Source organism: Pinus tabuliformis, chromosome 1_1 (genome assembly GCF_031772625.1).
Source record: "Pinus tabuliformis cultivar Carrire ecotype Pingquan chromosome 1_1, CPIR1, whole genome shotgun sequence".
In the NCBI taxonomy this organism is placed as follows: domain Eukaryota; kingdom Viridiplantae; phylum Streptophyta; class Pinopsida; order Pinales; family Pinaceae; genus Pinus; species Pinus tabuliformis.
In genome coordinates, this window is record NC_142297.1 from 707,590,001 (window position 1) to 707,662,089 (window position 72,089).

A 72,089-nucleotide genomic window follows, 5' to 3' on the forward strand; every position below is an offset into this window, starting at 1 on the left:
CAGCACCTCTAACAACATTATTGAAGAAAGATGCATTTTCATGGACTCCAGAAGCAACAAAGGCCTTTGAACATCTTAAAGAGGCAATGTGCCAAGCACCGGTCTTAGCTACACCGGACTTCACAAAAACCTTTATTGTGGAATGTGATGCTTCAGGAAATGGAATTGGTGCTGTTCTAATGCAAGATGAAAGACCCATTGCTTTTGAAAGTCGTCCAATCAAGGGAAAGTTTTTAAGCAAAGCTATTTATGAGAAGGAAATGTTGGCAATACTCCATGCACTTAAGAAATGGCGACCCTACCTAATGGGAAGACACTTCAAGGTAAAAACGGATCATGATAGCCTTAAATACTTTTTAGAACAAAGATTATCCTCTGAAGAGCAACAAAAGTGGGTCACAAAGATGTTGGGTTATGACTTTGAAATCATCTACAAAAAAGGGAAGCAAAATGTGGTGGCAGATGCACTCTCAAGAAAGGATGAGGATGTGGAAGCATTGTTGTGTGCCATTTCTATTATCCAACCAGATTGGATAAATGAAGCAAGGGAGGAATGGAAGAATGACGAAGAAGTGTGGGCACTTATTCGAAAGCTACAACAAGATTCCAGTACGTTTGATACATTTAGCTGGCAAAATGATTCGTTATGGTACAAAGATCGCTTATACCTCTGTAAGAATTCCCAGCTAAAAAAAAAGATTCTTATGGAATTGCACACTTCTCCCTTAGGAGGGCACTCAGGATTTTTAAAAACTTACCACAGGGTTAAGAAGGAATTTTTTTGGGATGGCCTTAAATCAGATATTCAAAAGTTTGTGGCGGAATGTTTGGTTTGCCAACAAAATAAAGTTGAAACAATTAAGACACCGGGTCTATTACAACCTTTATCCATTCCAAGCCAACGTTGGGAGGAGGTTTCAATGGATTTTATCACAGGTTTACCCAAGTCTGAGGGAAAGAGTGTCATCATGGTGGTAGTTGACAGACTTACCAAGTATGCACACTTTTGTGCATTATCACATCCATTTAAAGCCAGTACAGTTTCTACTGCATTTATGGAAACAATTCAAAAGCTACATGGAAACCCAAAGATTATTGTAAGTGACAGAGATCCCATTTTCACTGGAAATTTTTGGACAGAATTATTTTCTTGTCTTGGTACTCAGTTAGCTCATAGCTCATCTTATCATCCTCAATCTGATGGGCAAACTGAGATAGTAAACAAATGTTTGGAAGGATATCTTCGTTGCTTTGTATCTGATAAACAGACACAATGGGTCAAATGGTTGCCTCTGGCTGAATGGTGGTATAACACTTCCTTCCATACAGCAACAAAAATGACCCCATTTATGGCACTTTATGGGTATCAACCACCATCCATCACATCATATTTAAGAGAAAATTCTAAGGTTCAGGCAGTGGAACATCACATCGAACATCAACAACAAGTCCTCCAACTCTTAAAGGATAACCTCGTGTTGGCACAAAATAGAATGAAACAACAGGCAGATCAACATCGCAGTGAAAGAAGTTTTGATGTAGGTGATTGGGTATTCCTACGGCTACAACCATATAAGCAAATGTCCCTAAAGCAAGCTAAGAAGGATAATAAATTATCACCAAAGTATTATGGTCCGTACAAGGTGTTGCAAAAGATTGGTACTATGGCATACAAATTGGAGCTTCCTGCAGCTTCTCGATTGCACCCAGTTTTCCATGTTTCATGTTTAAAGAAGGTTATAGGCGACAAGCTCCCAGTTCAAACAATATTGCCAGAACTTGATGAGGAAGGAAAAATTATATTGGAACCGGAAGCAGTCACAGAAACAAGAACTCGACAGCTACGAAATCGATCAATTTCAGAGTATCTTATCAAGTGGAAGAACTTATCCGCTGAAGATTCCACATGGGAGGATGAGAATTTTATGCAGAAGTATCCAGAACTACTCAAGCGTTGAGGACAACACTTTTTTGAAGGAGAGGGGCATGTTGGGTCCCTATAATACTAGTGATTACCCCATTACTATTGTAGTTATACCCCTTATTTATATTGTTGTGCCCCTATTACCCCCATATTGTTATTTCTGTGCCCCATAGAATCCCTCTATTGTTATTTTTGTGGCTTTATATTATTATTTTTAGGTCGGTTGGATTATATTGTGACTCCTTAGACTCCTATATATAGAAAGGAGGTTTTGTCATTTGAATCATCAAAGAATTGTTCATTTATGTAATGTAAAGGAGGTTTCCCCCTCAAAGAGGTTGAATTCTACGGCGTTGATCTGTCTTTTCTATCTTTTATTGAGCTAGTTTCATAACAACTTCCTTGTGCAGTGTTGCGTCCACCTGTTACTTTATATGCTTGTCCTCCTACATCTTAGCTAGCCTCTATTTCAGTGCGACGGTTCGTGCTATGCCCTTAACTTCATCATAGCACTATTGTAGCTTGCGCGCTTCCATCTCCATCCTTTGTACATTTGGGTCCTCCTTCAAGCTTGTCAGGAACTCAAATGATTGCTCAAACAACTGCGAGCAATATGCTACTGCGCTTTCCACCGCCACAACTACCTTTGTGGCAGCAGTCATTTGCTGTTCCTTTACTTCTGGTGGTGTGGAGGGCTAGGCCCTCAACTGCAACTTGGTAATTTGGAGGTTCAACTCCAGCTGAACCTGGGTCATCTTAGTCCAAGTGTCATGCACACCTGCAGATAACTTGTGGATGCATACCTCGACTGGCTCCTCCTCCGGAATGATCAACTCTGGGACCATTTTGCATGCCTCCTCAACGACCTGCATGATCTTCTTTCTTTGGTCGCTCACCTCAGTCTCAGCAAAGATGGAAGCATTTCTCTGTAGGGCCATCTTTTCATTGTTGATACGCTGTTCGCTGATCCCCTGGAGGGTGTGGTGCTCTCAGGCACTCATTTCTGTAATTACTCTATCCTGCAAGAGGTGGAGTGCTTCGTGTGGAAGCACTGCCAAGTTCAGCCCAACTCCATTCAAGGTGCTGACACTGGGCCTATCAGCCTCATTTTCTGTGGTCAGTGCTCCATCCGGCAACACTATCACACTGGAAGCCTTCATGCACAACATATTGGCAGCCTTTGAAGTGCCGATGGCCAAGCTGGTAGACACCATACCAGCCTGTGACGTTCTAGTCTGCAACTCTTGCAACCCGGTCTAGATAGCCCTTAGTATGATCTACTGCTTCTGTTCAAATTTCTGTAGGGCCTCCGCGGTGACATCTCTTACTGTGTCACCTATAGCATGTAAGTCACCCTCCATCAATGTGATAGGGTCCAGTGAGGTCTTGGTCGCCTTGGATTTCTTTCTAGAGCCTCCCTTCTCCAACTCTCTTGGACGCTTAATGTGGGCGGACACCTCTTAAGGGACCGTGTCGTTCTGCTCTGTTTCTTCCTCTTCTGTCCCAAGTGAAGGCGATCGTGCACCTTTGTTAGAGCCACACTCTGTTCCACCTATCTGCTTACTTGCCTACTTTTCTACCTATTCTTCCTGGGCCTTCTCAGCGGCCTCCTTTTTCCTCTTTTTGATTAGCTACACCATATTCAGCTTGGCCTCCTCCTTCTTCTTCTGCGCGGCAGACTTGCTGCCACCCATTGCTAATTCCATGGTAGTGCGACACTCTACCGGCTATTGATCGAGCATCGCATTGATGGTGTCATCCGTGGCCAGATACAGAAAGTCGTACACTTCTGCGCAAGGTCCTTTCATGCCCTGATAGATACTCGATGGAAATCGGCTTTGAACTCGGCATAGCTCTACATGTTAGTGTACACCATGGGCAGCAATAGCGGCTTGCGACTGATGGCCATCCTGATATTCATCTCCATCAAGATCTAGAATATCTTGTTGTCCCAAGCTCATTGTGCGTCCTTGGTCACGCATAGTAAAGCATACTTCATTGCTTCAGGGAGGTCTAACACAACCGAAGGGAACTGGCTATCCTCTGGTAGCTCCCACACTACCAACACAATTGATAGAAAGAGCCACACATAGTGGAAGGTATTTTTTTCTCTTGTGCTTCGCAGAAATTCACGAAGAACTCTCTGCGAAGGTAGGCCGACTAGTTAAACTAGACTCCTTCCACACACTGTTGTACGAGTGTGACAGGCACCCGCACCTCATTGGTGCAATGCTTCCGCATTACCTTCCCTGCAAGGATCTATGTTGCTACGTTCACAACAGGGTCACAAATGCTGGAGATAGCATACTCGCTCGGCTTCTTCACCAGCTTGAATTTCTCCTTCATTAACTCTACAAGAGCCTACTCGCCACCCTTACTGCCAAAGACCATGGCTGGATTCTCACCTGTATACAACAGGCACGTTATGCGGTGAATAAACATATCTGTGATTCATATAAGCTCCTCTAGCCACATACACCATCATGCACCAAGCACAGAAGCTTCTTGATGACCAAAATTGTCACTGGGGTGCAGTTATATTGTAGCACCCAGAGCAAGTTGATCAACCCTTCCTTCTCTACTCCTTTGAGCCACCTTCACGGCTCCAACATAGTCATTCCTGTATTTTTTTCAACTGGTGCGGCACATCAGTTATTCAGTTGCGAGGTGCGGGAACTTTGAGTGGTCCGCGAAGTCCCAATCTTCAAGCTTCAATATCGGCCCCCGTGCCAAACACGGATTGTCGAAAGCAATTTCATCTGGTAGTAGAGGGGTTTGCAGGGGAGTCTTACTCTCATTAATGTCCTTTGGGACCTTGGATTCAGGCTTGCATGGAGGGACATACATCAGCAACTGTGTAATAGGGTCCACATCTTAGGCTTCAACCTCCTCTACTTCCATTCCCACATCCTCACCGTCCATCAGGATGTCTTCGATATCTTCCTCCTCGGCTTCTAGGTTTATAGCCTTACCTTTCTCTTATGTAGCGGCCTTTGGTGGGTTTCACCTTAGTGAGGCACGCATTGGCATGGCAGGATGCTTTCCCTTCTTTTCCTTCACAATCTCTTTGATTGGGGTTGGCTTCGGTCTCAGTGTTTTCAGTGACTTAGGGACCTCTGCAAATACTTCAGGTACTTCTGGAGCAGCTACTTCTACCTCTATTTCCATTTCTTATGCTGGCTCTTCTACTACTTGCTCTATATTGATAACTTCTGGGGGTGTTGACAATGCACTCTCTATCAGTGCTCGTAATGTCTCAAGCAAGCTCGCAAATGCAGGAGTCTGCTTGAGAGCTTTGAAGAACTTTGGGTCCATAGGTGTCTCAGAGCTCAACAACTGAATACTCAGAAAGTGAAGTGTTTCTTGCTCAACAACCATTTGTAATTTATAGGGAATTTTGAATTCAAATCTGACTGTTCCCCCCAAAATCGTTTCATTAATGCTAGATTGGCAGCAAATTTTCAAGTATATAAGCCATAAATTTTGTCTTAAATGTTGGTCGCCCGCTCTATTTGTCGTCACTTCTGCCATCTTTTCATGTTAGGTCCCTATAATACTAGTGATTCCCCCATTACTATTGTCGTTATATCGCTTATTGTTATTGGTGTGCCCCTATTTCCCCATATTGTTATTATTGTGCCCCATAGAATCCCTCTATTGTTATTTTTGTGCCTTTATATTACTATTGTTAGGTCGGCTTGGTTATATTCTGACCCCTTAGACTCCTCTATATAGAAAGGAGGTTTTTTCATTTGAATCATCCAAGAATTTTTCATTTGTGTAATGTAAAGGAGGTTTCCCTCTCGAAGAGGCTGAATTATAAGGCGTTGATCTATCTTTTCTATCTTTTTGTAAGCTAGTTTCATAACATTTGGTATCATAGGCTTTGGATACTAGGGTTTCAATGCTCCAAACAGGTCATCGTGTTTTCGCTATAACTATTTTTCTACAACGTTTTAGAATCTAAAACAAAAACCCATTTGAGACTAAATCTCGCTAAACCTCGGGTCTGAATTTCATATTTTGTCTCCCTATATGTTCGAATATATGATTTGAGGAAATTAGGGTTTTTGCAAGCTCCAAAATTTCATCTAAACTAGGTCATCATGGAATTTTTTCTATAAGTCTTTCGCTACAAAGTTTCAGAAGCTAAAAAAAAACCCCATTTGAGAAGAAATTGGTTTGAACCTCGGCTCCAAATTTCAGATCCTGTCTTGCTATATTTTTGGAGACATAATCTGAGAAATTTAGGGTTTTTGCAGACCCCCGAATTACATTCCAAATAGGTAACCTTGGGAAAAGAGTTATAACTTTTGCTCTGAACGTCAGATTGAATTTTCGTAAGAATTTACAAAGAGGGAACAGACTGTAGTTTTTCTGGGTATTAGTTTTAGAACCTAAGGTTGAAACAGTGACCTGCAGAACATCATACAAGTTTTCTCTACTGAACTAGTCTATACTCAGGCCATCATGGGAGATTTGGAATAACTCTTCATTGGAGAATCCAATTTTGATCAAACTTGCAAGGTTAGAAATATTACTCAGAGGGTTACCACATGAAGAAATTTCAGACCTGGGAGATCCAAAATTGCAGAGATGCATCATATTCAATATCGAGCTCCCACAAAGTGAAAAAATGTGTGTAGTTTTTTTAAATTTTTGCATAAGCTTGGTTTGAAAAATTAGTTTGAAGGAATTCAAGGGAAAAGTGAAGCATTATTATCGGTAATTGATGCCTCAAAGAAAGAAAATGGAAACACCTAGTAAGAAACCTTAAATCTCTAGCATGACTCATGAAGAAGAGGAAGAAATGCAACATGATATATCAAAATTACGAGACCAAGTGCAACAAATTTCGCTCGCACAAAAGGTAACATAAAATAAGATGGATGGTTTATAGAAAGACGTAGAAACTAATATGGATGGTTTAAAGAAAGGCGTGGAAGATAAGATGGATGGTTTAAAGAAAGGTGTAGAAGCTAAGATGAATGATGTGGAAGCTAAGATGGATGGCATGGAAGCTAAGATGGATGATTTAAAGAAAGGAATGGAATATTGAAGACAAATTTGACAAAGTTTCCACAAGAAATGCTTACAAATGGCGAAAGGGTTGTAAAGGAAACTCATGATGAGAACAAAATAAATGTTAATCATGTTGTCATAGACTCTAATGTTAGATCAAAGAACCACCATGTTCCAAAGATCGATATGAGGAATTTTGATGGAAAGGATCCCAGAACATGGATACTACAGATGGAGCAATTTTTCGATCTCCATAATGTGAAAAACACACAAAAGGTACACATTGAAACTTTATATTTGCAACCAAATCAGTTTGTATGGTATCAATGGCTTTGCTCTTGTAAACAAATTCTCAATTGGGCTATTTTTACGGATGAAATGATAGCACATTATGAGGATACAAAAAGCATCACTTTTTTTAGCCAATTGATAAATCTCAAACAAAATGGTTCAATAATGGAGCACATTTAGGACTTCCAAAAATTGAATATAAGGGTAAAAGGTATTCCAGAGGAGCATAGGATTGATGTGTTCATAGGGACTTTAAAAGATAACATCCAACATGAGGTTCGCCTTTGGGAACCAGATTCATTGGAGAATGCATTCAGGTTGGCAAGAAAAATGGAAAGCAAAATTATGGCAACAAGGAAGCCTACCACTCACAATCATAAAGATGGAAGTGTTGCTGCCCCTAGCCATCCATAACCTACAAGGTTGACACCACAACTATTGGAAGAAAAAAGAGCAAAAGGGCTTTGTTACAGTTGTGATAACAAATACACTAAAGGTCATAAGTGTGCCGAGAAGAAATTATTTTACATAGATCGTGAAGAGGAGGAAGAAAAGGAACAACAAACATCAAAAGAAGAGGATATAAACCATGAACAAACGCTAGAAAAATAAGAAATGAATCTGACCATATCTTGTAATGCATTGGCTAGAATTACCACTCCTCAAACTATCAAGATAGAAGGGCATATCAAGAAGAAAAAGGTAATAGTGTTGATTGATTTGGGGAGTACCCATAATTTTATTCATTGTAAGATAGCCAAGGAATTGAATTGTTTCCTATATCTAGCACCAGAGTGTAAAGTGATGGTTTCAAGTGGAGGAACCATAAATTTCTTAGGAAAGTTCCATAATATCAAGCTATCCATGGGAGAATATGTATTGAATAGCCCAAATATTTCCATTCAAATGCGTGGTGCTGATGTTGTATTAGGAGTCTAATGGCTACAATCCTTGGGTACAATAGCTTTCAATTTTCAAGAACTTTTCATGAAATTCTCTTCAGAGGGAAAGGAAGTTGAATTAAGGGGTATCACAGGGAAACTGGGAAAGATAATCCGCTCTAACGGAATGAAAAAGCTTCTTAATAAAGAACAACGAGGCATAATTGCACAATTATGTTCACTGGAGGTTCCCACATCGAAATCATCCATTTCTCCAGATCTCCAAAGAGCCTTGGACAATCATTCCAAGGTATTTGAGACTCCCAAAGGCCTTCCACCTATTCATGATCATGATCATGCTATTAATTTGATTCCAATAAGTGTTCCTCCAAACATCAGGCCTTATAGAAATCCCTATGTCCAAAAGAGTGAAATTGTACGTATGGTTGCAAAAATGCTAGAGGCTGGTGTTATCACCCAGTAATTTCCCAAGGTTAAAGAAGGAGCTCACCAGGGAAACCACAAACCAATCTTCAGACTCAAGTTCTAGCCAACCTAAGTCCAGAGAGGGCTCTCTGTTTATAATTTAGCTTTATATTGATGGGATTTTAGGCTAGTTCTTAGTATTCATGAGGTTTTGATTTTGGTTGGGTTGTGGAATTCTAGGAGAAGATGGATAGAGCTACTTTCTTCAAGCCATTGTGCTATGGAGTCAGTAAAAGGATAGCATAACTGGATCATATCATTAAAAGGAATGTTTACAGGGCAGGCTAGCAAAGCAAAAGGCAAATCTTCAAGGGTCGATTGATGGAATAATTCTAACCAAGGTGAAGGGCACTTAAGAATCCTTGGACCGGGATCAGAATGAAGAGCATAGGGTGATCATCAACGAAGGGAAATTAAGAGTCCTTTACTACATAGACCAAAAGGAAAACTACGGAAGAAGCATTTAATAATTCCCTAGCTAAGATAGTTTAGTAGAAAACTTTAAGAATGTAAACAATCAAGACAAAGTGCATTTAAGCAAGTTATGAAATATCATTCCTAGTTTAACATTTATATTTCAGGGAAACACATATGATTATTAAGAAACATAAGGAAAGCAATAATACACATGAGAGAAATACATATTTGATTTTCGCTTTACACAAGAATCCTGTAAAATATCTGATCTTTATTCCATGATCCAGCAAGCCAGTAAAGTTATTGATACAATAGAACTTTGATTTGAGAGAAAATTCTACATAAATGTCTTGGAATCCACCCAAAATACTTCAAATGAAGAAGTATTTATACAAATTCTAAATTGAAATATCTTGAAAAAATATCAAGATTGGTTTTACAAATATCTCAAACTGTTTTACATTAATGGAACTTAAATAAAGGACACTCAAAAATAATGAATCTATTTGGCACTATATTTATGGATTGAGGGTGAAAAAGAAGATAAATTTGAATTTCATAGCAACTCTTAATTGGTGATGAGGCATCCCAGTCACTAACTGCATCCTTTCTTTGTGCATTATGCCCCAAAATTTTTGCAAAATTAGTGTCCATTGATACCTTTGTATATCTCAAGCCGAGATAGATATGTAAAAAGTGAAAGATTTTATTGTAGACATGTTATTGATATAAACCTCTTTCCGTTTCCCAAAATTCATCTCCAGCTGTTCACAACATTCTCTGCAAAATGATGTCTAAAAAAAGACTTTACACAGTTCGAAAAATACGTTGTGAAGATATGCATTTCTCTCGCTTTTTGTAATACCTATGTATAAAGTGATATAGGGCTTTGTAGATTTGCCTTTTAGAAACACAAACCTCCTCCAGTTTCTCAAAATAATTCTTGGATTGGCAATAATAGTTTCTCCAAAACTATGACTTAAACATGGAATGTTTTGGAAAATGTACCATTTCTATTCTGATTTCATCTTTTTTCACTTTTATCTTTCAATCTAATACGCTTTTACTGATACTCTTTCATCTGATACACTTTTAATTTGATGTCTTGTCATTATCCTTTACTGTGTTTTTAACTTTATTATACATTTTAACTTTTTACTGTAGTTTCAACAGTAAATTATTTATTTTTTTATGTGTATTCAACATTTGGTAGTGGATATTGATTAAGTCTCTGTATGTTTTATTTGTTTGTCTTCTAACTGCATCTCTAGTCGGGTTCCTATGTTTTGATTGTCAATGCTCTGTATAAATGTTTTCTTTTTTGTTCTGTGTATAATTGTATTCTTATTTTTGATACAGGCTTTTGAATGAATTTTGTTTTGAGTCTTGGAGTAAACAAGTTTTGTGACTAGCATCAAAATTGTTTATCCAAGCTCTAGTATTCTGCTAATAACCTGTCAAATACAACAATTCTTAAGAAAAACACAGACTGACAGGGAGGTGGTGTTGTGGGGAAAAATGCCTATGCAGGACGATCCTATCCACCTAAGGTGTGACATTGCCTTAGCAACAAACGAAGACAGCTATTCTAGTATTCTTCCTTTATGAATTAAGAATGAAGAGAGATGGATGGACTAACCGGTGTCTTTCGTTTGTCCCTCGATCTGGTTTCTCTTCTCTTTGGGAGTTCCCAGCTACTTGCCTTCTTGCTCGCCCAGCTTCAATAGGTTTCTGCAAGACCACAAGAAGAGAACACTACACAAAGACATAGATTCATATTCATAACTAGTTCAGGATTAGAAATAAACTAAACATACTAATGCAATCATACATCAAAGATACACCAGTACATAGGAGAAACCAAGATAGCTTTATTGATGAATAACAAGGTTCAGGAAGAGATACAACCCAGAGGGCTCCAATCCAGCATCTCCTTCCCAGCAAATGGAATTCCTATCTTCACCCCCTTCAAAGCATTAAGCACCCAATGATTCCAATCTCAAACCAACAACAATTCTTTGCAATAACAAAATTCCAGCCTCTAGATCTCATGGAGGAGAGATCCATATATAGATGTTTGGAGAGAGGATGAGTCAGCTTGAGATCTGACTAGTGTCCTCTCCCTCTGTCAGTTCTTGATTCCACTTGGAGGTTCTTGCTTCCACTTGGAGATTGGGAACCTCTTACTCATCACTAATCGAATTCACTGAGGCAAGTGCCATTGAGGAAGATTCTGGAAGCTTCCTGGGTCTTGAAACCTCTTGGAATGAACTTGCCATTTGTCAGCTCTCGCTCAGCGCACCCTGGTAGTGCTTATACCTGCGTTGCAGTGCAGGTAGCCAGTGTTGGCTTTGACATTCAGCGCAGACAGCTAGTGGAGCCACTGAATTGATCCTGAATTGACTTGTTTTTGAGCAGTTTCTGGTGGAGAACTTCTGTGAATTGCTGTGGTTTGTTAGCCTTGTTCCTCTAGGGGTAGGAACAACATGTTTAGGGACTTTGGATCCCTTAGATTATGGACATTTCATGCTCAATGCTGTAAGGCACAAAAATGTCTATAACAGTTGCCCCCTAAAGTATGAGGCCGTTTATCGGGTGAAATGCTTTATCAGGAGGATCCGAAGTTCATCCAATGCTGGGAGGAGACCTGTAATAAGATACAATACAATACATTATTTTTCATACTGCTTTCATGATCTAGCTGAGGCGGGCATTCCCATGCTCAGCTTTATAAATTCATTTTTCTGTACATAGAACAGACAATCGTCTGATGGTAGACTGATAATTTTGATGAAATTATCATCCTTTGGGTAGGATGATTATCTGCTGCAATGATGTACATGTCAATGTCTTTATCTTTCCTGAATATATATCGCAGCCCGGATGGATGAAACTAGATCCGGGGTCTTCAAACTCGTTCGATCTTCACTCTAAGTACAAGTCGATCCATGTGAGAAATGTTCTGAAGTCGAACATGGAAAGACATCGCTTGATTACCGGTCAATGAGGTAAACCGTTAACAAGCGCGAGAGGAATCACCGATAATGATAATGACCCTCAAGGTACTGCAGTACAATTCACGTGGTGTGAATAAAGGACTTGGCGTCGAACACCACGCAAAATCTTTCGGTCGAAGGTCATTGATGTATACCTGTCGCCGGAAGTGAGAAACTTGCCATTGAGGCATGCAAGCTTCAAAGTACTGAAGGGGTTGTTCCTAGATCAACTTCTTGGATAATGAGCTGATGTCGACAAGAAGCGATCCGTCAAAGGAGGGCCTTAATGAATCCCACATCAATGACACGGAACGGAGCTAATGATTTTAATGGAGGTGAAAACGATCTGTGACATATGATTCAGGGTGGCGGTCATGAAAGGATGAAGGATAATGTACGGCAGTGGATGGGACACGGTTGACTTTCCTGAACGACTTCTCTTGAACATATGGCGACACTGATGCGATGGATCGGTAGCATTACCCCAAATATGGATGGTATGGCGAGACCATGGTGATGTGACCGGTGAATGAAACAACCCAACCCGATTGTGGTACGGAGGAAAAGTGTCATGTTCAAGAGCGACTTGCTACCATCAAAGTTTTCTTGAGTTTCTCCCAATTTTTCCCCAGTCATTGCTGACCAGTACCTCTTTATTTTTGTCAAGCTTGAGGAGGATAACATATGCTTGTTCTATAACTTGCCCTTCGGGCAAGCCCATCGCTATGTTTTAACGAGCCTAGCGATAGTGAAACTCGTTCTCGTCTAAAGACAAGTTTGTCGCTATTTAATGATTTTAACGAGTCTAACGACAAAGATAACTCGGTCCTTTTCATTTTTAGAGAGTCTGAAAAGGTACATAAAGTTAACTCCAAAAGTCCTTTTTCGTCATCTAATCCCTTAAGTCCGAAAAAGTATAAAACAATACAGAAGGGATGAGTTTTCGATAGTTTTAACGAGCCGAATAAAACAAGCGCTCGATCTTTTTGTGCAATAATCCCTCAGGTCCAAAAAGATTAAAATCTAGAGGAGGGATAGCACTTCCTGTCCCTTTAACGAGCTGGAAGGCCAAGGACTCGGCAATCTTTTCATATTTTACGAGTCAGATGAAAAGAGCTTAAAGAAGACTCGTCTTTTGAGGAACGAGTGATAAAACGGGTTAGCAGCTGATTCCAGGTACAGGTTGGAATTTTCCAATCACGGCAGTGTCACAAGGATGGCTAGTGAAATCACTCTTCGCAGCTGTTCCTCAAAATGGGTAAACAAACATATGGAGGTGAACGATCGGCCAATGGAAAAGTGGAGGTGACGGTGCAAACACGACCAAGGCTTTAATGGCTGATGATATTACATTCACTGTGGTTATTTACCGGGATAGTTCATTTTTTAACGAGCTTAAACGCGGGTGGAAACATTTGCTCGATTTTATGTTTATTTTTTAACGAGCATGAACTATACGATAAAACTGCTCGAATCTTGCGTTTATTTTTTAACGAGCATGAACTGTGTGCTAAAACTGCTCGATTAACCCAGTCATATGATAAGAGTGTCTCATCAAGATTCTATTTTTTATGGAGCTTCATCTCACTAAGCTTTGCTCCGGATCCTTTCGTTATGCAAGTTCAGAAACGACTAATCCTACGAGTTTAAAGGGTTAGACCTACAGGTTTAAAGGGAGGACCTAAAAATTTAAAAAATAAATAGCCGCCCCTTGCTTGCACTCAAAAAGGTTTGCATGCCCCCAGGCATAAAGTATGATTTCAAAGTTACCTCTACTTCATTTCCGTCAAAACATTTGTTTCACCGAGAGAGGCCTACCTCTTTCAGGTTACCCAAAGATTGTCTCGTTAATCTTTCAAACAAAACACTTCCTCGGCAATGTCTACCGAAATAGACAAAGGTGAGCGACGAAGCCCGCCAACTCACATAACTTTGACAAAAGAATCTTATTCTAGAATAACCCCTCTTCCTAGACGGACGGGGTACAGACTAGTCATATTCTCCCGCGGAAACCTACTCTATACCCAAAGTTTTCCTGCCGAAGCAGACCAGGACGCATGCCCCCTGGGTTCCAGTCATATCCTCCCGGATTACTCGCGCTCATCAGGAGGACGGACCGTGGGTTGAGACACTTCTTGCGTGAAGAGACCATTTAGGGATGGTACATGACTATTTGCGATGCGTGATCCGGGAAATGAAAGTTGGTCCACGAGCTTGACCACTCTTCCTTCATGCGGAAAACACATTACTCTAAAGAGTGAGGAGACGATGGCTCCCATGCAATATATATAGTCTCGTCCAAGGAGTAGGTTATAATCCAAGGGTCCTTGAACGACCATCACGTTCATTTGAACGGTCTTCCCTTTCAATGTTATGGGCACATTGGGGAGGATCCCTAAAGGTCGACTGGTTCCTTTATCAAAGCCTGATAGATTTCTCATTTCAGGCAAAAGCGCTGGCGAACCAAGCGCTTTCCAAGCAATAGAGGAAAGGATACTCACAGATGCCCCCTCATCAATGATAGTGCCAGCCATTACCATTCTGTATATTTGAACGATAATTCTGAATGGTATGCTTGCTGGCAAACGGGGTCTGCCTAGTTGGTTCCAGTCGAACGAGACAACTAGGTTGCTTGGTGGTGGGACCGAATAGACGGCCGGGTATGACTCTGACGAAGTTCCTTCCTGCGATAAAGGAATGGGAAAATTGCCCCCTTGTTCGTCGGAGTCTGTGTTGATGAAGAGAATTTGGACGGTGTCGTCTTTATTCTCCTCTGTGATGGTATCATTCGAAGATAGAGCCTCTGAAGGCAAAACCGGGTCAACTGCCGCCTCAACCTTTTGACTTTCGTCAGGTATGGATCCAGACGGTTCATCTTCAATGATAGGTGCTTCGGCTGACCACCTGGGCGGGCCAGCCGGGTTCTCAACTAGTGAAGGACTTGGCAGGAGTTTTTGATATCCAGGAGGAAGTTGCGCTCGTAAAATCGGGCGATCTTCCAAAACTCTTTTAGCCTCGTCTAAGAAGGGACAACGGTGGATGGCATGGTCGCCTTCACACAGTTTGCAGGGAAATCTAGCTTTCCCTCTCTGTCCTGTGGCTTCACTTTCACTAGTTGACGGTGAGCAGTCAACATGGCTATCAGAGGTTGACGCTACCGAATTGTGCAAACGGGGAGACCAGTCCCTTAGTATCCGAGGGATGCAGGGACAATCTCTGTGGAAGTGGTCTCCCTTGCATATGACACATGGCGATTTAGGCCTAGTCAGTGCTGTGTGTGGATTTTTGTCAGACGACACTTGTTTGCCCCCAGTCGCTTTTGGCTCCTTCTTCTTCTTCTCTTTCTTCTTCTTTTCCTTCTTCTCCTTAGGAACTTGGTTTTTTGTTTTACCAGTTCCGTCAAGCGAAGAGGAAGGAGGAGAGGAAGAATTAGATGAAGTAGAAGGCTGGTGGGTAACTCTGGTCTGGTCTAACTGTTGACTCGACTGTTCAGGAATAGTGGTGTTCTGAATGACATTGGTTGAAAGGAGCCAGACCGGCAAGCCAATTGTCAGTCCTGGAAGCGACAATGTGGCCATATGGGGCGCACCAACATCTCCCCAAGAGGAGAAGGGACTAGGATTTCCACCAAGGGGAATTCCTTGGTTGGTGGGCTCCATTATTTCAACCTAAAGATCAACGCAGGAATAAAGGGTGATTGTTCCGTTTAAAATAAATTTTAACGACGCTTTAGACACAACTTGCTTTTTCACTTTTAAAGAGTCGAGAAAAAGCTAAAGATGACTCTAGTCTCCTTCGATGTTTTAACGAGCCCGAAGTGACAAATGCTCGGATGGACTTTTTCCGTTATAGAGTCTGAAAAAGGCCAAAAGGAACTGCTCTGGAGTTCTAGGCAGAGGGTGTGCCAAACTTTTCGCAAAACCGCAGAATACTTTTTAAGGTACGGGCGGTCGATCTTCCTGAATGCTGTGTTCAGTGCATTGCGATCAGTAGGGCGGCCGACACGGCTTCCTAAGGATAAAGGTTTTATGCCTATAGGGGTCTCCCAATATATACGCGACGGTACGTGGGAGCACAATCCGTACTGGCGCTATCGTCCCTCAGGAGGAATCACCCACCATCAACGAGATCGACAGTCACCAGGCTTTACGACGCCGGAACACGTCTCTAGCCTAGACCTCTATGTTGTGCGTTATGTTGCAAAGCGTTGTTAAGTTCATTCAATTTATTTTAGGTTGATCTTTTTAGAAGTTTGCCTTTTGAGGTTCACCACGAGATGTATGATACAATTCCTAAATGCAGTCTAAAGATGATAAGCAAGCTTTATATCTTTTCAACTTTGAAAATCCTAGCTACTAAGGGAAAAGAAAGACACCATATTTTCTCAAAGAGCAATCAGCACACTCTAATGCACTTTTCCTAAATCAAACATGCAAACTATCAAGATGCAAATGCACAATGCAGGTGTTTGTTTTCCGCTTTCTTAGTATTGATGCCTACAAAGAAAGCTTTTTGTACAACTTTGAATTTGCTTTTAAATGACAAATACAAACAAGTTTACTTTTTCCCGAAATCAGAGAGGGTAGAAGAGATTACAACACTTAACGATTTCCGAAATGAATACTTGTTTCGACACTTAAAAGAGACAAACTCAAACCAAAAGCAAAAGTAAATGTATAATCAACTGTAAACAGCCAATGAACTCTCTCCTAAGATCACAATCAGTAGATCTGAATCAAGGGCTACAAGATGACTATTTCACTCTTGCAAAGGAAAACTGTAAATGATGCCACAAACAAATAAAAACACTCACAGTATTTTTGTACAAAAGGAGGCAGAATTTAAGTAGAGAAAAGGAGTTATCAGACTGGTACCTATGCTAGTTACAGGCTGCAAAAATCAAATATCAAAACAAGGCAAAACAGAGCAGAGAACCCCAGCTGCACAAGGCCTAACTGGATCAGCGCAACCTCAACACAGGGGTTTTGACATTCAGCGCAGGTAGCCTTCACGGGACCTGCATTGAAATGTATAACCCCTTCACAGGGTCTGCGCTGAAGGAGAAACGAGAGTTTCTCACTGGGTTCTGGGTCACAGATTACTGATTAATCTACTGTTTCAGGCCAAATAAAAGCAACAAGCAAGGTGCAATCAAAGGGATGCTTTGAGGGTGTACTAAGATCTATCACAAAGGATCATCGAATCATTTGTGAGTCCATTGTTCAGATCATAGACAAATCCAGTGATTGGATCAAAGAAGCAGCTGTCTACTTTACATCTGAGAATAGCAGATGCAGTTCGATTGTTGCTATTGAGTCTATGAAACAAACAATGATGGAAACACAAATAAAATGACTAAACAGATCTCCCCAGCGGAGTCGCCAATTTGTTGTGGGGAAAAATGCCTATGTAGGATGATCCTATCCACCTAAGGTGTGACAGTGCCTTAGCAACAAACAGAGACAGTTATTCTAGTATTCTTCCTTTATGAATTAATAATGAAGAGAGATGGATGGACTAACCGGTGTCTTTCGTTTGTCCCTCGATCTGGTTTCTCTTCTCTTTGGGAGTTCCCAGCTACTTGCCTTCTTGCTCGCCCAGCTTCAATAGGTTTCTGCAAGACCACAAGAAGAGAACACTACACAAAGACATAGATTCATATTCATAACTAGTTCAGGATTAGAAATAAACTAAACATACTAATGCAATCATACATCAAAGATACACCAGTATATAGGAGAAACCAAGATAGCTTTATTGATGAATAACAAGGTTCAGGAAGAGATACAACCCATAGGGCTCCTATCCAGTATCTCCTTCCCAGCAAATGGAATTCCTATCTTCACCCCCTTCAAAGCATTAAGCACCCAATGATTCCAATCTCAAACCAACAGCAATTCTTTGCAATAACAAAATTCCAGCCTCTAGATCTCATGGAGGAGAGATCCATATATAGATGTTTGGAGAGAGGATGAGTCAGCTTGAGATCTGACTAGTGTCCTCTCCCTTTGTCAGTTCTTGACTCCACTTGGAGGTTCTTGCTTCCACTTGGAGATTGGGAACCTCTTACTCATCACTAGTCGAATTCACTGAGGCAAGTGTCATTGAGGAAGATTCTAGAAGCTTCCTGGGTCTTGACACCTCTTGGAATGAACTTTCCGTTTGTCAACTCTCGCTCAGCGCACCCTGGTAGTGCTTCTACCTGTGTTGCAGTGCAGGTAGCCAGTGTTGGCTTTGACATTCAGCGCAGACAGTTAGTGGAGCCACTGAATTGATCATGAATTGACTTGTTTTTGAGAAGTTTCTGGTGGAGAACTTCTGTGAATTGTTGTGATTTGTTAGCCTTGTTCCTCTAGGGGTAGGAACAACATGTTTAGGGACTTTGGATCCCTTAGATTATGGACATTTCATGCTCAATGCTGTAAGGCACAAAAATGTCTATAACAGGTGGTAAATGGCTTTCTGGCACAGGGATGTCTGGGGAAGGAATCATGGCAGTGTTTTGAATGTAATCAGAGGTCGAATTTACATTGCAGAGGTTCAGGGTGGTGCCAAAGGGTTTAATGAGTTTATACTATGAAACGACCAAAAGGAACAAAAACGAGGGTTTTCAGGTTTTTAAACTTTAATGCGCGACTTTTAAACTTGGCGTGGAAATTCACATTTATGGATAATAAGTGTTTTTTCAGGTTGGCGCCAAAGCGGTATTAGAGGTCCATCGCACTGCTTTTGTGGTGTGGGTGGTTTTCGGGAGGGGTCGCCTGATTCCACTCATTGAATGACACGTAGCGTCGGGGGCCAGGGTGAAAACCATTTTATCGGGTGGGTAAAGGGCAGACATCAGGTCAGCCCGATATGGATGGGAGCCATTGGATGAGGGGCATGGAGATCGTACGGTGATCGGGAGGTGAAGTTGCAAGGCGATTTACCCATAAAGTTTTTAGGGGGGGCATGGGTTTAATCATGGCGGTATGAGATTATCTTAACGCCTAATCTCATTGGGGGCTCTTTAATGTGGGATTAAGGAATAAGCGGGGTTATTTAATATTTCTTGCGGGATATGGGTAATAATATAGTCTATAATTAAACTAATGGGTGGGGTTAATTTATACATAGGAGTTAAATATATACAGGAAATTGGGGTTTTCTAGAGATTTTTTATATATTTAAAAAAAATTAATATGAAGTGAAATGAGTCGGGGAGGGGGGGGTGATTTACTTAGGATAAAAGTTATTTGGTGGGTTTTTTGCATAGAACATGTTTATCATGGGGTTTTCCTAGGCAAAAAGAGTTTAACCCTTAGGAAAAGGGGTTTTTCGAGGGGGATGAGTGAATTGCAAGGGAATTTAACACCTTTCCTTCTTAAGTCATCAAGCCGAGGGTCCGGTCCCACCAGAAGTCAAAGAAATGCTCTGAGCCTCTTTGACTTAAAGAACTATAGGTATTAATATTTTTATTATGAAAAGGAAGTTAGTGAGTGTCATAGGAGTTAAAAAGGGTGATGGGGATGTTAACTAAATCATATTTTGAACCATTGTCTTTGTTTTATGTATCACTTATGCATATTTAAAAGATGCATTTGGAACAATGACATAAGTGCTTTTCATGCAATCACAAGACATTTCTGCAACCCTTCTACTACTTACCCATCTACTTATCCTACCATTTTTTCTTCACTTTATTAGTGTGCATTTAGGCTAGCAAATACTTATCAAATATTTTTATTTTTCTTTACAATAGTAAACTAACTAAATCTAACCTTATTACATCCAAGGGCTCAGATTAAGCTTATGAGCTCCTTTTGTTTTCTCTACCTAACTATGGTCTGCCAAGATTAAACTGTTCGGTCAGATTTTATTCTTTAACTATCAACATGAAATTTAAAGCATGGCATAATCAAGATTAAATAGTTTGATTACCATGGATTGTGGCATGGATAACAAGCTGCACACAATCATTATTATTCATAAAAGTAAATAATAGTGGCATTTTGACTTGCACACTTTCATGGTCTTTTGTCTCTGGGGTTCATATTTTTCACTTTTTTGGACCTTTTCTTATTCTTTTTGTCCTTTGATTTTTCTTTTAGGCCATACCCTCTTTTTATTTTTTGATTTTTCAATATGGAAAAAATTTTAGAAAGAAAAGGTATGTACATATTACAAGGCTTAACCTTAGCCATCCAAAATTATGACTCCTATTGGTATAGGAACCTAACAACTGGTATAATTCAACCTAGTCAAAGTTATTTCTCTGCTCTTGTAGTATTGGTTCACAAGAAGGACGGATCATGGCGCATGTGTCCAAATAATAGGGAGCTCAACAAGCTCACTATTAAAGATAAATTCCCCATTCCTGTCATTGATTAATTATTGGATGAATTACATGGATCGATTTACTTCACCAAGTTGGACCTTCGTTCAGGATATCATCAAATCAGAATGAAGACTGAAGACATTCCAAAAACAACATTTAGAACTCATGAGGGTCATTATGATTTTTTGGTCATGCCTTTTGGCCTTACTAATGCACCTTCTACATTTAAAGGTTTGATAAATTCCATTTTCAAACCCTTCCTTAGAAAAATTTTGTCAGTATTTTTTGATGATATACTAATCTACAACAAGTCTTGGAAGGATCATGTCCAACATGTTGACATGGTGCTCAAGCTATTGGAGGAGAAACAATTATATGCAAAAATCTCCAAATGTTTCTTTGGAGTATGAGAGGTGGAATATCTGGGTCTTATTATATCTCATGAAGGTGTTAAGGTAGACCCTAGCAAAATTAAAACCATTAAGGAATGGAAAATCCCCACATCCATAAAGCATCTACAAGGATTTCTCAGGTTGACAGGGTATTATCGCAAGTTTGTTAAGAATTATGGAAGAATAGCAACACCTATAACAACATTATTGAAGAAAGATGCATTTTCATGGACTACAAAAGAAACAACGGCCTTTGAACATCTTAAAAAGGCAATGTGCCAAGCACCAGTCTTAGCTACATTAGACTTCACAAAAATCTTTATTGTGGAATGTGATGCCTCAGGAAATGGAATTGGTGATTTTTTAATGCAAGAAGAAAGACCCATTGCTTTCAAAAGTCATCCAATCAAAGGAAAGTATTTACACAAAGCTATTTATGAGAAGGAAATGTTTGCAATACTACACGCACTTAAGAAATGGTGACCCTACCTAATGGGAAGACACTTCAAGGTAAAAAAACATCATGATAGCCTTAAATACTTTTTAGAACAAAGATTATCCTCAAAAGAGGAGAAAAATGGGTCATAAAGATGTTGGGTTATGAATTTTAAATCATCTACAAAAAAGGGAAGCAAAATGTTGTGGAAGATGCACTCTCAAGAAAGGATGAGGATGTGGAAGCATTTCTTTGTACCATTTCTATTATCCAACTAGATTGGATAAACGAAGCAATGGATGAATGGAAGAAAGACGAGGAAGTGTGGACACTCATTCAAAAGATACAACAAGATCCCAGTACATCTGATACATTTAGCTAGAAAAATGATTCGTTATGATACAAGGATTAGTTATACCTATGTAAGAATTCCCAAATCAAACAAAATATTCTTAGGGAATTGCACATCTTTCCCTTAGGAGGGAACTCAAGATTTCTAAAAACCTACCACAAGGTTAAGAAGGAATTTTTTTTGGGATGTCCTTAAGTAAAATATTCAAAAGTTTGTGGCAGAATGTTTGGTTTTCCAACAAAATAAATTTGAAAGAATTAAGACCCCAGGACTATTACAACCTTCATCCATTCCAAGCCAACATTGGGAGGAGATTTCAATCGATTTTATCACAGGTTTACCCAATTCCAAAGGAAAGAGTGTTATCATGGTGGTAGTTGACAGACTTATTAAGTATGCACAATTTTGTGCATTATCTCATCCATTTGAAGTGAGTACCGTTTCTACTACATTTATGGAAATAATTCAAAAGCTACATGGAAACCCAAAGATTATTGTAATTGACAGAGATCCCATTTTCATTGGAAATTTTTGGACAAAATTATTTTCTTGTCTTGGTACTCAGTTAGCTCATAGATCATCTTATCATCCTCAATATGATGGGAAAACTTAGATAGTAAACAAATGTTTGGAAGGATATATTTTTTGCTTTATATCTGATAAGAAAACATAATGGGTCAAATGGATGCCTCTAGCTGAATGGTGGTATAACACTTCCTTCCATACTGCAACAAAAATGACCCCATTTATGGCACTTTATGGATATCATCCACCATCCATCACATCATATTTAAGAGAAAATTCTAAGGTTCAAGCAGTGGAAGATCACATTGAGCATCAACAACAAGTTCTCCAACGCTTAAAAGATAACCTCACCTTGGCACAGAATAGAATGAAACAGCAGGCAGATCAATATCGCAATGAAAGAAGTTTTGATGTAGGTGATTGGGTATTCCTACGGATACAACCATATAAACAAATATCCCTCAAGCAAGCTAAGAAGGATAATAAATTATCACCAAAGTATTATGGTCCATACAAGCTGTTGCAAAAGATAGGTACTATGGCATACGAATTGGAGCTTCCTACAGCTTCCCGAGTGCACCTAGTTTTCCATGTTTCATGATTAAAGAAGGTTATAGGTGACAAGCTTCCAGTTCAAACAATATTGCTAGAACTTGATGAGGAAGGAAAAATCATATTGGAACCTAAAGCAGTCAAAGAATTAACAACTTGACAACTACGAAATAAATCAATTTCAGAGTATCTCATCAAGTGGAAGAACTTACCCGTTGAAGATTCTACATGGGATGATGAGAATTTTATACAGAAGCATCCAGAACTACTCAAGCATTGAGGAGAACACTTTTTTGAAGGAGGGGCATGTTAGGTCCCTATAATACTAGAGATTCCTCCATTACTATTGTTGTTGTATCCCTTATTGTTATTGTTGTGCCCCTATTGTCCCCATATTGTTATTATTGTGCCCCATAGAATCCCTCTATTGTTATTTTTGTGCCTTTATATTATTATTGTTAGGTCGGCTTGGTTAGATTGTGACCCCTTAGACTCCTATAAATAGAAAGGAGATTTTGTCATTTGAATCATCCCAGAATTGTTCATTTGTGTAATGTAAAGGAGGTTGCCCCCTCGAAGAGGCTGAATTCTAAGGCATTGATCTATCTTTTCTATATTTTTTTGAGCTAGTTTCATAACATTTCATGAACAGTGCCCATAACAGTCACTTTCCAGTCGACCTACGTGATTTCTCCCTGGGTAGCACAAATCCCTCTGCGCTATTGTGGATCTAGTGACACTTCCTTGCTTCACACCATCCTCCAATCGTGTAGATTCCCAACCCGGGCAGTGTAGTTTATAGTCCCGTGCCTCCATTTATCTACCTGGAGTGCTAAGACTGTGCTACCTTCATTTAGTCACATGGTCAGACCGTCAGTGTATGGCTTCAAGTGATTTCCAATCACCTTTCCAGGGAAGGGTTCTCCATTCAATTTTACCAGCTATACCACTCCTCCATCGGTAATTTCCTTAATGACATAGGGCCCTAACTAGTCCATTCGAAATTTCCCTGGAAATTTATCAAACCTACTATCATATAGAAAAACCAGGTCATTTACCTTAAATGTGTGCAGCTTAATGTGTCGATCATGCCATGCATTTTTGCGTTGCTTTTGGACCTACTGGTGAAATCCAGCCAAAAATCTCTTTTCTTCGAGCACATCCAGTTGTGTGAGCCTCTCCTCTAGGGATTTTCGATCTGTCATACCTGTGAGCACTGCTATGCATAGACTAGATATGATGTATTCCATAGGCATTACCGCTTCAACCCCATAGATGAGCCTAAAGGGGGTTTGTCCAATCAACTTCTTGCATGTCATTCAATAAGCCCATAATACTGCAGGTATGCGTAGGTCCCAATCACTTTGTTGAGCATTGAAAACTTCAATCAACACATTTTCGAGCACTTTGTTTAATGCTTCCACCATCCTGTTAGCATGCGGGTGATAAAGTGTGCTCTTTTGGTGGTATACCTAAAATTCCTCCATCAGCATGCTGATCGTCTGATTCAGGATGTGCGTACCACTATCACTCATAAAGATCTTTACATAGCCAAATCACATCAGTACATGCTCAAATAGGAACTTTGCGATGGTCGCGCCCATGCAATCCTTCATCAACTACGCCTCTGCCCAACGAGTCAAATACTCCATCGCGATGATAATGTACCTTGCTCCTGTCTTTCCTTGTGGCTGAATGGTTCCTACAAAATCTATCACCCACTTCTCAAAGGGTTGCAACGTCATTTTTGGATTCAAAGGCATCTCATCCCTTTGCAATGGCTTGCCAGTCCTTTGACATGCATCACACACCTTGCAATATGATTTTGAGTCATAATGGAGAGTTGGCCACCACAACCCTGTGCATAGAATCTTTTGCGCAATTGCTCTCCTTACATAATGTCCTCACACAGCACCCCCATGAGCATCCACGAGGATGTTGCTTCTTTCAAACTCAGGTACATACTATCGCAATATCTCATCAGTCCCCATCTTGTACAGATTCCCAACAATGATAGAGAAATTTTCCACGCGCACCACTAATTTCTTTTTCTGCTGGACAGTGTATCCTTCCGATGCAGTACCTGTCATTAGGAATTGTACTATATCCTCAAAATGACCACCTGCGACACACAATACAAATAGCTGGGTGTCAAGCAATCCTTCTTCTAATTTAGTGGGTTCCTCCCCTATTTCGATGCACGACAAATGGTCTTGTCCCGCATTCAGTAATCCAAGCTTCACAATAACTTCAAAATCATACTCCTGGAACAATAAGAGCCACCTACAAATTCTCCCCCCCATCACAGACTTATTAACCAAGCACTTCAGCGTGGAGTGATCTGTATACATCTTAAAATTGCCTCCCAGAAAGTAGTGCCTATACTTGTGGAGTGCATACACCATGGCTAGCCCTTCGTGCTTGGTGGTGGAATAGTTATTCTCTACTTTGGATAATCTTCGGCTTGTGAATGCCATAGGATGATCTAAGACTTCTCCGCCAACTGATGTCAGTACTGCTCCTAGTGTTATATCTGACGTGTCAACATGTACATGAAACTCTTTCTTCCAATCTGGGAAGACTAAAATCGGTGCAGTAACTATCTTTTCTTTCAATATATCGAAGCTCTTCTTACAGTCATTATTCCAGTAGAACGTGACATCCTTATTCAACAATTTCTCCATAGGCACAGTGAGCTGGGTGTAGCCTTTGATAAACTTTCTGTAATATCCCGTATGTCCCAGGGTAGCGTGCAGCTGCTTCACACTCCTTGGTGCTTCCAGTTCAATATCACTGCTATCTTTGCAGGATCTACCATCAGTCCCTATTTTCAAACCACATGCCCCAACAGGTTCCCAAAAGGAACAAAAAAGAGACACTTCTTGAGATTGAGTGTGATTTAGTATCTTCGATAGGTATCCAACATCAGGTGAAAGTTCGCTACATGGAATTTAACCAGCCCAAATATAGTCCAATCATCAAAATATACCTCCAAGAATTTATGAATAAATTCCTTAAATGCAGCAACAACTACGCACGAGAAGATTGCAGGCACATTCTTCAATCCAAATGTCATTACAGTGTACTGAAAGCAACCCCACTCAGTCATGAAGGTTGTCTTGCTCCTATCCTCTAGCATGATTTTGATCTAGTGGTACCCAAAGAACCCATTAGTGAGGGAATATGCTTCCTGGCCACCTACATTGTCTAACACCTCATCAATGAACGGATTCGGGAAAGGAGCATGCATGAAAGAATCATTTGGCTTTCTAATATCTACACATATCCTGATTTCATCCTTCTGCTTCTTTTCCTGTACCACCATTGGACTTACCTAGACAAATTCTTCGACAGGCTCAATGATGCCTGCCATGAGCATCTTGTCCAACTCTAAGCGGACCTTTTCCTTATATTTCAGATTGAGACAGTAAGGCCTTTGCTTAACCAGCTTCTCATTGGGTTTCAATGTAATCTTCATCATTCCTAGGTCCCCGATTATCACTTTCTAATCCGTAAACATGGTGTACCATTGTTATAAAAGGTATGTATTTCATCTAATTATTTAGAACCGAATCAATTTTTATGGTATAAAGGGCTTTTTTCTCGTAAACCACTTGTCACGTGGTCAATTTTTGTGGAGGAAATGATAGCACATGATGAAGATACAAAGAGAAACACCTTCTTTATCCAATTGATAAATCTCAAACAAAAGGGTTCAATGGCAGAGCACATTGAATACTTCTAAAAATTGAATAAGGGTAAATGATATTCTAGAGAAGAAAATGGTTGATGTCTTCACAGGGATTTTAAAGGATAATGTTCAACACGAGTTTCGTCTTTGGGAACCTGATTCATTGGAGAAGGCTTTCAGGTTGGTAAGAAAAATTGAAAGTGAAATTATGGAAATAAGGAATCACACCACTCATGACTATAATTATGGAAGTGTTTTTTCTCCTAGCCTTCCACAACCTATAAGGTTTACACCACAACAATTGGAAGAAAAAAAGAGAAAAAGGGCTTTGTTACAATTGTGATAGAAAATACACTAAAGGTCATAGGTGTGCTGAGAAGGAATTATTTTACATAGAATATGAAGAGCGGGAAGAAAAGGATCAAGAAATATCAAAAGAAGAGGATATACACCATGAACCCACCCTAGAGAAAGAAGAAATGAATCCGACCATATCTTGTAAAGCATTGGAAATAATTACCACTCCTCAAACTCTCAAGATAGAAGGACATACCAAGAAGAAAAAAGTTCAAGAAGTGAAAGATCACATCGAGAAAGAAGAAATGAATCTGACCATATCTTGTAATGCATTAGCCGGAATCACCACTCAAACTATCAATATAGAAGGACATATCAAGAAGAAAATTGTTCAAGAAGTGAAAGATCACATCGAGCAACAAGAAATGAATCTGACCATATCTTGTAATGCATTGGAAGAAATTAGCACTCCTCAAACTATCAAGATAGAAGGACATATCAAGAAGAAAAAGGTAATAGTGTTGATTGATTTGGGTAGTACCCATAATTTTATTCATTGTAAGATAGCCAAGGAAATGAGTTGCTTCCTATATCTAGTACCAGAGTGTCAAGTGATGGTTGCAAGTGGAGGAACCATAAATTTCTTTGGAAAGTGCCATAATATCAAGCTATCCATGGGATAATATGTATTAAATAGCCCAATGATTTCAATTCCAATGGGTGGTGCTAATGCTTTACGAGGAGTCCAATGGCTACAATATTTGGGTATGATAGCTTTTAATTTTCAAGAAATTTTCTTGAATTTTTTTTGGGAAGGAAATGAAGTTGAATTGAGGGGTATCGTAGGGAAATGAGGAAAGATAATCAACTCTAACAGCATGACAAAGATTCTAAATAAAGAACAACGGGGCGTAATTGCATAATTATGTTCACTAGAGGATCCCACATAGAAATCATCTATTTCTCCAGATCTCCAAAACATTTTGGACAATCATTCCAAGGTATTTGAGTCTCCCAAAGGCTTCCCACCTATTCATGATCATGATCATGCTATTCATTTGATTCCAAGAAGCGTTCCTCCAAATATCAGGGCTTACAGATATCCATATGCCCAAAGGAGTGGGAACTCATTCAAAAGTTGCAGAAGATCCCAGTTCAAACAGTATTGCGGGAACTTGACAAGGAAGGAAAAATCATATTGGAACCTGAAGCAGTCACAGAACCAAGAAATTGATAGCTACAAAATAGATCAATTTCAGTGTATCTCATCAAGTGGAAGAGCTTACCCTCTAAAGATTCCATGTGGGAGGACAAGAATTTATATAGAAGCATCAAGAACTACTTAAGCATTGAGGACAACACTTTTTGAAGGAGAGGGGCATGCTAGGTCCCTATACTTCTAGTATAACCCCTTATTTTTATTAGTGAAACACCCTTATTATATTGTTGTGCCCATGTAGTCCCCATATTGTTATTATTGTGCCCCATAGAAGCCCACTATTGTTATTATTGTGCCCTTAAATTATTATTGTTATGTTGGCTCTGATTATATTATGACCCCTTAACTCCTATATATAGAAAGGAGGTCTTGTCATTTATATTATCCAAGAATTGTTCATTTTTGTAAAGTAAAGGAGGTTTTCCCCTCGAAGAGGATGATTTCTAAGGCATTCGTCTACCTTTTCTATCTTTTTGTGAGTTGATTTCATAACACATATCTTATGTAGATTTTGGTCCCGACAACAGAACGATTTGTTGGCTTGAGGGGGCCTGACCAAGGTTCAATGTTAATTAGCCAAACAAATCCCTACACTACTGGCCCTTTCAGCATTAGCCCGTAGAGCGCGGACTGAAGTCTCACCCGAAGCAGTATGGGGGATGTTGGAACCAAGTTTCTGCACCTTGAGATGGTTGTGATGTCATTTGATTCCCTTTATCCTTGCCTTCACATAGGTTGCTTCGCTCTAGGGCTTGAAAGACTAGCCCTCTATTCCAGCGTTTAATACCTCCATGAAAGGGTACAATCGACCTTTGCGTAGCCCTAACCTACTGCTATGGCAGCGTGCCATGCAAATTCCCCAATTAATCTAAGTGACTTGCTTATATTATCAAATAATTATAGTTAACACATCGTAAACATATAATCATAATTGCATTCAATTATTCAACATAATTGCATACATCTATGCATCACATAAGCATAATAAAGGAAATTAATTCACAACATATCAAGATGCATTAATAGAACAAAGACACTGGAATTGCTTAATATTTCTCTTTATTGATATCTTTCAACTGTGTAAAAAATTTATCCACCCTGTGCACACAACTGTAGGGGTCCGCACACTCAATTGCAGACTTCTACCCTAGGCCTTTGCGCACTCAGCTACAGACTTCTACCTTAGGCCTCTGCGCACTCAGCTACAAAGCCTTTACCTATGCTACAACCCAAGACTTAGACTTCTTACTTGTGAGCTACAACTCTCTTACATTATTAATCATTTTATGTCTCTAAAACTACTTAGAGCTTAGCTCTTTTTTTACAATCCCATGGTCCACGGACCATGGGTAGATCTCTTACAGCCGTATTTACTTTACAAAACTAAGGGAGGACTACCCTTTATGACACATAACACCTTCGCGCTCCGCAACCACAAAAATGCAGAGACTTTACCATTTATTACAAATTTTAACTCAAACATGGGATTTTAGCCCCAAAGCTGCCCTTGGGGGATCCAGCTCCCAACAAAGTATATAAGAAACTAAATGTATAATCACAAATTACATGTCTCTCAATTGTAGAATGAGTCAATAAGAAACTAAATTTATATTCATAGAATACATGCATCTCAGTTGTAGAATGAGTCTATAAGAAACTAAATTTATATTCACATATGGCATGCATCTCAGCAGTAGAATCCATTTTAAATAAACTAAATGCATCATATCAGCATTTTGAATACAACATTTACATATAACTACTCACATAAAAAAAAATTAGAATAAAAGAAATTATAACTAGCATCACCGTCAGGGGAACACTTGAGAATTTTACACCTTTTCTACCCAACCTTGAACTGAGATCCTCCAGTCCACCCTCAATTTGAGATGTAGTTTCCAGGGTATCAACAACCCCCATTGATGCCTTGAATAGGTATTTTATACCTTTCCTTCCATGATCAATTTTTCCTTCAGTGGCATCCCACTTTATGGTTTTGAAATTCCACTTGCCTAGGATTTTCCTTTAAAGCCTACTTTTCTCTCCCGTGACGCTTTATTCTGACCCATCCTTAACATCTCTCTCTAGCTAAAGGATTTAATAATTTTTTCTCTCCTATCCATTAAATCTTATCTATGAGTCCTTATCATGGAATATTTTTATCTTAATCTCATCCTCTATTGAGACTTTTTTTGTTTTTTGTTTTTTTCCCCTTTATTTCATAACAATCTCTTACTCAAGTGTCTCAATCCCAAGTAATTTCAACCCCTTTTTGTTTATTAATAGAATTATTTATTACACAATAATTTTAATGTACTTTATGGCTTTTCCACCATCCATTCTAACATACTCATTTAACACAAAAAAAAACCATTACAAAAAAAGGGATATTACATGTCCCCCACTTTTTTATTTACACCATCCCCGGTGTTTATTTCCCAGTCACTTCCCCCTGGAATAGTGATGGATATTTCTTCCGCATCTCATCTTATTGTTCCCACGTGGCCTCTTTGGGAGTAAAGTTTTTCCATTGCACCTTAACCTAAACAATGACTTGATTTTGGAGCCAGATCTCTTTAATATGGCTAGGTAATGCTAATTGATAAGATACAAGTACAATTTTTTCCATAATTTCGAAGGGCCCATAGAAACATGATGCCAATTTTGCACAAGTACCTTCCCTTTATGTATTTTTTCTTAATTTCACTCTTAAATAAACATGATCCCCAATTTTGAACTCCTTGTGCATCCTCTTTTTTTCTGCATAGCTTTTTTGTCTGTCCTGTGTAGTTTTTATGTTTTGTCGAATCCTTAGTACTATTTTCTCCATTTCATGCAGGGCATCCGGTCCTAGTATTAGTCTATCCTCTTACTAATTCCAACTAAGAGGTGTATGTAATTTTATACCATGCATGGCTTCAAAAGGGCTCATTCTTATGGATGTTTGATAACTGTTATTGTAAGCAAATTCTGCCAAATGCAGAAAATCCTCCCATTTAGTCGGTTTTTCCATGACATACATTCTCAGCATGTCCTCTAAAATATGGTTGATTCTCTTGGTTTGTCCATCCATTTGAGGATGATATGTCTTGCTGAAATTTAGTTGAGTTCCTGTTCCCCCTTAACGTTGTGCTCATCTTTTGGTACCCAAGATGTCCTGCATATGGTTTCTTATGATACACTGGGAACATACAACTATTTTTGTAGATCAACAATTTTTTAGAATTTTCAACATATCTAGGGATGTCATTCTGCTGCAATTTTCGTTGAATTTCCAAGTATTTAGGATCACTGGTTATTGAGTTTCTAGTCTGCTCCACTAAATTTGTACTAACGCTGCTAATAGACACTTCCATTAGAGTATAGGCATGTCTGCTCAAAGCATTTTCTATCTTGTTTTCTTTCCCTTTTATGTGTTTAATGTCAAACTCAAACTCACTAAGAAACACCATCCACCTAGCTTGCTTGTTATTGAGATTTGGTTGGCTAAAAATATATTTTAGGCTGATATGATTTGTTACCAAAGTGAATTTCTTCCCTAACAAATAATGCCTCCACATATTTAAGGCATGTATTGCAACAACTATATCTAAATCATATATAGCATAATTTTTGTCATGTGTTTTCAGATTTCTAGACTCATATTCTACCACTGAATTTTCATACATTAAAACTCCCCTAGCCCCTCCATACAGGCATCAGTGAAAACTATAAATTCTTTATTTGGATCTACAAGTTTTAGGATGAGAGCCATTGTCACTAAGTGTTTCAACTTATCAAAACTTTCCTGACATTTGGTTGTCCATTCAAATTTTACTCCTTTCTTCTATAAAGATGTAATAGAACATGCTAGTTTTGAAAATGCCTCTATAAATCTTTGATAATATCCTGTGATTCCCATAAATGAATAGACAAGAGACACATCCTTTGGTATGTGACAATTAACCATGGCCCTAACCTTCTCAGGATCAATCGCTAGTCCTTCCTTTAAAATGATATGGCCCAAATATTGTATTTTGTTTTAATAAGACTCACATTTAATAAATTTTTCATACAACTAATGTTCTCTTAGATTTTGCATCACTAATTTTAGGTGTTCCTTGTAGTATTATTCTTCATCTTTGGAATACACCAGTATGCCATCTATAAACACTAGCAAAAATTTGTCCAACAATTTACTAAATATATTGTTCATCTAGCACAAAAAGGTTGTTGGGGAATTAGTGAGGCCAAATGGTAACACTATAAACTCATACTGACCATATCTGGTTCTGAATTCTATCTTAGAAATATCTTCATTTTTTATTCTTAATTGATGATGTGTAGTCCTTAAGTCAATTTTTGAAAAAATGGTTTTTCCTGCTACTTGATCAAACAAATCATCAATGTGGGGTAACACATATTTATTTTTAATATTTAACTTGTTTAATTGTCGATAATGGATGCACATCCTAAATGTGCCATCCTTCTGCTTGACAAATAACACGGGATCTCCCCACGGTGATACATTGGGCCTAATATATCCATTTTCCAGTAGTTCTTATAGCTGCATTTTCAACTCTAATAACTCAGGCGGATATATTCTGTAAGGGACTCTAAACACTGGAGCTACATCTGGTCCCAATCAATGGAAAATTCTATATCTTTGCAACGGGGTAAACCTGGGATTTCATATGAGAAAATATCTCAGAACTCTTTAATAACTGGCAAGTTGTTTAATTTTGATTAATCTCCTTGCTTTTCAATTGCTTTCACATGAACCATAAATAATTGACACCCTTTCTGTGCACTCTTTTTCATTTCTATGGTTGATAATTTTCTGACTTATATGGTTTTTGGTATGCCTTGGATTATTTGAGTTTGTCCCTTTTGATTCACACAACTCACCATTTTTTCCAAATAATTTATAATATCTCTCTGTTTTTCCAGCCAATCCATGCTAATTAATACATCATACAATTCTAAAGGGAGTTTATTTAGGTCGACTATTGTAAGGTAGCCATTTAAACCAAGATGAATTTTTTTTACATGGTTGGTTACTCTTCACTTAGTGCCCATTGCTAGCTATACTAGAAAGACAATCTTATAATTTTCAGTCTTAAGTTTACAATTTTCTACTGCTTGTGGCCCAATGTAACTTAAACTAGCTCACAGATTAATTAGAACAAAAACATGTTGGTTTAAAATAGTACCTTCAATCTTGATTATTGTAGAGTGGTGATTTGCTTGTCTATCCTCCAAAACCGTGCTTATTATTGGAATATTTCGAACAACATCATTCACTGTGGTGGCTTCATGAACAACTTGGATATTTTGGATAGATATAGGATTATGCAGACAATCCCTCAACAAATGAGTTCACCACACCCCAAACACTTTAGTGGTTCCTTTTATTTACCCCCGTCGATATATTTACTATTTAGATCCATGGGTTTGAACCCAATTTGATATTGTGGTGGCTAATTTATGTTTCCCCTACTGAAAGTTTTCCGTTGATGGTCCTTCCCAAATTTTTTAAGATAGGTAGATTTCTGTCGTTTTCCCCTATTGTAGATTTGGATTTTTCTTTACTCTGCCAAAATTTGGTGCCTTTGCCCTTATTATTAAACTATTGATAACATAATCTTGCCTTCCTTACTACTTCATCCATTGTTTTAGGATTTTTGAACTCGATCCTTTCCTTGTAGACAGTGGGTAAACAATTTACAAACCATTGCACCTTGGATTTATCTTCTTTAATATAGGGAACATACCACAATAAATTGGTAAAATTTTCCACAAATTCGTCCATGGTTAATTGTACCAGGCTTAACTCATGGAACTCCTTTGTGCTGTCATCATAATAACATCCACTTAAGTAGCGAGATTCGAACTGTTTCTGGAACTCCTCCCATGATACTGTCTTTTCTTCCAATAGATGCACACTTTTACCTTCTTCCCACCAGAGACGAGCTTTGCCTTGTAACTAATAAATTCCCAAAATTTCCTTCAAGATACTCTCCTACTTAGAAACTTCAAATTATTTGGTCATATTAAAAAGCCATGCTTTTTAATCCTCCTCTTCCTCCTAATCAAAATTAGGGGGCTTGGTTTTCCTAAATTCCCCTTATAGCTCTATATTTTTCTTTCTCTTCTAGGTTCTTGGAAACACTATCAGACTCCCCCCCTTTCAAAATTCCTCTGTTTTTGTGCCCTTCTTATTCCTTTTCAATAGTTCAAGTTCCACAGTTTTATGGCTAAACATTTATGTCACTCTGCTAATCATCCTTTACTGCTCCTCACTAGCTTTTAGTAGGTGTTCATTGCTGCTACTTAGATAAGCCAATTCCTGCTAGAGAGTTCTAATAACATCCATAAATTGAGAAGTTGGTGGGGTGGCCCTGTTTCCCAATTCGATGTGTAGGTCTTCACCTCCAGTGATGGTTGGAGGGGAATCCTCTGCCATTATGTTGTTGTTGTGTCAGATTATTACCTTATTTTTTCCAAACATAATCAAATATTAGTGCTTACTGCAATATTTCAGTCCTGTTAACCCTCAGGTTGTTCCCTTTGACTCCCAAGGGAATACGTCTAAGGTAATCACAAACCAACTTTGGATTACAGGTTCAAGCCTACCTGCAATCAGAGAGGGCTCTCTCTTTTGATTTAGCTTTGTTTTTAGGATTTTAGGCTAGTTATGAAGTATAAAATTTTGTTTGAATTTTGGTTGTCATCTGTTGTCTGAAGAGGGGTTTGCAATGATAAAAGAGGGTTTATTCCATTGGGCAATTGGAGTCCATGACTGATTATTACTTAGTTCCTGTGATAAAAAGAGTTTTATTGCAGAGCCAGATAGGTATTCATGATACAAACCTTTGATTGAAGAAGAAAAAGTATAGAATCACACCATGAAAGGCAACAAAGATTTCTTTCTTGGTGACACAGAACATGAAAGGCTGAATCTTATTCAAGAGAAAAAGAGAATTCTCGAATAGAATCTACCACAAAATTAGAGTAAACAGGAGCACTTAAGAATTCCATATTTACATCTAATCTTGAAGAAAACATAGTTAGCAGGAATGATTGAGTTTAGGGTGTCTTACTGGACAAATCCTGAACTATTCATTTTCCTTCCTACTAAGATTATCAAACATATAGCATAGATGAGTTATGTAAACATATAAAACATAGAGACAGTTAGGAAAACACTTATTGTATCATGAGAAAACACTAGAGTTCTGCAATAGCTAACAATCCCATCACAACACGTCCAAGCATAGCCAAGTTGAGAAAACTAACAACTTCTTGTATTATACTTCTCAGAATATACAGCCGAGTTCTTCATAATAAATAAACAACAACCCCAAAATAAGCTAAGCGGGGCGTATATATACAAAATTATCTTTACAAAATATCTCAAAATGAGTCATTGACTCATAACTTTCTCTACCAACTCTCAAAAATAGTGGATACAATAGTTATTGTTAAAGTAGATTGATTACAGCTAGTCATTCCTGTCAGAGATGTTTTGACTTTTGGAGCATCTTGGGATGGTCGAGCACCTTTGCATTGATTTTGAGAATTCTTGCATTTATGTTGCCCTGTCATGGTGTTGTTGTGTTGGACACATCAATTGCATTATCTAGCTGTACCCAGACACTGTCCTTTTCATCTAGTTGTCTTCCACTGTTGCTTTAAGTAGATTTGATACATGAGTCATTTGAAAATGCTGATTTGTAGGCCAAAATTAATTTATCAAAGTAAAGTTTCTATCATACTCCTCCACCATTCTTCAGTGGGCAATTGGTGCCTCTGCATTTTGATTAGAATTTCATCAAATTCAGTGTATTTGTAATAATTGGGAGGAACTTCAAAAAGGTGCCTGATGTCATGCTCAATAAAAAATAGATTTTCCAGCTTATCGTAAAGATCCTGCCCAGATGGGGGCCCTACTTCCTCTGGAGAGCTTACAGATGCTTTTATTTGATTTGTTGCAAATGTGTTGACCCTTTTGGGATAATATTCACGTGATAACAATCTCCCTCCACTGGTCACCAAACTGGGGAGGCCCCTATTATGTAAAACTGTGATTTTTGCAATAAATTCATTCACTTCTGCTTGTATTTCCTGACACATTCTCTCCAATGTCTGAACATAGCTTCTCAGGGTAAGCACCCTTTTTATCAGCACAATAGTATCAGTCCTGTCTCTAATGCCCATTCCTGCTAGCTGAAGGCCAGTCTGATTGTTAAGGACATTTATCATTATGTTGGCTATTTCAGGCATACTCCCTAAAGATGCCCTGGCTCTTTGATTTTCAGCTTGAGCTCTGCCCAGAAGATTCATTTGTTCATGAACTGTTTCAATGGACTGCCATTGGTCTGTAATGGATTGGCCAATTTTAGCCCATAGAATTTTCTTCACATCAGCTATAGTTTTGTTCATGCTTAATTCATTTTCCAGCTCCTTTATCTTCTTTTCCAAGGTTCTTATTTCTCTTGTCCTCTCAGCCACATTCTGCTTTGATTTATCATATTTCTCTTCCAGTGTAGCCAATTTTTCTTTTGCTACCTTTAGTTCTGCCATCTGTGCCTCAAGAGCCTCCAGTTCCTTCCTCATATTTTGGATGTCAAGGCTAGGTGCCTGCTCTGGTGCTGCCACATCTGGTGCTGGTGCTGAAGGGCCTGCTTCTGATGTCCTTTCTGGGGGAGGAATTATTACTTGAGGAGCATCGTCAAGATTTATAACTTGCTGAGGTGGTTGAGACACCTGTTCTCCTTCCTTTTGCTTTAGGGCCACCTCCAAGGCACCCTCTGTTTCCACTATCATTTTGTGCTACCAACATGGCTGTCACATCTTGATCTCTTCTTTGTTGGGCAACATCTTCAGTCTGAGGGTGAAGGGTTGGTGGTAGCTTAACCAACTTCTTCAAAGATGCTATATCCTCATCTTTCTTCTTCATTAATGCTTGTACTCCCTTAGGGTCATTTGGATCATGCCCCAGTTCTGTGATAATTTCTTCCAAGTACTTGATTCTGTTATCCTTGGCTTGAGAGGAAGATTTCTCTAGCTCCAATTGAGCAGTAGTGTTATTTAGGGAGTTTTGCAACCTATGTGCCAATAGATTCTTATCAGCCAATGTGGCATAAACCATCTCCCCTGTTTGTTTGTGCAGTTCTATCTGATCCATAGGATGGATGTCCTTGGCAAAGACCTCTAGGTTGGTCCTAATATAGTCGGCAGCTGACTGAGGTTGTAGCATGGTGGGCCTAAAATGACTAAGAGTCATTTTTCCCTCTTGGATATCATAGGCCGACATAAGCCTTTCGTGATTGGTTGGTGCCATCTTGAGCAACTGGTTATAGAGTTGGATTCTGATTCGCTCATTTCTTGCTTTTATCTCTATAAATTGCTTCTTGATGCTAGGTCCATACCTTGTCTACTGTCCTGATGAACTAACTTCTCCTCCATGTTGTATTTCTTGTTCTTGCTGAAAGGAACTAGCTGATGTTTCAATGTTGGGAGGGAGCATGGTATCCGTGGGTCTTTCAGGCATCTCCTCCTTAGAAAAGGGATTCAGCCTTTGTCTTTTCTCACCTTGTTGATCTGTTGAAGTGGTGAGAGGAGTTTCCTTCTGCCTATCTCTCTTCCTTGTTCTTTCCTCATTAGCTGGAGTTTGTAGCACCGAGGTTTCCACTGTTACCTCCTGCCTAGGAGGGACTTTTTCCTAAGTTTGCTGCTCTCTATTTGAAGGTTCCTCAGCCATCTCTTCTTGTTGTTCTGCTTGCTGCTCTACATTAGAGAGTGGCTCCTCTTGTTGCATCTCTTTTCCTTTGGCTGTAGTTGCTGCTTGAGTAGTGGCTTGGGCAGATTGCTGGGGAGTAGTAGAAGAGCAAGCAGCTACTCCAAGATGCTTGAGTACTGGGGAGAAAACCTGTCCAAAAAATTCTAAGTCAACTGATTTTTCTAACTGCTTAATTTCTTTTTGTGCCATTTCTACCCTAGAACATGCCTCCACTAGGGTGCCCTCCTTCCATTCTAACTGATTTGCATATTTTTCAATGTGTGGGATTCTGACATGGTCATAGCTGGCAAGTCTGTATCTGACTCTTCTAAGACTTATGAAATGATTGGGGTCATAGGGTGACCAAAGGAAGCTTGTTTGCAGCTGGAAGCTCTTTAGAATTTTATCTGCTTCTTGCCATGCTTCTTCTGTTTTGTTGAAAATGAATGGGCCTAGTTGGTGTTTGATTTTCAGCTGTGCTTTCTTATTTCTGCTATGAAAATGAATCATGTCTGCATTTCCAAATTGCTGGAAATACTCTAATGGAAAAAGTCTCATGGGGACATACTTTGGCAGTATGTAAGGGGCTAGATCACAACCATATATTCTAATTACTGTGTGGTCTTGGTAGAAGTACCAATCTCCAATGCTATAATTCTTTGAAAGCTGGAGGATCTTCTGCATATCGTCGGTGAGTCTAGGAGGAGGAGAACTCTGTAGCAGAGACAAGGCCGGATAGATGAACAGATCAATGAACTCACAATAGCTGTATGGGGAGCAAGAGATATGGTGACAAATTGATGACCAAAATACCACTGACCTCCTGTTTCCTTTTGCATCCAACTTTCTTAAGGAGACAGGGAAACTATCAGGCTGAAAATATAACCTTAAGTGATATATATAGGAGGTGTACTTGAATACCCTTTCCCTCTCCAAATTCATGAATTTCTCATGAATCTTGTCAGCAATGAATGTGGCATAATCATACTGGAGAGCAGGAGGCTGCCCTGGAGTGAACATGGATAGCATCACCAAGGTTGTATCATCTACAAACTCACTGGTATTGAATCCCAGAATGCAGGATATCATGTCCACTAGCAGTCTCCCTGTATCATCGAACCAGACATGTAGATAAGGAGAAGGTTTTCGGTGCTGATATTCTGGCTTCATGAACAACTGGCCAAACTTTGTGACCTCTGAGCTGGGCAATTTGGCAGCTTCTTGGAGCAGAAAATTCATAGAAAGGGGGACCAGAGGTTTAGTTGGTTTAAAGTTCAGCATCTGATTTATGGATTGTGGAGTGATGTGTAATAAAATATTCCCAGATGAACTCAAAACTACTCTTTGTGAGGGTTCATAGTGTTCACAACACTGATGGATGAGGTCTGGGAACACATTGACTTGAGGTAGGTAATAAATGGGCAAATTAGACTCCCAGATACCTATGCCATCAGCACCACTCATGTATTTATCCTTCAGCTCACAAATAGTGTGTATGTGATATTTGGTAGTTATCTCAACTGTCTCTTTAATTTGATGATCCCTGTCAGCGAGGGCCACTCAGTCCAGGTTCCTCTGTGGGGCACTCAGGGGAGTAATGTTCAAGGCCACAGGGGTCTCCATGGCTTAGTTGTTACTTGGAGTTGAATTGTACTTGACTTTTGAACAAAGGTAACACAGAGCAGTGAATTTCGATGGATAAGGTAATTTGCAGAGAGAAAAGGGCTAATATGGGTGAAACAAAGGTAAAATGCTGCTTAGAGAGGTAAAATTGTGTAGCTGTGGTTCTTCCGCAAGGCGAGAAACGCTCGCTATGGAGTCTGAGTTTAGCGAGACAGCAATGAGTGTGAGAATTGGATGGATTGAGGCCCAGGAATTTCCCTTTGAATGACCTTGGTTTACATTTACAATCGCAGGGGAATTCGGTGGTTATTTAAGCTTTTAACAGTAGGTGATTGAAAATCAGGTGCGCAGAGGTAATGGTAAATACCTGATTTTTTCATGGCTTGGGGGTTGTTGATAACTGCAAATCCTCAGTGGCAGCAGCTCGGAGATGAATTTCTTGATGTGGCAGAGGACGACGTAAATGGAATGCAAGTTACACAGTGCCCGTTTAGTGAAAAAATGGGAAAAAATATGATTTTTGCGCGATAATATGGAAAAATTGGTTTTTGGCGCCTTTTTTATGGATGACATCAGCATGACGTCATTGGTGGGGTCGGGTACAGAGGAATGAAATGTCAACTGGTGATTGAGTCGACGTGGATGAGCGACATGGCCGACAGGTCAGAACAATGGCGGAATGGAAGCTGACGTAATGCTAATGCGGCAATGGCGTGGAGCGGAAAGGGAGAGCGGTAAGCGGTTTTATCGGACCGCTCTTGGTACGGGACCGGTTTGTGTCGGAAGCCGCCCGATCCAACAAGAAATTGACACGCGCCTCAGGCCCTACATCATCCTCTGACACTTTTCGGGCGCTAAAGGACGGCGATCGGGGGTGGTCCGAAGTCGCGGAGGACCGTCGAATGGGAGGGCCCGAATCTGACGGATGAGGGGACACGAAGATGGCAGAGCGATACGGCGGGGTCCGTCTAATAAACAATTATTATTTGTGGAAAATCGCGCCAGGATAAACTTTGGATAAACCGAATTCGTGGGTTTTATGAAGTTTTAGGTACTAGCGGGTAAACTGCATACAGGGTTATAAGGTGCGCTAGGGCTATTAGATCAACCAGATGTTGATTTAATTCCCCAAAATAACCTATGCACGCACACTTTCATTAGCATCCGACTTTATCACGCCTGCCTTTTAGAGTATTAAGGCTATATTGCCTGAGGGGGGGGATATATATTTTATGGGATTTTTGCACAAAAATGGTATAATAATAGGGAAAAGGGGAAAATTGGGGAGCTAAATAGTAAAATTAGGGGTTAATATGGATTTGAGATGAGAGAGAGGAACTGAATACTAATTTTAATGAGTAAACTTAGGTGTAGAAACAAATGAAAATGATCAAGGGTTTTACACAGGAAATGTGGCTTTCTTGTGTAATAGGAATCAACACCTTGGCTTGATGTTGCCATAATCAAAAGGTGATATTAGTACTCAATGAGGAAATCCCATTGGACCTTTAGGGAATGTTAGAAAGAAGTTTTGTGGGGAATGATTGGGGAGTTAGACATGCTTCACTGTGTTGTTACCAAAATGTTGAAACAGGTGAACCTTTCTCTTGCCAATATATGTTTTCTGTCAAGGCCAGTAATATAAAGGAAAACAAGCTTCTGAAACCCCTTTCTACCTACCCATCTTAGTACCTAGCATTTTTTATTACTTCAAGGAGGGTGCATTTAGACTTGCAAACCCTCAGTTTCTCTTTTTCTTTTTCTTTTCTTTTCCTTTTGAGTTTCTATCTACAACTACCCTTATCACTTCCAAGGTCCCAGATTAAGCAGTTGGGAACCTTTATTCTCTACCTAATCTACTAATCTGCCAAGATTAGACAATTTGGACATATTCTCTTTCTCTATTCTACAACATCAGTTTTTTCAAAGGCATGATCCAGATTAGGCTGTTGGATCACCCATCCAGAAGTAGGACGCTATCCAAACTATATATAGACATGTTCTTCCACAGAAATATGGGATCTTTGCATCATCAAAGTAGAACATATTTGGAATTTCCCCTGCCAATCATGAAAAATGGAACCTATTGGTATAGGAGGCTAACAATGGCTCCAATTGGGGATGGTTTTTCATATGAAAGACCAATAATAGCAGGTCAGAACGCCTTGGTCCTTAATTTCTTGCCAAAACTGGGAACTTTGCTTTTGATGATCAACACTGAGGCTTTTCAAAAAAATGAGAAATCTTGTAATTATGGCCTTTTCTTGCTCTCTTTCAAAAATTTGTGAAGATGTAACACCTTTTATCCGCTGAAAACAAACTACTATAATTAAGTAATAATGTACAAGGCAATGTCAGATTATATACATGGAAAATAGTCAAAATAGTGCTTTAACATCCGGCTATTTACAGGGCCCTCTTGAACTTCAGTGTCATCCAAAATTTTCAAGAAATATGTGTTATTTCCTTGTACTGCTTGAATAACAAAGGGTCCTTTCCAAAGGGAATCAAATTTGCCATGTTTTCCCTTATCTTCTCTTCTTGAGTCCCATTTAAGCACTTTATCACCAATGAAAAAGTCTTCTGCTTTTGTTCTCTTGTCAAAGATTTTCTTTAGTTTCTATTGTAAAACTTGAACTCTGTTGTATACCTGGTCTGGTTTGCTGCAAAACAGATTGTTTGGTTGATCCTTCTTTGCATATCATTAAGTTTAGCTTGGGTTTCTTGAAGCAATTTGATGACAGGAATCCCTAGTGATGAAGGAAATTTGGCCTCCATTCCATAAACCAACTCATATGGGCTGATCCCAATAGATCTCTTGGTTGTTAGCCTATCTGCCCATAAGGCATTTGCAAGCTTTTTATGCCAATTTTTCTTATTTTCCTCCAACATCTTCTTGATGATGTTAATAAGGCTCTTATTAGACGATTCAACTAAACCATTGCCTTGAGGGTAGTATTTTGTGGAATGACCCAAGGTAATATGGAACTTATGGAAAAAATTGACCATTTTCTTGGATCTGAAAGTAGCAGCATTATCTGTAATGATCTTTTCAGGGCAACCAAATCTGGATAAAATCTTAGTTTCAAGGAACTGAATGATAATGGAATCTTTCGCTTGTCTACATGGAACAGCCTCAATCCATTTGGTAAAATAATCCGTGGCTGTTAAGATCCATTTGTGTTGACCTGGAGATGAAGGATGAATTTCTCCATTGAAATCTAAGCCCCATTGCTGAAAGGGCCTTTCTGTTGAAATAGGTTTCAGAGGTAAGTGCAATAATTTTCTTTTTCCCTCAAACACCTGACACTTATGACATGAAGTAACAAATCTCTTGACATCTGCAAATAGAGTAGGCCAATAGTAACTTGCCCTCAATATCTTATCCACAGTAGACTTCCAATATAAATGTCCACCATAGTCACCTGCATGAACATCTTTCATAACATTGTTAGTTTCATTGATTATTAGACAATTCAACAATATACCCTCATGATTTTTCCACAGTAAATTACCATCCATAACAAAAAATCTTGAAGCTTTCATTTTTAAAAATCTACTTTTGGTTCTGGACAATCCTGGGGGAGCACACAGGTTTTGCAATACATAACAAATATCAACATACCAGGGGGATTGTTCAAAGGCTATATTGATCGGTGGAGTCGCCAGCTCCGGTTCATTGTCCAGTTGATTAATATCCAAGGCTTGAAAGTTTGCTTCAGACATGAGTTTAGCCAAACCTTGTCCCTTTATCAGTTTTGTTGGTCTTATTTCAATGTCATATTCCAAGATACTAGCAATCCATTTTCCTCTTTTGCCCTCTAATCCTTCTTGAGTCAATATGTCTTTCACAATGGCATTTGGCACATAAGCAATAACATGAGAATATAGGATACAAATCCTAAAATATTTGATGGCCTTAACCAGGGCATAAGCCTGCTTTTCCATAATCTGATATTTCAAGGGTGCATCTCTAAGGGCTCTACTAAAGAAATAAATAGGTTTCTCACTTCCTTGATCATCCTTCTATAGTAAAACTGCAGCAATAGAATGTTGGGAGGCAAAAGAGAAGATAGTGAAATCTTTATCAAATTGAGGACTTGTAAGAACGGGTGTTTGATTCAAAGAAGCCTTGATGCCCTCAAAGGCCCGTTTAGCTTCTAGTCTCCATTTTACCTTGGAATCTTTTTTCAACATGTGGTTTAATAGCCTTATCAATTCTGCTAGATTTGGGATAAATCTTCTTAGAAAGTTGATCTTTCCAAAAAGGCTTGTAATTCCTTAATGTTTCTTGGTTGTGGGACTTCTAGAATAGCCCGAATTCTGTCAGGGTCAATTCTAATTCCCTCTTTAGAAATGATATGACCTAGCAACTTACCCTCTTCCAGGCCGAACAGAGACTTCTTGGGGTTTAAGGAAGTGCCATATTTCCTACATGTCAAAAACATTTGCCTCAAGTGTCTAAGGTGTTCTTGGTCAGATTTAGAAAAAGTAGTGAGGTCATCAAGATAAACAACTAAGAAGTCATGAATATCCTTGGCAAAGGAAATATCCATGGCTCTTTGAAAAGTAGCTCTTGCATTTTTCAGTCCAAAAGGCATTTTGACATATTTAAACGTTCCCCATGGGGTTGTAAATGTTGTTTTATCCTGATCATCAGGATGGACCAAGATTTGATTAAAACCTGAAAATCCATCAAGTAATGAGATTCTAGAAGCCCCCGCCACTCTTTGAAGAATGTGATCCTTTTTGGGTAAGGGATAATTGTCCTTGAGGAAAACTTGATTCAAGTTTCTAAGGTCAACACAAAGCCTAATCTCACCAGTTTTCTTCCTTGTAGGAACAAGATTGGATATCCATTTTGAAAATCTGATGGGTGTTATGATACCTGCTTCAAACATTTTTTGAACCTCTTTCTCAATTGAAGGGAGAAGTATAGGATTAATTCTCCTTAATTTCTGCTTGAAAGGCTTTTGATTTGGTTTGAGAGGAATAGTGTGTTGAATGACTGAAGTATCATAGGATTTTAAATCCTCATAACTCCATGCAAATACATCTTGGAACTCTTTAAAGAGGTCAACATACTTGGGCTTCTGATCAGGGAGCAAAGACTTTGATAATTTTATTATCTTGGGATTTTCAATTGTTCCAATGTCGCACTCTTCAATGACAGCATTTAGGGGCTGCATCTTTGGTTTCCTAGGAATATCATTTGAATCAAAAATGTCTTCCAAAGGGGTCAGGCCTGTGGCTAAAAAATTGTCCTTTAGTTGTATGACTTCAGCCTCTGCTCCAGCTATTTCATCAAGATTGATTTGTTTAAGCTCTTGTACATTCTTATTATCAAAGGTTGTTGGGTGAAGTATTTGATTAGCTATTTTGACTGATATAGTTCCCTGACCTTGGTTGCTTTGTGGTTGGGAGTCTTCTACAACATCAGTATCAACATTTAGGCCCAAAAACTCTTGTTGCAGAGTTAAAAAATTATTTATCTATGTATCATCTTCAAATACTTTCCAGTATTTGACATTGTTTGGGATGGAAGGTCTGTGTTTTATCTCAGCTGTAAAACAATGGTTGGGTTCAAAGGGTAATTTACAAGTACTAGCAAAAGTAGCTAGACTGCGTGCATGAAGGTTGTGGCTTCTAGATATTTTGGTCAGTTGAAATTCAGTAAAGACATTAAGTATTTCAATAGTAGCAGTTCTGTAAGACCTTAGCCTTTTGTCATTGGTGACGAAGTTGCCTTTCATTTGTTGGATAATGAGGTCTGAATCTCCCAAGATTGAAACTTTTGTTGCCTGTAAGGATTTGATCAGTTTGAGGCCTAGTAAGAGAGCTTCATATTCTGCCATATTATTAGTACATCTGAAATTTAACCTATAAGCTCGACCCTCTGCATGATTGTTTTGTTTATTATGGATCAACACTCATGCTCCTACCCCTAACTTGTTAACTGATCCATCGAACTCAAGAAACCAAGGGATTTCTTGATTTAGAGCAGAATTAGGAGAGTCACTAGGACTTGGAATCGGGAGTTGGAGGACTTGTTTTTCATCTGATTTGTTTTCTAGAACAGTTTGATCAATTGATTGCCTAATTTCAAGACCTTGGGTAGCTGATTGCTCATTTGTATGCATGTTTTGTTCCCAAGTGAAAGGTTTGTTATCAGCTGTAGGACATGTGTTATCATTGAACAGAATGAAGGAATCCATATCAAAATGGACTGCACAGATTGGAAAATTTTGAGGTTTTTCTTCACTGCTCACCATATATTTCATGAGTGTCTCTCTATATAGCCTCTTTGGTTGCCCAAATACAGAGATAGTTGCATAAGATATGTCTAATTGTAGGGACCCTTGGAGCTTGGCTCCCCATGATCTTGATAACAACATTCCATATTTAGGTGGGATATCAGCTACCACCACATCCATTAGAATAGTTTTATTTGGATATTGGACAAGGGAACACAGATATTTGATCAGGCCCAGGCATTTGACTTGGCTGGAATCAAATGAGAATAGGTCCTTATACGGCCTTGTAATGTCTAGGTTTAGTCTCTCCATTACAGATTTAGGCATAAGATTATGTGAGGCGCCTGAGTCAAACATTGCATTGTGTAGTATCTTGTCATGAATGTGCAAGCTAACATAGAAGGGTAAAACTCCTGTGCTTATTGTTTTCCCATCAAATTTTGGGCCAAAAAGTACCTCTGGTGTATCATCCAGCACATTGACATCATCTTTATTCTGAGTTAATTGACGGGATTTTTTGATTTGCTGCTTGTAAATGTCATGCTTAGCCAGCTGTGAAAGAGGGATGGCTATCTTCAACTTACCAATTTCAGCTTCTAGGTCAAAAGGTTTGTCAGATTGGGTCTTGGCATTATGGTTAGCAGCTTTTTCTTTGTCAACTGACTTTCCAGAGGCACCCTCCTGGCTTTCAGTTTTATCTTGAGGTTTATCTTTTTTACTAACCTTTTGAGGACTATTACTTTGATTGTGCTCTGAAGGAGATGTTACTAGTTGCTCTGGACTTGGGGGGTGTATTTCAGTTACATCCTCCATTGTTACTTCATTTGTAATAGAGCTGGTTTTGTCAATTGGTTCTGTAACAGTGACCTTCTCCTTTGACATCTTGGGCTGTTGGTTATCTTTTGTTTTTACAGGCTGAGGCATATTTATGGTCCTGCTTCTCAGCTTGTATTGTCTATGAACTTCAAAAACAGATGTGTCATAGCCCTGCTTGGAGTCAAATGACTCACCAAATTTGGTTTGGAACTGATCAACATCATCATCTTCCTGTTCTTCTTGACTTAGAAAAACCTGTTGTTCATTATTTAGACCCATCATATTAATGTGAGTATCATCTATCTGTTCACTAGAGGTGGATGCTTCAGCATAGTTTTCTTGGAAAGGAGGTCTTATGTCTTGTTCTGGGCTGGTCCTTCCAGCATTTGGGTTTTGGTTTCTTCTAAAGCCAGGATTTCTGACAACAATGTTTTGTGGTACCTCCCATGATGATTTTCTTTCAACTGATTCTACTCTATCTCCAAGCCTATGCATACTAGTGATTATTGCATCTAGTTTCTGATCCCAGCCTGAAGGCTCTTCTTTGAAGGTAGTCTTTCTCTCAGTCCTTGCCCTATTTCTCTTGGCTATTAGGTTGGCTTCCACACGGACTACTATATCTTGCATCTCAGCTAAATTTTGGGGGGCTCTTTCTCTCAATTGGTATGCCATATCTGAATCAAACCCATCAGGAAAGGTGTATAAGGCCAGGTCAGGTGGAGGCCTCAGATTCTAGGGGATGGCGTTGTATACATTATTAAATCTAGCACAATAGTCCATGACAGTTTCTTGAGGACCTCTTTTAATAGAACTGTACTCGGACAATATGTGAAGGGGGTCTTTCTTCTTTTCCCATCTATTTAGGAAATTTTGGCAGAGGGCTTCTGGATTAGCAATAGAGTTTGCTGGAAGAGATCTAAACCAGGACCTTACATCTCCTGTCAAACTTTGAACAAAAATCTTCATTCTAACCCCTTCATCATCTATCTCATAATTTTCAAAGTAGTCCTGCATCTTTTTGGTATGTTGCAGGGCTGGATAGGAACTAGCACCATCAAAATATGAGATCTTGGTCTAGTAATCCTGGGGCATAGCCCCTATATTTGCTGGTAACTGCAAAGGGGCATACCTGTTAGCCATGTTTGCTGAGATAACTGGACCAACAGGAACAAACGGAACAAGTGGAGGGAAATGGATGATAGGGGTGTGTGTAGTTAATGGGGGAGTTGAACAAGGGCTATGTCAAGTAGATGTAGAACTGGGAGACTGCGAAGTTGTGATATGAGGATGAAGGGAGACTTTAGCAGGCGTAGGAATGTTACTCTAAAATCTTGCTTCAGGGCTTGAATCTGGACTAGTTTCTTCCTTTTCTTGTTTCCTACGAGTCCTCAAAATCAGGTTTGGATTTTCAAATACAGGTGATGGATTTGGATCTGGATTAGATCTGGTGTAGCGTGTCTTCTTCTTGGGAGCCAGCTTCTAAGTTTCCTGACCTCTTTGAAATTTTGTAGGAAGTATTGTGAATCGGGCAGTGGTTAGGAAATTAGTTCAGGTCCCCAGCGGAGTCGCCAATTATGTTAACACTCAGGTTGTTCCCTTTGACTCCCAAGGGAATACGGCCGAGGTAACCATAAACCAACTTTGGATTATAGGTTCTAGCCTACCTGCAATCAGAGAGGGCTCTCTCTTTTGATTTAGCTTTGTTTTTAGAATTTTAGGCTAGTTATGAAGTATAAAATTTTGTTTGAATTTTGGTTGTCATCTGTTGTCTGAAGAGGGGTTTGCAATGATCAAAGAGGGTTTATTCCATTGGGAAATTGGAGTCCATGATTTATTATTACTTAGTGCCTGTGATAAAAAGAGTGTTACTACAGAGCTAGATAGGTATTCATGATACAAACCTTTCATTGAAGAATAAACAGTATATAATCACACCATGAAAGGCAACAAAGATTTCTTTCTTGGTGACACAGAACATGAAAGGCTGAATCTTATTCAAGAGAAAAACAGAATTCTCGAATAGAATCTACCTTAAAATTAGAGTAAAGAATTTCATATTTACAGCTAATCTTGAAGAAAACATAGTTAGTAGGAATGATTGAGTTTAGGGTGTCTTACTGGACAAATCCTGAACTATTCATTTCCCTTCCTACTAAGATTATCAAACATATAGCATAGATGAGTTATGTAAACATATAAAACATAAAGACAGTTAGGAAAACACTTATTGTATCATGAGAAAACACGAGAGTTCTGCAAAAGCTAACAATCCCATCACAACACGTCCAAGCATAGCCAAGTTGAGAAAACTAGCAGCTTCTTGTATTATACTTCTCAGAATATACAGCCGAGTTCTTCAAAACAAATAAACAACAACCCCCAAATAAGCTAAGAGGGGCGTATATATACAAAATTATCTTTACAAAATATCTCAAAATGAGTCATTGACTCATAAATTTCTCTACCAACTCTCAAAAATAGTGGATACAATAGTTATTGCTATTAAAGCAGATTGATTACAGCTAGTCATTCTTGTCAGAGATGTTTTGACTTTTGGAGCGTCTTGGGACGGTCGAGCACCTTTGCATTGATTTTGAGAATTCTTGTGTTTATGCTGCCTTGTCATGGTGTTGTTGCGTTGGACACATCAATTGAATTATCCAGCTGTACCCAGACATTGTCCTTTTCATCTAGTTGTCTTCAACTATTGCTTTAAGTAGATTTGATACATGAGTCATTTGAAAATTCTGATTTTTAGGCCAAAATTAATTTATCAAAGTAAAGTTTCTATCATACTCCTCCACCATTCTTCAGTGGGAAATTAGTGCCTCTGCATTTTGATTAGAATTTCATCAGCTTCAGTGTAGTTTTAATAATTGGGAGGAACTGCAAAAAGGTGCCTGATCTCTTTCTCAATAAAAAATAGATTTTCCAGCTTATCGTAAAGATCCTGCCCATATGGGGGCCTTGCTTCCTCTGGAGCGCTTGCAGATGTTGTTATTTGATTTGTTGCAAATGTGTTAACCCTTTTGGCATAATGTTCATGTGATAACAATCTTCCTGCACTTGTCACCAAACTGGGGAGGCCCCTGTTATGTAAAACTGTGATTTTTGCAATAAATTCATTCACTTCTACTTGTATTTCCTGACACTTTCTCTCCAATGTCTAAACATAACTTCTGAGGGTAAGCACCCTTTTTATCAGCAGAATAGTATCAATCCTATCTCTAATGCCCATTCCTGCTAGCTGAAGGCCAGTCCGATTGTTAAGGACATTTATCATTCTGTTGGCTATTTCAGGCATACTCCCTAAAGATGCCCTGGCTCTTTGATTTTCAGCTTGAGCTCTGCCAGAAGATTCATTTGTTCATGAACTGTTTCAATGGACTGCCATTGGTCTGTAATGGATTGGCCAATTTTAGCCCATAGAATTTTCTTCACATTAGCTATAGTTTTGTTCATGGTTAATTCATTTTCCAGCTCCTTTATCTTCTTTTCCAGGGTTCTTATTTCTCTTGTCCTCTCAGCCACATTCTGCTTTGATTTATCATATTTCTCTTTCGGTGTAGCCAATTTTTCTTTTGCTACCTTTAGTTCTACCATCTGTGCCTCAAGAGCCTCCAGTTCCTTCCTCATATTCTGCATGTCAAGGCTGGTTGCCTGCTCGGGTGCTGCCACATCTGGTGCTGGTGCTGAAGGGCCTGCTTCTGATGTCCTTTCTGGGGGAGGAATTATTACTTGAGGAGCATCCTCAAGATTTATAACTTGCTGAGGTGGCCGAGACACCTGTTCTCCTTCCTTTTGCTTTAGGGCCGCCTCCAAGGCACCCTCTGTTTCCAGTAGCCTTTTGTGCAAAGCCACCAGCATGGCTGTCACATCTTGATCTCTTCTTTGCTGGGCAAAATCTTCAGTCTGAGGGTGAAGGGTTGGTGGTAGCTTAACCAGCTTCTTCAAAGCTGTTATGTCCTCATATTTCTTCTTCATTAATGCTTGCACTCCCTTAGGTTCATTTGGATCATGCCCCAGTTATATGATAATCTCTTCCAAGGACTTGATTCTGTTATCCTTGGCTTGAGAGGAAGCTTTCTCTAGCTCCAACTGAGTAGTAGTGTTATTTAGGGAGTTTTGCAACCTATGTGCCAATAGAGTCTTATCAGCAAATGTGGCATAAACAATCTCCCTTGTTTTTTTGTGTAGTTCTATCTAATCCATAGGATGGATGTCCTTGGCAAAGACCTCTAGGTTGGTCCTAATATAGTCGGCAGTTGACTGGGGCTGCAGCATCGTGCGCCTAAAATGACTAAGAGTCATTTTTCCCTCTTGGATATCATAGGCCGACATAAGCCTTTCTTGATTGGTTGGCGCCATCTTGAGTAACTGGTTATAGAGTTGGATTCTGATTGGCTCATTTCTTGCTTTTATCTCTATAAACTGCTTCTTAATGCTAGGTTCGGACCTTGTCTGCTGTCCTGATGAACTAACTTCTCCTCCATGCTGTATTTCTTGTTCCTGCTGAAAGGAACTGGCTGATGTTTCAATGTTGGGAGGGAGCATGGTATCAGTGGTTCTTTCAGGCATATCCTCCTCAGAAAAGGGATTTAGCCTTTGTCTTTTCTCACCTTGTTGATCTGTTGAAGTGGTAAGAGGAGTTTCCTCTTGCCTATCTCTCTTCCTTGTTCTTTCCTCATTAGCTGGAGTTTGTAGCACCGAGGTTTCCACTGTTACCTCCTGCCTAGGAGGGAATTTTTCCTGAGTTTGCTGCTCTATATTTGAAGGTGCCTCAGCGATCTCTTCTTGTTGTTCTGCTTGCTGCTCTACATTAGCGAGTGTCTCATCTTGTTGCATCTCTTTTCCTTTGGTTGTAGTTGCTGCTTGAGTAGTGGCTTGGGCAAATTGCTGGGGAGTAGTAGAAGAGGAAGCAACTACTCCAAGATGCTTGAGTACTGGGGAGCAAACCTGTCCAAAAAATTCTAAGTCAACTGATTTTTCTAACTGCTTCATTTCTTTTTGTGCCATTTCTTCCCTAGAACATGGCTCCACTAGGGTGCCCTCCTTCCATTCTAACTAATTTTCATATTTTTCAATGTGTGGGATTCTGACATGGTCATAGCTGGCAAGTCTGTATCTGACTCTTCTAAGACTTATGAAATGATTGGGGTCATAGGGTGACCAAAGGAATCTTGTTTGCAGCTGGAAGCTCTTTAGAATTTTATCTGCTTCTTGCCATGCTTCTTCTCTTTTGTTGAAAATGAATGGGCCCAGTTGGTGTTTGATTTTCAGCTGTGATTTCTTATTTCTGCTATGAAAATGAATCATGTCTGCATTTCCAAATTGTCGGAAATACACTAATGCAAAAAGTTTCATGGGGACATACTTTGGCAGTCTGTAAGGGGCTAGCTCATAACCATATATTCTAATTACTGTGTGGTCTTGGTAGAAGTACCAATATCCAATGCTATAATTCTTTGAAAGTTGGAGGATCTTCTACATATCGTCGGTGAGTCTAGGAGGAGGAGAACTCTGTAGCAAAGACAAGGTCGGATAGATGAAAAATCAATGAACTCACAATAGCTGTATGGGGAGCAAGAGATATGGTGACAAACTGATGACCAAAATACCACTGACCTCCTGTTTCCTTTTTCATCCAGCTTTCTCAAGGAGACAGGGAAACTATCAGGCTGAAAATATAACATTAAGTGATATATATAGGAGGTGTACTTGAATATCCTTTCCCTCTCCAAATTCATGAATTTCTCATGAATCTTGTCAGTAATGAATGTGGCATAATCATACTGGGGAGAAGGAGGCTGCCCTGGAGTGAACATGGATAACATCACCAAGGTTGTATCATCTACAAACTCACTGGTATTGAATCCCAGAATGCAGGATATCATGTCCACTAGCAGTCTCCCTGTATCATTGAACCAGACATGTAGATAAGGAGAAGGTTTCTGGGGCTGATATTCTGGCTTCATGAACAACTGGCCAATCTTTGTGACCTCTGAGCTGGGCAACTTGGCAGCTTCTTGGAGCAGAAAATTCGTAGAAAGGGGGACCAGAGGTTTAGTTGGTTTAAAGTTCAGCATCTGATTTATGGATTGTGGAGTGATGTGGAATAAAATATTCCCAGATGAACTCAAAACTGCTCTTTGTGAGGGTTCATAGTGTTCACAACACTGATGGATGAGGTCTGGGAACACATTGACTTGAGGTAGGTAAATGGGAAAATTAGACTCCCATATACCTATGTCATCAACACCACTCATGTATTTATCCTTCAGCTCACAAATAATGTGTATGTGATATTTGGTAGTTATCTCAACTGTCTCTTTAATTTGATGATCCCTGTCAGCAAGGGCCAGCCAGTCCAGGTTCCTCTGTGGGGCACTCAGGGGAGTAATGTTCAAGGCCACAAGGGTCTCCATGGCTTAGTTGTTACTTGGAGTTGAATTGTACTTGAATTTTGAACAAAGGTAACACAGAGCAGTGAATTTTGATGGATAAGGTAATTTGCAGAGAGAAAAGGGCTAATATGGGTGAAACAAAGGTAAAATGCTGCTTAGAGAGGTAAAATTGTGTAGCTGTGGTTCTTCTGCAAGGCGAGAAACGCTCGCTATGGAGTCTGTGTTTAGTGAGATAGCAATGAGTGCGGGAATTGGATGGATTGAAGCCCAGGAATTTCCCTTTGAATGACCTTGGTTTACATTTACAGTCGCAGGGGAATTCGGTGGTTATTTAAGCTTTTAACAGTAGGTGATTGAAAATCAGGTGCGCAGAGGTAATGGTAAATACCTAACTTTTCCGTGGCTTTGGGGTTGCTGATAACTGCAAATCCTCGGCGGTAGCAGCTCGGGGATGAATTTCGTGAGGTGGCGGAGGACGACGTAAACGGCATGCAAGTTACACAGTGCCCGTTTAGTGGAAAAATGGGAAAAAATATGATTTTTGCGCGATAATATGGAAAAATTGGTTTTTGGCGCCTTTTTGATGGATGACGTCAGCATGACGTCATTGGTGGGGTTGGGTATGGAGGAATGACGTGTCAACTGGTGATTGCGTCGACGTGGACGAGCGACGTGGCAGACAGGTCAGAACAATGGCGGAATGGAAGCTGACGTAATGCTGATGCGACAATGGTGTGGAGCGGAAAGGGAGAGCGGTTAGCGGTTTTATCGAACCGCTCTTGGTACAGGCCCGGTTTGTGTCGAAAGCTGCACGATCCAACAAGAAATTGACACGCGCCTGAGGCCCTATGTCATCCTCTCACACTTTTCGGGCGCTAAAGGACGGCGATCGGGGGCAGTCCGAAATCGCCGAGGACCGTCGGATGGAAGGGCCCGGATCCGACGGATGACGGGACACGGAGATGGCAGAGCGATACGGCGGGGTCCGTCTAATAAACAATTATTATTTGTGGAAAATCGCGCCGGGATAAACTTTGGATAAACCGAATTCGTGGGTTTTATGAAGTTTTAGGGACCAGCGGGTAAACTACATACATGTTTATAAGGTGAGCTAGGGATATTAGATCAACCAGATGTTGAGTTTATTCCCCAAAATAACCTATGCACACACAATTTCATTAGCACCCGACTTTATCATGCCTGCCTTTTAGAGTATTAAGGCTATATTGCCTGAGGGGGGATATATATTTTATGGGATTTTTGCACAAAAATGGTATAATAATAGGGAAAAGGGGAAAATTGGGGAGCTAAATAGTAAAATTAGGGGTTAATATGGATTTGAGATGAGAGAGAGGAACTGAATACTAAGTTTAATGAGTAAACTTAGGTGCAGAAACAGATGAAAATGATCAAGGGTTTTACACAGGAAATGTGGCTTTCTTGTGTAATAGGAATCAACACCTTGGCTTGATGTTGCCATAATCAAAAGGTGATATTAGTACTCAATGAGGAAATCCCATTGGACCTTTAGGGAATGTTAGAAAGAAGTTTTGTGGGGAATGATTGGGGAGTTAGACATGCTTCACTGTGTTGTTACCAAAATGTTGAAACAGGTGAACCTTCTCTTGCCAATATATGCTTTCTGTCAAGGCCAGCAATATAAAGGAAAACAAGCTTCTGCAACCCCTTTCTACCTACCCATCTTAGTACCTAGCATTTTTTATTACTTCAAGGAGGGTGCATTTAGACTTGCAAACCCTCAGTTGCTCTGTTTCTTTTTCTTTTCTTTTCCTTTTGAGTTTCTATCTACAGCTACCCTTATCACTTCCAAGGTCCCAGATTAAGCAGTTGGGAACCTTTATTCTCTACCTAATCTACTAATCTTCCAAGATTAGACAGTTTGGATAGATTCTCTTTCTCTATTCTACAACATCAATTTAAACATGGCATGATCCAGATTAGGCTATTGGATCACCCATCTAGAAGTAGGACACTATCCAAACTATATACAGACATGTTCTTCCAAGAAATATGGGATCTTTGCATCATCAAAGTAGAACATATTTGGAATTTCCCCTGCCAATCATGAAAAATGAAACTTATTGGTATAGGAGGCTAACACGTCCTAAATATTTTTGTTTATTTTTGTGGTGGTTCCTTAAGGCCGAGATTGTGAAACTCGGCTCTCATACCATATGACACAACTCTACAATTCATTACAATTAAAAATAAAAAAAAATCTAAGTATTTGTAATAACAATACTCCTATCATCTTGTATATTTTTGTTTTCTTAATAGATATGGTGTAGAGTGTCTTAGTCATGAACTCTCAAAACCATTCCTCAATTATGAGTTAAAATATATATCTACCTTTGTAAGTTTGTTCCATGAGTTTTTTGCAACATATACATTGGTAGCTTTATCAATTATTATGTTGCCCCTCTTTTTCATTTAACATTTAATACTTAAGCCTATGTTTAGTTTGACCCATCCAAATGTAAAATATCCAAGCTTGTATACCCATAATGTTATATTTAACTTGGACTCATCATAGCACTAATAACATGGATATGATGTTTATCCATGAGGTTAGGTGAGGGCGTGCCTTTCCATGGTTTGGTAATGCACATAGATGTTGTGATGTTTCTACCAACTTCAGACATAGCCTATATTAAATGTCCACAAGCGCATATTACACCATTATGGGTATGTAATTATATGAATCCCAATTGTTTTTAATGCTACCCATTATGCCCCAAATTGGGGATTTAAAGGGTTAATATCCTCATACCACAAATACCTCCTTCACCTAGATCACATGTGACCACATTGGCGGTTCTTCAATGGTTGGGATGAGAGAATAATAATCGTGGGTTAAGGACTAACTGTACAACCCTAATATTCCCATCTCTAGACATTTGGTCACTATGTCGCTTCCTCTGTCGCCTTCTATGCCTAGTGTCTATGCAACATTATTCTATAGTCATTCTCTGACTTATGGTTTCCTAGTGGTGTCTAGATATCATGGCATAATTCACTCCCCTCACGCTTGTCATTCCTCCACATTCTATAGGAATTTATTTTTGTTTTCTTAGTCATTGCACTCTATTTTTATGGTGTTCCTATGGAGGGTTTTCATAACCTTTTTTTTTCATTCTTGATCGCTTTCCTTTCCTAGTTGATGGCACTCAATGTTTCTTTCCACTAGTTCCAGGTATATTGTTTATAATGAAGTCCTTTCCTTCAATTCAGTTCTCTTGTGTCACCAGGTAAGCACTTGCATTTTTATTTTTGCTAGTTTTTTCTCTCCTTTGTTATTTATATTTTGGTAAGAGTGTCATGCTCCCAATAAATGTGATGGACTCCATAATTTTTTTCCTTTCTCATGCAAGGGTTTTGGAGGAAGAGACAAGGTAACCGCTTCAGAATGTCTTTGGGTTTATCTTACGAGATGATGTCTCTCTGGATTTCTTAGCTTAAGTTCTGGTAACAATACTCTTACTGGTTTGTCTCTTTGCCCTAGTTTTCTTGTTCTTATTCTTACCCTTATCAGTCTTCTTTTTGTTTGAATGATTTCCTCCTCACTAGTGCTTAAAAGAATTTGATTCTCTTGTTTATATTCAGATGGGCATTGGAACCTTGATTTTTCTTTAAGCCTGAGAAAGTAAGGGTTTGGTTTTGTTTCCTTGAATTAATTACAATTTTATTTTGATAAGCTATATTTGGAACTACAATATACTCATACCCTATCTCCTCTGTAATGCACATAATAACTAATCCTTACGATCATTCTCCTTTTTTGCAGCGATACAACACACTCGTCTTTGATATTTCACCACTGTGGTTTTTCAAGTTGGTTACATTTACCTTCCTGAGGTTCGATCCCCTGAAATGTTCTGCTAAGATTTATTATTAGATGGTGAATGTCCCATAATGCATACTTTATGACCAGTTTAGGTGTTAAATTTGCTGAGTTCAAGGGAATTATGTCTTTTTATTTTCCTCTTTTAGTCTATAATTACTAGTCCTGGTACAATTGTAATTTTCTATTATGTTTTTTTTTTTTAACTCTTAAGTCTGTAGACCCTAATTACCAAGGGTGTGGAAACCTCATTAATGGATTGTGAGACATAGGTTCTCATATGGTAAAATGAATTATATACATTCCATTGATCAAATGATTTATTCATCAATACTACTCAGTAAAAATTTTCTTCTTAATGAGTTGTTGTTATTTCAGCCTGTTCCAGGCAATTTGACTTTCTTACATTTTAAACCATAATGTAATCAATGAGAAAGGTATTTACATATATTTATGTAAATGGTTATCCCATTTCCTTTGAGATGTCGTATTAGTATACTTATCATTTCACTATCAGTGGTATAATATACCTATAATCTATAATGTGCTTGCCTAGGAGGCTGATAAACCACCGAAGATGCTTTATATGGGCTAATAAACCACTCACAGAGTGCTTGAAATTGTTGATAAACTACATGTAATGAAAATACTGTGTGGAGTTTCCATGGGGTGCTTGTCAAGGAGGTTGATAAACCACTCTTAGAGTGTTTGTCACAATTGATAGACCACCTGTAATAAAAAGTGATTGTGTGAAACCCAATAGGGTTATGCAACAGAGTAGGTCCACACATCAATAAAAGTGGGCAGTATATTCTTGGCATAAATATAAATACATGGATAAAGTTCCTAATTGGGCAATGAAACGAGAAAATACATTTTTAGTGTATGCAAGGGCATTGGTCCTAGATCATGATAGAAAGCATGAATGAAATTTGGTAAAGGTTGGAAATCACCAATGTGAATAGCAACACCATAAAAGTTCAATTGAATTTTGTTGTTGGTGGAATCAAGATGGGAAAATTTGAAAATATATATGTATGTCCATAATTGAGTGGACATGGCTATGAAAACATAATGGGATGGTTTGGTCCATGGGGGGGATAATGGACAATGACATGGAAGCATAGGAGGTTCTTTTAAGCTTGACTCTATTTACACATGTAAATATGCATTGTGTGTGTGTGTGTGTATTTTTCCATTGTGACTGATAGGTTCTTGTTAGGGATCACTCTTATGGGAGAATGATGGTATAAATGGCTAGTGTGAGGAATCAATTGGGAAAGAGGTATCCCTAGTTGATTTATGATTTTGATATCTTGTGATGATAATTCCCACAATTATGCCCATGTTTTCATTATGAGCAACGAATGTTGAAGGATATATTAGCATAATGAAACCAGTGTAAAATGTGGCATGTTGGGATAAGCATGGATAATTTAAGAAACCACATGCCTAAGACTTGGGTTGTGAATGACCATGATAAAGCATGAGAACGACACTAGAGGCCATGTTTCCTAGTTTCTGTGGATAAAGATGATGTGGTCTCTGGATTTTCAATATTATGTGTATGCATTGTATTGTATCGTGTGTATATGTGTATATGTTATGTAATGTTTTGGGACAGGTAGGCCATCCGAGTTTTTGGGCCACCTAGGTTTGTGATAATATTCCTATCGATAAAAGATTACTAGGACTAGTAGTGCCCCATGTTCGTAGGGTAGCGAATGAGCGTATATATGAGAAATCTAATAGAAGATAAGGCACTAGATGCTTTCTAGAGTTGGGAAACTGATCCAGTGTGTTGTATGAGAGGAAAGAATACCACTAGGTGCTTTCTAGGTTTGGAAACTGACCTAGTGTGTGTAAAGTAAATAGAAATCCAAAGATAAGTATCAATATTTCATTGATTCTTATTAATTTCTAAATTATAAACATAAATTTATATTATGATTTATAGTTGGTTTATGAAATAATTTGAATTTCTATGATAGGAAGAAAAATAAAATTGTTAGGTTCACATCATGAACAAACTATTAATAAGGTGTGATTTAAATTATTGCAATTTCCTTATGATGAAAGTCATGGAGACTTATGTGCTATGATGAAGGAAATCATGGAAATGCCTAGTTTTAATGGATGGAAATGGTTATAAGGTGAATAGAAGAAAATTGAAGATATCATAGTGCACAACAACACACTGATTAAATATTTTAGGAACAGGGACATTGTGGGACACTAACGCCCAATATCGTTTCCATGAAGCATTCTATTTATGGTATGAAAGTATTGGGACAGGGAATTATCTTGGTTATGAAATCCTTTCGATGAGAGGAAACCTTAACTTCAAGGAATGGATATCCCTAGGAAATGAGAATCAAAGAATGCAATGCGTGAACTTGAAAGGTGAGTGACTGCATAGAAGGGGGATCAACTATCCCAAGGAACCGATAAGGAGAGAAGGGGATGCCGAAAAATGATCTTGGCTTTTAAAGGGTCATGAGAAAGGTTGATTGGAATCAGAGGTACATTTGGGTGTTCCATGAAGCAATGGGATAGGAACTATTCTCTGAGGGAGTAAGGAGAACAAGGATAACATCGTTGGATATTGGAGTTTGGAAACACTTCAGAGAAAAATAAATAGACCCAAGTTGAAATGGGTGCATTAGAAACACCAAAATAATGCAAAAGGAACATTGGGAAATGACTGAATGGATGTCGGAAGCACATCCTTTATTTGATTGTTGAATAAGTGGATACATGGTTTGTGTGTGCATCTCTATTTTGTTTGTTCTTTAGGGGTGGGTTTGTGACACCCCTTGTATGCTTTCCCCCTAATTTTTTTAATGTAATGTTACTTTGAATTATATATGAGTATTTTTTTATGTAATGGCCTAAGAGTGGGACCACATATCTATGATCTAAGAGGGAAGAGGATATATGTACCCATGTGGGGTTGGATGGCATTATTAATTAATTATTTGATGTAATTATTAAAGAAAAATAAGAGGAATATTCCAAGAGGAACATGAAGAGGCACGCTTGAGAAATTATAAAAGGGAATTTGCACAACAATGTTGGGGTTGGTTTTTCTTCTAGAGAAATCACATGATAAGTATCGTAGAGACTTGAAAAGTGAAGGGAATGAAATTCCGAGGGAAGCTAAATCAAGGCCTAGAGGAGCTCAAGAAATTGTGAGAAAAATTGGAATGAGTGCTTGCCAAGAATTGGCTAAGAATCCACTCAAGGTGCTTTCTAAAGCGATGATAAACCACCTAATTTTTATAAGTAATCCATGTCCTCTTTGATTTAAGTATGACCTCATGCTAAAACTATTGAAGAAATTCTCCTTAGATCATGGATCTCGCTTGGGGTGCTATTGTAAGTGATTCTAGCTACAGTAGGTCTATGGTTGGGTGGAAAATTGGAGTCCCATCTTCAGTCTTCCCATTCTCTATATTGTAAGTAAAACACACTAAGTCGAGAGCTATGAGGTTAAATAAATTCTCTGTGGAAATTGATGTGTAGCTCTTAATGATGTTGCAATACTATGCGACATTGGTGCATGATTGTATTGGTTGAAATCTTTGAATGCCTATGGTTCTTTTTATGAATTTCTTTTCATGCATATATGAGCTAAATTCCTAAAGCTATCTATTTATTATACATGGAGTGAATTTTATGTTTGATGTGCTAATAAATGGATTGATAATCAACAAGGGATGCCCTTTTTCCTTTGTGGAAATGAGAGGTGGATTCCTAGAATGCATACTTGTCAACCTCTTTTGTTTTCCTATATGGTTCTTGGGTAAATGAATGAATTATAGTATGTGTTCATGATCTGGTTTTATGTTTTTTATCAATCTAAGAGGCCTCTAGATCCCTGAAAGGTTATGAGCTCTAAATTTCATCAATGGGCTTATGTTTGAATAAATGGATAGATATTTTTCAACCCTCCTTTTATGTAATTGAAAGACTTTCTATTAGGCTTGGCTTTATCACTAGGAAGCTCACAATGGATATTGTTTGCATGCATTGGAATTAAATAAACAGACATGCATATTGTAGACTGGGTTGAAGCCTCTATAAGCTTAGGAAGGATAGAACTATCCTTTTCTTTTTATGTAAATTTGTAAATATATTTCTACAAGTTGTAGGCTGAGATGGGCCAAGATCATGTAAAAGCTCAGAAAGGATAGCATAATACATATCTATGTATATAAGGCTAGACTGGGCCAAGACTCTCATATTCTCAACATAGGAAGTGTAACTTGCATAAGAATGGGGGGGGGGGGGGGGGGGGGGGAGGAAGCCCAAACATCAACATATGCATGGATCGGGGGTTGGAAGTTCAGGATCTAGAGGATTAAGAACGATTAAAAATTATGTCCCACGCGATTAGGCACCATGACCAAGTACAAAAGGGGAGGAAATCAGGGTCGTTAGATACCAAGGGAGTTCCAACCGTCCACGTAAGCCTAGAGGCATTACCTTCGAGATTTCAAGTGGATGCATGGTTAGATCATATTAATGCAATGTGGTGTAGTGGGGCTAGGATTTGGTTCATTCGACATATTCAGGCATAGTACCACAAATTTATTATAACATGATAGATATGTTTAACCATGGAATGAAGGGTCTGGTGGGACCCATGACTAGCCTAGAAAGCATCGTGGCGAGGAGAGATGTGGAAAAGTTTAATAGGTTGAGTGAAGGTTGATGTCAGTGAAACATAGTGATTTGGGGTAGGACACGCCACCCTAGTAGTTAAGATGGGTGATGCCACCCTTATATTTATTCCCTAGTGGTAATTTGTGGTGCTCGATATAAAAGTCCTAGGATTTTATTTCCTAGGAGACATGCCATGATGGGCCAGTTTTCATGTTGCATTAGAGTAAGATGGATCCTTATTATTCATCCATGCCACCCTAGAGTTTTTAAAAGGAGGTTGGGTCATCCCAGGTGGTTTGAATGCATCGCTAAGGTAGAAGTTTGGGATGATACGGCAATGGTGGAGCGCACGTGCATGGTCATAAGGTAGGAAAAGTGATGCATAAGAGGGGTCCATAGTAGAGGTCAGATCTCATGCAATTGGATTGAAAATGCTCCCCAGAAGATTGACGTGCCAGATGGAAAAGTGGAGTCTCCACGTTACCCTAGAGGATCTTCCTTGATAATCTCAATGGGGGACTACAAGGGATACTCCTGACATTTTATCCATGGGATGATATGGCTTTAAGGACCATGCCCGACATAATTTAGAATTAAATTGTATTACATATATGTTATATCTAGAGGATCATGGATCACGGGGGTCCCATGGGTATGTAAAGGACATGAATGATTCTACGGTTATTGGTAGACATGCCACAAAAAACTTAGGATGGTGACATGACATTAACTTAAATGCCCATGTGGGTGTCGTTGTTCCTTAAGAAACCAATTTCCTGGTTGTAGGGAAATTTTGCTTAAGGCATTAATAGATATTTCTTACTGTCACTTATTGTTTATTATATTCTCAAATGAAGGACTTGGAAAACTTGGCCCTAGACTCTTAATACATGTATGACCAGAACATCTCAGAATTCCATTTGTTGCTAAACATAAAATATGAATGAGGAAAGCTTGAAGGGAAAGTCGAAGATGATATGTTGATTTCTCACAGGAACTATTATCTGAAACATAAAGGAATTATGATAATGAGGAGTAAATCATAGACAATATGCTGGTCTTTCACAGAAACTACTATCTATAACTCAAAAAGGAAATGACGACTTTAAGTATAAGAGTGCTCTTTAAGGGATTTTACCCTACAACTTCATTACTACACTTAAAAGAAGAAAAACGTGCATGACGCATGATAGTGAAACTTACAAAATTATATGTAACAACTCCTGGAAACTTTTTTTTCTTTCCTTGATCAATGATTTTATCAGGAATATAGTGGCCTAATTCTCCAAAATTCCAACCCTTACTTAGTAAAATTTTCCCCCTTTATACATTTGTGAAATAATTATTGATTTCTGAAACCTATCTAACTGTTTTCTATCTATATGAAGTAAAACTATACAGAATTTACAGAGGGTAAAACACCTCAAAGAACATGGAATAACAAGAACAAAACTGAATTTGAAAGAATATGATAACTATTGGCTCACTCTGCTTAATCCGCTGTCGAATTCCTCTATAGATGCCTTAACCTGCTTTAATCATGATAAATTGTGTTTATCTTGTGCAAAACCTGGTTACGCATGTATCAGATTTGACCAACTGCCTTTTCTTCAAATCTGGCTATATCATTGATTTTAATGGAAATAATGCAAACCTTTTGTTTACCTTCAAACTCAAAAGTATAAAATATATTTCATAAATCCATTAGATCTGAAAACCCATCGCATAGTCGGCATTTTCCATATATATATATATATATATATATATATATATATATATATATATATATATATATATATATATATATATATATAGATATATATATACATATATACATATATATATATATATATATATATGTATATGTATATATATATATAGATAGATATATATATATATATATATATATATATATATATATATATATATGTGTATATCTATATATGTATATATGTATATGTATATGTATATATATATGTATATATATATATATGTATATATGTACATATATATATATATGTATATATATATATATGTATATATATATATATGTATATATATACATATATATAGATACATATAGATATAGATATATCAATGTAACATTAAACTTAAGTATTAGTTCTTCAAACTACCCTTTTTCCATTATATGCTTTATAACGAAAATATACCGTAAGATATTCTTTTTCCGCTTATCGTAATCGGCCCAAAAACCATATAAATAAATATTATTATGGCCACGGACCCAGCGGAATAATTAACTATAATGCATGTAATATCGGGTTCGGCCATCACAATCGCAATTGGCAGAACCATCCTATATGTATAAAGGTTTTGCGGACCCGCCGCAATTACAAAACACAATTTATATTATATCGGGTCCAACTTACCCATATCACAATCGACGCTCATTTCCATTATAATCCCCTTATAATAAAAATATATAAAAAAACGTGTAATTATAATGTATATGAAAAACCTTTTAATATAGTGGACCCGCCGGAACTCTAGAACAAGATATATAATATTTCGGGTCTGCTATATCAAGTTGCAATCGGTCATTCTTACGTTCAAGGCTCTGTGGCGTGCAAACCCGACATAACATTAAACCATGGTGTATATACCTTTCGGGTCCGACTTACACCTATCGCTTTCGGCATAATTATACATGCATATATTTCAAACTATGCGATAACACGCACCGGCCAGTTTATAAAACATAACCTATATGTGTTTCAGGTTCTCCATCACAAGTCGCTATCGGCAGTTTCAACGTTGATAAGTCTGCGTAAGGGTGGACCCGACGGAACTTTAAACTACATTATATTTACCTTTCGGGTTTGGCCTTTCAATAGTTTAACAGTTATTTCTTTATAACTCTGATATATTACATATATATGTATATATGGTTATGGCTTCGTTTATACTACGTTTTAACTTTATCACACGACCAATTTATTTATACTTATTCCTTTGTGAATCCGACATTTCTTTTATTTCCTTCTTATTTCGATATGCACTTATATATATATATATATATATATATATATATATATATATATATATATGTATATATAGCTCCGTATAACCTTTTATATTTGATTCCTTCCCATTTCTCCCTTTAGCGATATCGATATATAACAAACAAAATATTTCTTTTCTTTTAGACTTTTCGGAAAGGGTAAAGGATATAAAGGAGTTTTATAACTCCCGATAGTGATATAACTAATAAATAAACCTCAAGCCCAATATAAGCTACAACATCTAGCTCCAACTAGGGATAGTGCTTTTGCCCCAAAAGCACTAAGAACTGGAGATCAATGCCTTATCCATTGGGCGTGGAGTCATATATTGCTTCTCTGAACTCTTAACTGTGTGAAGATCTATACAGTGAACCCACACCAATACCTGCAAAGATTAAATTCTTGTGCTCTCATAACAAAATATTAAGAATAATAAATCAATAGCTTTAGTTGGGCATGGAGTCCAAAACTATAAAAACCTTGAAATCTGACAACTGAAAACCTAACAATATTGAAGTTTGACACCTCTACAACCAGTTTCCAACTAGGAAAGTCACCCTTATTCATCCACTAATCATTAAACTGAAGAACTGCAACTTGAAACCAAATTTTCAACACATAAGCTTATTTATGTACAATCCTACATATGTGCATGATTGACCTTCAATCAGGTGAAGTCAATTTTCCAATTATACCAGATTAGCATTTGAGTGCTTAATCCAGAACCATTCTGGAAATGAATCTTGAAAATACCATTCATCCTCAACAAAAAATAAATTATGCATAAAATAAGATCATAACAAAAATTAGAAGTATATCCACCAAAATATATGTGTAAACTGCTGATAAATTCCTCCATGTAATCTGCCACAAGATCCTCAAAAGTATAAGAAAAGACATGTTCCTGGTCAGCGCCAACAAATAAATTCTCTATATATGAAAGGCCCTGCCCAATTGAGCCTTCTGTTGGGGTAATATGTTCAGTAGGACAATCAACAAAATCTCTAAGAAAATAATATATATCACTTCCATGTTTCCACTCTTCAACTCTAAGCTTTGATTGAAAATAACTTGTAATTATAACCTCAAGAAGAAAAAGGAATTTTTTCACAATACTCTATGACATACAATCAACTTCAAATAGATTGTTTACCTTTGATCCAGGAGCATCATTGTGTTCTTCAATGCATTGATATACAATCTCTTTATCAATTTCCCTTTTACATGAGATAGCCTCTTTTGCTATGATAAATAGCTCAATATATTGTTGTCCAACATATTCCATTTGCTGATTTCTTGCTCTAGGTGCAACATTCAACTGATAAACTTGAAGGGCTTTGTCATGTTCCCCATTTAAATCATTTTCATTATTAATAGGACGATCATCAAACTCATCACAATAAGATCCCTGGGGATTTATTTGAAACTTAATTTTTTCTTCCTTTTCTTGACCGTTGAGCAGAGATTCTTGATACATGTTTGAACTTTCCTCCATCTGAATATTCTCTTGATTTGCTTGAAATAGAGTCAATTGATTCTTTTCTTGGGAGATTATTGATGAAAACTGTTCTATAACCCTCTCCACATCATTTTGAGAAAGTGATAGTTCCTCACTTTCAGAGACCTTATCATAACTCTGAATGCTTGACATACTATCAAAAAAATCATTAGTTTCATCGACGAGATTATCTTGAGCCTTTAACATTTCTTTAGCATTGTAATATTCACAACAACCTTCAAAAAGAAACTTGTGTGGAAAATAAGTTTTACAAGAAGAATTGAACACTGAATGGAAATATTTCAAAGATGAAATGTTTGAAAGAGGCAGAGACTTGAACAAAGCCCTAGCTTTGTGATCCAAAGAAAACATAAACAGTTACATCTTAACATCTTCATGAATGATGCCCTGCTGCTCCATGCATTCATGAAACGCTTGGAGGTGTTGAGCTGGATCTTCATAGTCCTTTCTACTGAATCTTGGAAGATAATCATTCGACACAGGAAATGCAGGCATATCATGGGGATATATAGTGATTCCAGTAAAATTAAATGGATCAAATTTATGGACTAAGAATGCAGGGAGAGCCATTAAAACCCATAAAATAAAACTTCAAAGTCCATGGAGTCACCAATCAATGTGGTAAGTGAAAATCACAGGTGTGCATATACAACCAACTGTTGAAACTTGTCACTCTCAAGAATTATCTTCAAACTTAATGAACCTATGAGAAAGCATTCTTATTCTATTGCTTTGTAGAGTATGGTGTTTGTTACAATGGAGTCGCCTTTTATTGCTTTTATTTGAACAACCAAGTATTTCCTCCTTACTACAAACAACCAAAGGAAAATATTTAAAACCCAGGGAGAAACCTTCTTGTCTTGTCTCCCCGGCAACAACACCAATTAATGTTGTTCCTTAAGAAACCAATTTCTTGGCTGTAGGGAAATTGTGCTTAAGACATTAATAAATATTTCTTACTGTCACTTATTGTTTATTATATTCTCAAATGAAGGACTTGGAAAACTTGGCCTTAGACTCTTAATACATGTATGACCAGAACATCTCAAAATTCCATTTGTTGCTAAACATAAATGATGAATGAGGAAAGCTTGAAGGGAAAGTCAAAGAAAATATGTTGATTTCTTACAAGAACTATTATCTGAAACTTAGAGGAATTATGATAATGAGGAGTAAATCATAGACAATATGCTGGTCTTTCACAAAAACTACTATCTATAACTCAGAAAGGAAATGAGGACTTTAAGTATAGGAGTGCTCTTTAAGGGATTTTACCCTACAGCTTCATTACTACACTTAAAAAGAAGAAAACAGCTCATGACACATGATAGTGAAACTTACAAAATTATATGTTACAACTCCTGGAAAATTATGTTTCTTTCGTTAATCAATGATGTTGTCAGGAATACAGTGCCCGGGTTTTCCAAAATTCCAACCCTTCGTAAAATTTTCCCCCTTTATAAATTTGTGAAACAGTTATTGATTTCTAAAACCTATCTAATTGTTTTCTAACTATATGAAGTAAAACTACTATAGAATTTATAGAGGGTAAAACAACTCAAAGAACATGGAATAACAAGAACAAAACTGAATTTGAAAGAAGATGATAACTACTGGCTCGCTCTGCTTAATCTGCTATTGAATTCCTCTATAGATGCCTTAATCTACTTTAATCGTGATAAACTGTGTTTAACATGTGCAAAACCTGGTTACGCATGTATTAGATTTGACCAACTGCCTTTTCTTCAAATCTGGCCATATCACTGATTTTAATGAAAATAATGCAAACCTTTTGTTTACCGTGAAACTCAAAAGTATTAAATATGTTTCATAAATACATTAGATCTGAAAAGCCATCGCATAGTCGGAATTTTCCATATATATATATATATATATATATATATATATATATATATATATATATATATCAACGTAATGTTAAACTTACGTATTAGTTCTTCAAAACTGCCCTTTATCCATTATATACTTTATAATGAAAATATACCGTAAGATATGATTTTTCCGCTTATCGTAATCGGCCTAGAAACCATATAAATATTATTATGGCCACGGACCCGACAAAATAATTAACCATAATGCATGAAATATCAGGTCCGGCCATCACAATCGCAATCAACAGAACCATCCTATATGTATAAAGGTTTTGCGGACCTGCCGCAATTACAAAACAAAATTTATATTGTATCGGGTCTGGCTTACCCATATCACAATCGGTGCTCATTTCCATTATAATCCCCTTATAATAAAAATATATAAAAATCCCGTAATTATAATTTGTATGAAAAACCTTTTAATATAGCGGGCTCTCTGGAACTCTGCAACAGGATATATAATATTTCGGGTCTGCTATATCAAGTTGCAATCAGCAATTCTTACATTCAAGGCTCTGTGGCATGGTGGACCCAACAGAACTTTAAACCGTGGTGTATATACCTTTCGGGTCCGTCTTACCCTATCGCTATCGGCACAGTTATACGTGCATATATTTAAAACTATGCGATAACACGGACCCACCGGTTTATAAAACATAACCTATATGTGTTTCGGGTCCGCCATCGCAAGTCACTATCGGCGGTTTCAACGTCCATAACTCTGCGTAAGGGTGGACCGACAGAACTTTAAAATACAATATATTTACCTTTCAGGTCTGGCCTTTCAATAGTTTAACACTTATTTCTTTATAACTCCGATATATTACATATATATGTATATATGGTTATGGCTCTGTTTATATTACGATTTAACTTTATCACACGACCAATTTCTTTATAATTATTCCTTTGTAAATCTGACATTTCTTTTATTTCCTTCTCATTTCGATTTGCACTTATATGTAGGTTTTAACCCCGTACAAAAATTACCTATATACGAATTCTAAAACACATAAAATAAACAATGCGAGAGCATAACACATAAAACATATAGACACAGAGATTTTCCCCTGGATCCCAAAATCGGGACTACTAGCTTGATTTTTCGTTATATTCCTTTCAATGTTATAATACATATTTATACATGCTGAAGCATCCAATACCATGGACCAAAAACCATCGTGTCCAAAACCATGGACCGAAAACCATCGCGTCCCATCGCGTCCAAAAAACATGTGCGAAAATCATGCACAAAACCATAGGTGGGTCCACCCAACCTAACATAGGGTCCAAAACCAAAATTTTCCAGGTCGTTGCCCCGGACCCCATAAAGTAGGGTTACAGGTACCCCTCAAACCCCCTGTGACTTCCTTCTATGCAACGAACGAGGGGCTCCGCCCCCCCTTCTAACCCCGGTTAACTACGTGGGCTAGTCGTGGAAAGAATATCACACAACCCAACATTCTCCCACTTGTTGTTTTCTTTCCACAGGGGGCCACATTAGAGATTAGTCATTTATCTAGCCCTGAAATGCCCATTGTTTCTCTACACCAAGAGAACTTCTCAGAGCTCACATATTTTGTCAATGCATCTATAGTATTCTTCAAAGTGTCCACCTTTACCAACAACACCTTTTTGTCTTCTATCATATCCCTCACAAAGTGATACTAAACATCAATGTGCTTTGTCTTTGAATGATATGCAGGGTTCTTTGCCAAGAAAATTGCACTTTGGCTATCACAGTCTATCCTTGTAGCTCCATGTACTAACCCCATACTTGAACACAATCTCTGCAATCAAACTGCTTCCTTGCTTGCATGAGTGGATACCATGTATTCTGCCTCTGTAGTTGATAGTGCCACTACATATTGTTTCTTACTCATCCAACTAACTGCACCTTCAAATAGGTTAAAGACATACCCTCTTGTAGATCTTCTCTGATCTAGATCCCTAACCCAGTCTACATCAACAAAGCCATGAATATCCAATATTTTGTCCAATCCTGGTCTTCCTTGGTAGCACAAACCATAATCACTAGTGCCACACAAATACCTAAAAACCCGCTTCACTACTGTCCAATGCTCCTTCCCTGGTTTTGACATAAACCTGCTCAGTACTCCCAATGCATGTGCAATGTCTAGTCTAGTACAAACCATTGCATACATTAGGCTACCGACTGCGCTTGCATATGGAACATGGGACATGTCCTCTTCCTCTTCTTGTGTCTTGGGACACTGTTCAACAGATAACCTGACACCTACAAGAATAGGAACCTTCACCAGTTTACTATTCTGCATACTAAACCTCTCTAATATTTTCTCGACATACTTCCTCTGGTTTAACTAGAGCTTCCTCTTTGCCCAATCTCTTTTAATTTCCATGCCCAAAATATGGTTTGCAACACCAAGATCTTTCATGTCGAATTTGGAGGAAAATTGGGTCTTAAAATCCTGGAGCACTCTTTAAGGGACTTTACACTACAACTTCATTACTACACTTAAAAAGAAGAAAATTGTGCATTACACATGATAATGAAACTTACAAAATTATATGTAACAACTCCTAGAAACTTATGTTTCTTTCCTTAATCAATGATGTTATCAGGAATACAGTGGCCTGGTTATCCAAAATTCCAAACCTTAGTAAAATTTTCCCCCATTATACATTTGTGAAACAGTTATTCATTTCTGAAACCTGTCTAACTGTTTTCTAACTATATGAAGTAAAACTACTACAGAATTTACATAGTGTAAAACACCTCAAAGAACATGGAATAACAAGAACAAAACTGAATTTGAAAGAAGATGATAAATGTTGGCTCGTTTTGCTTAATCCGCTGTTGAATTCCTCTATAGATGCCTTAATCTGCTTTAATCATGATAAACTGTGTTTAACTTGTGCAAAACCTGGTTATGCATGTATCACATTTGACCAACTACCTTTTCTTCAAATCTGGCCATATCATTGATTTTAATGAAAATAATGCAAACATTCTATTTACCGTGAAACTCAAAAGTATTAAATATATTTCATAAATCCATTAGATCCGAAAACCCATCGCAGAGTCAGCATTTTCCACACATATATATATATATATATATAAATGTAATGTTAAACTTATGTATTAGTTCTTCAAAACTAAAATACTTTATAACGAAAATATACCTTAAGATATGCCTTTTCTGCTTATCGTAATCGGCCCAAAAACCATATATATAAATATTATTATGGCCACGAACCCGACAGAATAATTAACCATAATGCATGTAATATCAGGTCCGGCCATCACAATCGCAATCGGCAGAACCATCCTATATGTATAAAGGTTTTACAGACCCGCTGCTATTACAAAACACAATTTATATTGTATCGGGTTTGGCTTACACATATCACAATCGGCGGTCATTTCCATTATAATCCCCTTATAATAAAAATATATAAAAAACACGTAATTATAATGTATATGAAAAACCTTCTAATATAGAGAACCCGCTGAAACTCTACAACAGGATATATAATATTTCAGGTCCGTTATATCAAGTTGCAATCGGCGATTCTTACGTTCAAGGCTATGTAGCATGGAAAAACCAACAGAACTTTAAACCATGGTGTATATACCTTTCAGGTCTGGCTTACCCCTATTGCTATCAGCATAGTTATACGTGCATATATTTAAAACTATGCGATAATGTGGACCCGCTAATTTATAAAACATAACATATATGTGTTTCAGGTCTGCCATCGCAAGTCGCTATCGGTGGTTTCACCATTCATAACTCTGCTTAAGGGCGGACCCGACGGAACTTTAAACTACAATATATTTACCTTTCGGGTCCGGCCTTTCAATAGTTTAACATGTATTTCCTTATAACTCCGATATATTACATATATATGTATATATGGTTATGGCTCCATTTATATTACAATTTAACTTTATCACATTGCCAATTTTTTTATACTTATTCCTTTGTAAATATGACATTTCTTTTATTTCCTTCTCATTCAATATGCACTTATATATATATATATATATATATATATATATACCTATAGCTCCATATAACCTTTTATATTTGATTCCTTTGAATTTCTCCCTTTAGCGATATCGATATATAACAAACAAAATATGTCATTTCTTTTAGACTTTTCGGTAAGGGTAAAGGATATAAAGGAGTTTTATAACTCCTGATAGTGATATAACTGATAAATAAATCTCAAGCCCAATATAAGCTACAACATCTGGCTCCAACTGGGGATAGTGCTTTTGCCCCAGATGCACTAAGAACCACAGATCAATGCCTTATCCATTGGGTATGGAGTCATATATTGCTTCTCTGAACTCTTAACTATGTGAAGATTTGTACAGTGAACCCACACCAATACCTGCAGAGATTAGATGCTTGTGCTCTCATAACAAAATATTAAGAATCATAGATCAGTAGCTTTAGTTGGGCATGGAGTCCAAAA